The 69,391-nt window shown below is 33.1% G+C and overlaps 9 protein-coding genes across 16 annotated transcripts; 1 reads left to right on the plus strand and 8 right to left on the minus strand.

Moving 5' to 3' along the window:
• Positions 1-257: 257 nt before the first annotated feature.
• LOC111285641 (cation/H(+) antiporter 15) lies at positions 258-3,322 on the minus strand. The gene is made up of 3 exons (XM_022875191.2): positions 2,970-3,322; positions 1,859-2,860; positions 258-1,726 (listed from the first exon to the last, which is right to left on the minus strand). Exons 1-3 carry the CDS (start codon positions 3,171-3,173, stop codon positions 536-538), a joined length of 2,397 nt encoding a protein of 798 aa, XP_022730926.1. The 5' UTR covers positions 3,174-3,322; the 3' UTR covers positions 258-535.
• A 5,872-nt stretch (positions 3,323-9,194) lies between these two features.
• Positions 9,195-11,063, minus strand: LOC111285262 (uncharacterized). The gene has a single exon (XM_022874602.2). It carries the CDS (start codon positions 10,734-10,736, stop codon positions 9,306-9,308), a length of 1,431 nt encoding a protein of 476 aa, XP_022730337.2. The 5' UTR covers positions 10,737-11,063; the 3' UTR covers positions 9,195-9,305.
• A 1,484-nt stretch (positions 11,064-12,547) lies between these two features.
• On the minus strand, positions 12,548-15,721 carry WRKY25 (WRKY DNA-binding protein 25). Its single transcript, XM_022874014.2, has 5 exons — positions 15,321-15,721; positions 14,687-14,875; positions 13,986-14,599; positions 13,699-13,860; positions 12,548-13,349 (listed from the first exon to the last, which is right to left on the minus strand). Exons 1-5 carry the CDS (start codon positions 15,678-15,680, stop codon positions 12,890-12,892), a joined length of 1,785 nt encoding a protein of 594 aa, XP_022729749.2. The 5' UTR covers positions 15,681-15,721; the 3' UTR covers positions 12,548-12,889.
• Positions 15,722-18,366: 2,645 nt separating this feature from the next.
• Positions 18,367-23,911, minus strand: LOC111284759 (F-box/LRR-repeat protein 3-like). Of its 3 annotated transcripts, none has more exons than XM_022873673.2 (8): positions 23,043-23,911; positions 21,870-21,995; positions 21,402-21,527; positions 20,941-21,334; positions 20,738-20,867; positions 20,138-20,432; positions 19,792-20,043; positions 18,367-18,760 (listed from the first exon to the last, which is right to left on the minus strand). In XM_022873673.2, exons 1-8 carry the CDS (start codon positions 23,703-23,705, stop codon positions 18,701-18,703), a joined length of 2,046 nt encoding a protein of 681 aa, XP_022729408.2. In that variant the 5' UTR covers positions 23,706-23,911; the 3' UTR covers positions 18,367-18,700. The 3 variants fall into 3 exon arrangements, with proteins under 3 accessions (XP_022729408.2, XP_022729409.2, XP_022729410.2); XM_022873674.2 differs by having other exon boundaries at positions 21,423-21,527; positions 23,043-23,837; XM_022873675.2 differs by lacking the exon at positions 21,402-21,527 and having other exon boundaries at positions 23,043-23,837.
• Positions 23,912-25,184: 1,273 nt separating this feature from the next.
• On the minus strand, positions 25,185-28,226 carry LOC111284760 (U2 small nuclear ribonucleoprotein B'' 2-like). Of its 2 annotated transcripts, XM_022873676.2 has the most exons (5): positions 28,036-28,226; positions 27,549-27,721; positions 26,881-26,974; positions 25,933-26,015; positions 25,185-25,705 (listed from the first exon to the last, which is right to left on the minus strand). In XM_022873676.2, exons 1-5 carry the CDS (start codon positions 28,106-28,108, stop codon positions 25,427-25,429), a joined length of 702 nt encoding a protein of 233 aa, XP_022729411.1. In that variant the 5' UTR covers positions 28,109-28,226; the 3' UTR covers positions 25,185-25,426. The 2 variants fall into 2 exon arrangements, with proteins under 2 accessions (XP_022729411.1, XP_089618038.1); XM_089761912.1 differs by lacking the exon at positions 28,036-28,226 and having other exon boundaries at positions 26,881-27,050; positions 27,549-27,686.
• A 442-nt stretch (positions 28,227-28,668) lies between these two features.
• On the plus strand, positions 28,669-31,611 carry LOC111285377 (mitochondrial 28S ribosomal protein S29-like protein). Its single transcript, XM_022874800.2, has 6 exons — positions 28,669-29,322; positions 29,513-29,724; positions 30,183-30,437; positions 30,572-30,658; positions 30,948-31,120; positions 31,281-31,611. The coding sequence occupies exons 1-6, from the start codon at positions 28,776-28,778 to the stop codon at positions 31,390-31,392; spliced, it is 1,386 nt and encodes a 461-aa protein (XP_022730535.2). The 5' UTR covers positions 28,669-28,775; the 3' UTR covers positions 31,393-31,611.
• Positions 31,612-32,083: 472 nt separating this feature from the next.
• Positions 32,084-43,511, minus strand: LOC111285376 (HEAT/U-box domain-containing protein). Of its 2 annotated transcripts, none has more exons than XM_089761910.1 (16): positions 43,258-43,511; positions 43,038-43,155; positions 42,867-42,929; positions 42,520-42,597; positions 41,790-41,881; positions 41,212-41,311; positions 40,918-41,070; positions 39,565-40,223; positions 38,995-39,448; positions 37,737-38,263; positions 36,596-37,316; positions 35,284-35,992; positions 33,887-34,929; positions 33,351-33,809; positions 32,732-32,962; positions 32,084-32,644 (listed from the first exon to the last, which is right to left on the minus strand). In XM_089761910.1, exons 1-16 carry the CDS (start codon positions 43,311-43,313, stop codon positions 32,417-32,419), a joined length of 5,691 nt encoding a protein of 1,896 aa, XP_089618036.1. In that variant the 5' UTR covers positions 43,314-43,511; the 3' UTR covers positions 32,084-32,416. The 2 variants fall into 2 exon arrangements, with proteins under 2 accessions (XP_089618036.1, XP_022730534.2); XM_022874799.2 differs by having other exon boundaries at positions 41,212-41,314.
• Positions 43,512-44,722: 1,211 nt separating this feature from the next.
• LOC111285000 (LURP-one-like protein (DUF567)) lies at positions 44,723-46,299 on the minus strand. The gene is made up of 3 exons (XM_022874198.2): positions 45,950-46,299; positions 45,520-45,729; positions 44,723-45,030 (listed from the first exon to the last, which is right to left on the minus strand). Exons 1-3 carry the CDS (start codon positions 46,175-46,177, stop codon positions 44,860-44,862), a joined length of 609 nt encoding a protein of 202 aa, XP_022729933.2. The 5' UTR covers positions 46,178-46,299; the 3' UTR covers positions 44,723-44,859.
• Positions 46,300-55,871: 9,572 nt separating this feature from the next.
• On the minus strand, positions 55,872-59,667 carry RDM4 (RNA-directed DNA methylation 4). Of its 4 annotated transcripts, none has more exons than XM_022876114.2 (10): positions 59,437-59,667; positions 59,191-59,271; positions 58,957-59,060; positions 58,705-58,776; positions 58,529-58,567; positions 57,285-57,424; positions 57,083-57,201; positions 56,727-56,805; positions 56,552-56,622; positions 55,872-56,471 (listed from the first exon to the last, which is right to left on the minus strand). In XM_022876114.2, the coding sequence occupies exons 1-10, from the start codon at positions 59,543-59,545 to the stop codon at positions 56,176-56,178; spliced, it is 1,110 nt and encodes a 369-aa protein (XP_022731849.2). In that variant the 5' UTR covers positions 59,546-59,667; the 3' UTR covers positions 55,872-56,175. The 4 variants fall into 4 exon arrangements, with proteins under 4 accessions (XP_022731849.2, XP_089618042.1, XP_089618039.1 ...); XM_089761916.1 differs by having other exon boundaries at positions 58,972-59,060; positions 59,437-59,666; XM_089761913.1 differs by having other exon boundaries at positions 57,083-57,204; positions 59,437-59,666.
• Positions 59,668-69,391: the final 9,724 nt, after the last annotated feature.

Consider the following 69,391-nt stretch of genomic DNA (forward strand, 5'->3'; position numbering starts at 1 on the left):
ATTTGAATCCAATCTAGACTCTGATTGAGTCATAAATTCATGGTAGAATTCTAATTTTTTATCATAATTCCAACTGAAAATCAATCAAGAAAAAGATAAAAATAATAAAATCTATATATTAATAGATATATGGATAGATAAATAATAAAAATATATATATTAATAGATAAATAATAAAATCTGTTAATAGATAAATAATAGAATATATATATTAATAAATAGTAATAGTAATAATAAATAAATAAATAAATAAATAATAAAAAAATTAAAATTAAAATTAAAAAAATGTAAATGAGCTTATCCATTTGGGAGCCTAGATCAAATTGGATATCTAAATATTACATTCTACTGCCAATGCTGAAGGAGAATGACTACTGTTTCAGTCGAAAACATACCAACACATGAATACGATGATTCATTTGGCTACTTCATTCTAGTCTTCTTAGATTACTAAGACTTCAACAGTATAGTGTAGAAGGGAAAAAGAAAAGAAACAATTTATTAAGTTGTTGAATTCTACTTTCTCTGTAATTTCCTAGGTCTCTGGCCACACTCTAGTTAACTTATGGGGTATATCTACCATTACGGATGAATCGGTGGTAGTATTTTTGGACTTTGCAAGTGTTTGTTGCATTACCAGCACCGAGACTTGACAGCCGGAGTCCGATGAGGCTAACATGTCCCCCACAAATCCTAGCTCGGGAAACTCATTCCACTCGGTAAGCCCGGCGAACAATGGCGAATTGCTGTCATGGCGTCTTCCCACCAAAATGAGATCATAACAATCCTCCATTGATCGAATTATCCCTACTGTTTCCACGCTATCACACACAAATTCCTCCTTGTAGACGAAGTGTTGTTTCCCCGCATGCGCAATCCTGAAGTCGTTGATAATGCGCTCATCTTCTAGTTCCTGATGATTGGTTCTGCCTTCTCTTCTTTTCTTGTTAGAATCAACCAAACGGGTCACCGTGATGCTTATGTTGGGGTGTTCTGCCATGCGCATGGCATATGCTAATGCTTCTCGATCGTCAGGGCCTTCCACAAATATCAGTCCAACGTTGTATAAGCTTTTACTTGACATGGAATTTGTGCTAGTCGTTGTGCCACGGTCCACCAAGATCCCGACAGAACAGGGGGCGTTTTGGAGGATTTGTTGATTGACTGATCTGGTAGCCCGTGGCAATACTTCAATTTCAGTGCTTGTATTCCATTGCTTGTGGAATGGGATAACAATCAACGAAACTCTCTTTTCCAATGCAAGACTGCAAATTTCATCATGCATTGAGACAAATGGCGAAATGGCTGTATATAAGTTGACAACAACAGTACCCTCATTAATCTCCTCGTACAATCTGAATGCGTTTATCATGTGCTTGGAACCCTGCATTTGAACTGAATTCTTTCTGCCTGGCCGATGAGTTATGAGAAGCGGAGCTGATCGACCAATGAGTTCAAGGAGGTGAACCACGTAGAAGCATATGGGGCTTTTTGCTGTTGGATTTGATAATTCGAGGAGATTGATGATAGAAGGAGTCTGATATTGGCAGTAAATTCCGGCCAGCATTCGGAGCTCTGTTTCTGGATGTGAGTGTTGAATGGACCTTTTCTTATGGGAAATGTATCTCTTGGATGGCTCGTATAAAAATTTCACCAAGGGGGTGATGATTCCAGCCATAAAAACAATTGATACGGACATGATGGTAAATGATTGGCTGTCAATTAGCTGCCATAAAAGAAAAAGGCATGATGGCTTGGCACACTAATTTGATTGCATTTTGGCCGGAAAGAAATTCATGGAAAAAAAAATAGCGGAACAATTGAACAAATAAAATGATGGAAAAGGAGTATTATTTACCTTAAGGTTCTGTGCATGTTGTAGAATCATGACATCCGTGACCCCCTGGACACTCATGATAAGGCCTAAGGAAATAGCATCAAGAGGAGGCATTTTGCAGTACAGGGAAGGCAAGACAGTTGCCAAAAGTTTTGCGAGTAAGTTACAAAAAGACAGAAACTGGATGATAATCACAGCCTGCCAATGTACATTTAGGATGCTTATGCCAGATCCAGTTAATATAAAATAGCTTGGTAGGAGAACAGAGGATACGAAAGAATCAAGTTTGTTGACCAGTGCTGATCCTAATGGCGGTCCCCCTGGCGCTGCCATGCCCAAAAATATTGGCCCAATGATCATATGTTGCCCAATTACTTCGCTAACGAATGAACACCCTAAAACCATCATAAAGATAGCCGAGATGTAACCCTCTTTTACACTTTTTCCTTCAGTTGTATGCCTTGCCATCATCACCATCACAGGCCGCAAGATGTATACTATGATCATCAACAAGCAGGCAAGAGATAGGAACATCCATATCACAGTTTCCTGTTTTCCTATGCTACCTTGCATAATTGTGTAGAGTATAATTATCCAACACCAAGAAAACATGCCACTAACCAAAGAAGAAGATGTGGCTAATCGACCGAGCTCTGAGTTGAGTAGATTTAGATCAGCTAGAAGACAGACTACGACATGAAAGGAATTTAAAGCAAAAAATGATGCGACGAAATATATGGATTGTTGTATATCTGGATGCATTTTGACAGTATGCTTTAAAATGGCAGCAACGATTGTGTTTAGAGTAATGGGCACCAGAAAAGATAGAACGCCAATGATCACTGCTTTCTTTCCTGTTCTTTTAACCATGCTTAAATCCGTTTTTACTCCAATTGAAAACAGAAATAGCGTGCACCCAAATAGGGCTAATGTTTGATTGATATATAAACTTCTATAGGTTAAAGCCCCTCTCACGATAGGATTGCTATCTCCCCAAATCATCGGTCCCATTAGAATACCAGTCTGGTTGCATTAAACTTATCAAAACTTTGAAATTAAATGTATTTAAACATTTCTCTCATAACAAGAAATTGAATGGAAAATTCACAGAAAAAAAAAAAAGAATGCTTACCAACATATGTGAGAAAAATGAACTCTGACCACGATGGTTGAAAAGTAACTGGATTATGGAAGTCAATATAGCTGAAACCGAAAGTTGAAGAAAAAGGACAGGAGTTGCAAAGTCGAGTGGATTACCCCCGAAGAAGACACCACTTGCTCTTAACTCGTCTTTTCTGTCGCATATCAATTTACCATTAGATGTTGCATTAGCCATTTTAGCAGCCAGCAGAAAGAAACTTGCAAATAATCAAGCCGGCATGTTATGGTCAATCAACCGGACAAAGAAAAAATGTTAATTGATCGATAGACAGAAAGAAGTTGAAATTTAAGGTTGCGTGGTTGAGAGAGGTGGAGTGGTGAAGGAGTTTGGAAGGTTAGAAAAACTGAATGGGCGTACAGGAGAATCATGCGGGGTTGCAATAACCTATAATGTTTCTCAAGCACCCACGTTTTCTTCGTTTATTACTAGTGGCCACTCATCAAACGAGGGGTTTTGCCCATACCATAGTTTCAATTACTTCTGTTTAATTATGTGGTGATTATTGATTACCGATAAAGATATTATCCGTTGCATGACTAAGCTTGATGCCCATACCAATCAACAACACAACAATTCTTGAATAACAAAATTAGCATTGTCATTTTGGAAGCCAGCATAAATCAAACTGCAAATTGTAAAGTGACCCAATATGAAGTTTGAAAAGAAAGCAAAGATTGGTCTGAAGTCTGACTAGAGTTCAATGATTGATCCAAATCCAATATGTACAAACTACCTCATTATTCAACACTAAATTCTTCCATAATTTAAAACACTGATAGTTTTTGCAAAATTATTTTTTTGCTCTTACTCTTCCACTTGCCACGAGCCTTTCAGAAAAAGATTTGTTCGTGTCTACTGAGATAATAGCTACTGCGAAGATCTAGAGCAGAAGAAGAAGGTAGACATGTCTAATCTGAAACAGACATTGTTATTTCTACTTTTTTCAGTAAGTTTTTCATCTGGTGACTTAAACCATACAATGCCAATACAATAATACAACACAAAAGCTAGAGAAAAGAAAAATACTTGGAGATCTCTAGAGATTGCTCTATATTTGATAATAACCTAAATGAGTAATTATCAGTATGGAAAAATATTACAAAAGCGTGAAATTCTTAGAACTATTATTTTTCTCAATTGCAAAGACTGCTCTCAATAGCCTGGTCTGTTGTTGCACCCTTAAAATCTGGGCAAGCAGATCCTCCCCTGACAATATTTCATGCTCACTGCATTTCTTGAGTCATAAGCATGGTCTATTGATATAATCACAGCAAGCAAACTTGTTGCATCCGTTATTGCCTCCTCTGAACAAGAAACTCGCTTGTTTTGCAGGGTTTTCACCATAAACTCTCTCGGGAGGTCATTATGATGATCAAGCATTTTATGTCATGTGTCGAGACTTAAGCTTCAGACTCGTGCAGCTCTAGACCCAAACATGCACTCATTTGGCATTTCAGATCAGCCTATTTGTCACAGTTCACATCTTTGTGAAATATAGTCCGCTTTGTCCCCCTGATCTCACTGTTTTGTCCTACAAAAAGCACTTCATAATGAAAAAGTGGTGTGAACCCTTTTATATTCCAGTGACCCTCCTTTTATGTCCAATGTAGGATTGGAGTACCCTATCTACTCTGCTTGGAGGGCTTGGCGTGACATTCTCACCCACTTAACCTTATGACGCCCTCGTCACGGAGGCTAGCCACCCTGCCTACCTCTCTCGAGACGTTTGGCATGGGTTGAATGGTTTAGGACTAGCTTTGATACCACTTGTCCAATTGAATGCAATTCAATTTTGCATTCAATTGGATTGTTTCCTTATTCAATGAAGGAATTTTTAAGTTCAACTAACCTATTTGCAAAATATCAAGTGGATAAATAAATAACAATTTTGAGAGAGTCTTTCATTTGTCTATCATTATAGGCAATACCATCCATATTATCTATGGAATTCGAACCTGAACTCTATTTACGATTCCTTATTTTTATCTCATTGGCCGATTTTATTTACATCCAACCTATCCCCATTTTTTCCATCTATATTCCTTTTTTTTTCATTTCATAAACGAATTACGCATATTTTCACATCTATGATTTACGTATACAATATATATTACTATCAAGAGTGAATTTCTTATTTCTTATTATTGAATTTATAGGCGCTTGACGTGGGTCGAACGGTTTAGGGCTAGCTCTGATACCACTTATCACGTGTCAAGATTTAAGCTCCAAGACTCGGGTATGGCATCTCAGATCAACCTACTTACCACGATTCACTACCTCTCTCGAGGCGTTTGGCGTGAGTTGAACGGTTTAGGCCTTTTTTTTCATTTCATAAATGAATTACTCATATTTTCACATCTAGGATTTACATATACAACATATATTATTGTTAAGAGTGAATTTCTTATTTTTTATTCTTTTTATTTCTTATTATTGAATTTATAGGCGCTTGGTGTGGGTCGAACGGTTTAGGGCTAGCTCTGATTTACATATACAACATATATTACTGTCAAGAGTAAATTTTTTATTTCTTATTATTGAATTTATAGGCGCTTGACGTGGGTCGAACGGTTTAGGGCTAGCTCTGATACCACTTGTCACGTGTCGAGATTTAAGCTCCAGGACCCGAGTATACACTCATCCGACGTCTCAGATCAGCATACTTGCCACGATTCACTACCTCTCTCGAGGCGCTTGGCATGGGTTGAACGGTTTAAGGCTGGCCTGATACCACTTACAAGAATGAATTTCTTATTTCTTATTCTTTCTTATTTCTTGTTATTGAATTTATAGGCGCTTGGCATGGGTTGAACAGTTTAGGACTAGCTTTGATACCACTTGTCACGTGTCGAGATTTAAACTCTAGGACCCGGGTATGGTATCCCAGATCAGCCTACTTGCCACGATTCACTACCTTTCTCAAGGCGCTTGGCGTGAGTTGAACGATTTAGGCCTTTGTTTTCATTTTATAAACGAATTACGCATATTTTCACATATAGGATTTACATATACAACATATATTACTGTCAAGAGTGAATTTCTTATTTCTTATTCTTTCTTATTTCTTATTATTGAATTTATAGGCGTTTGGCGTGAGTCGAACAGTTTAAGGCTAGCTTTGATTTACAAATACAACATATATTACTGTCAAGAGTGAATTTTTTATTTCTTATTATTGAATTTATAGGCACTTGACATGTGTTGAACGGTTTAGGGCTAGCTCTGATACCACTTATCACGTGTCGAGATTTAAGCTCCAAGACCCGGGTATGCACTCATCCGACGTTCCAGATCAGCCTACTTGTCACGATTCACTACCTCTCTCGAGGCGCTTGACATGGGTTGAACGGTTTAGAGTAGGCTCTGATACCACTTGTAAGAGTGAATTTCTTATTTCTTATTCTTTCTTATTTTTTATTATTGAATTTATAGGCGCTTGACGTGGATCGAACGATTTAAGGCTAGCTCTGATTTACATATACAACATACATTACTGTCAAGAGTAAATTTCTTATTTCTTATTCTTTCTTATTTTTTATTATTGAATTTATAGGCGCTTGACGTAAGTTGAACGATTTAGGGCTAGCTCTGATACCACTTGTCACGTGTCGAGATTTAAGCTCCAAGACCCGAGTATACACTTATCCGACGTCTTAGATCAGCCTACTTGTCACGATTCACTACCTCTCTCGAGACGCTTGACATGGGTTGAACGATTTAGGCCTGATACCACTTGCAAGAATGAATTTCTTATTTCTTATTCTTTCTTATTTCTTATTATTAAATTTATAGGCGCTTGACGTAGGTCGAACGGTTTAAGGTTAGCTTTGATACCACTCATTACATGTCGCGATTTAAGCTCCAAGACCTAGGTATGCATTCATCCGACATTCCAACTCTGATACCATTTGTCACGTGTCGAGATTTAAGCTCTAAGACCTGGGTATGCACTCATCCGACGTCCCAGATCAGCTTACTTGCCACGATTCACTACCTTTCTCGAGGTGCTTGGCGTGAGTTGAATGGTTTAGCGCTGGCTCTGATACCATTCTCAGGTTAGCTCTAATACCACTTATCACGTGTCGAGATTTAAGCTCTAGAACCCGGGTAGGCGTCTCAGATCAGCCTACTTGTCAGTCAAACGATTTAGGGCTAGCTTTGATACCACTTGTTACGTGTAGAAATTTAAGCTTCAAGACCTAGGTATGCACTCATCCAGCGTCTCAAATCAGCTTACTTACCAAGATTCACTACTTTTCTCGAGGCGCTTGACGTGGATTGAATGGTTTAGGACTGGCTTTGATACCATTTGTCACGTGCTGAGATTTAAGCTCCAGGACCCTTGGCCTACTTCCCTCGAGACACTTGGCTTAGATCGAACGGTTTATGACTAACTCTGATATCATTTGTCACATACCGAGATTTAAGCTCTAAGATCCAGGCATATAAAAAATTATATATAATTTAAATGTAAAATATACTAAAAATATACTAAAAATATACTAAAAATATGCTAAAAAATACTAAAAAAAAAAATATAGTAATATTATACTTAGTATACTAATATTATACTAATATATATATATATATATAATATTAAATAAAATAGACTAATAAAATAAAGATAACATATAATAGAATAAAAATAAAATAAAAATATATAATATAGAGATAAATAATAAATATATAAAGATAAATAATAAAAATTATAAAAATTATAAAAATATTTATTTTTATTTTTATAATTTTTATAATTATAATTAAATTATAATGATATTATTAAAATTTAATATTATTAAATATAATGTTATTAATATTAATATGATTAAATTAAAATATCATTTTTAATATGATTAAAATATAATCAAATAGAATTATATTATTATATTTTTAATTATTATATTCTATCAATATTAGATTAGCATGGGTCAAACGGTTTAGAGTTGGTTCTTATATCACTTATCACATATTGAGATTTAAGCTCTAAGATCTGGGTGAACTCACGATTTTATCCTATAAAAAATGTCTCAAAAAAAAATAAATGATATGAATCTTTTTATATCTCAATAATTTTTTTTTTATGTTCGATGTAAAATTAAAATACCTTATTTATTTTTTTTTAGAGCGTTTGACATGACACTTACTCCTTTACAACGCACAATCTCTTTGACGGCGAAGGGAAACGTAAAATACACATCACCACATTAGAATGGTCCGATATACACTTACTTATGGCATATGCTAGTGCCTCTTCATCATCTGCTCCCACAAGGAATGACCCAGCCACCCTAAAAAATGAAGGGTTCTTCTCGTCAATAAGGATATTTACTCTGATTCAACATCCAGTGTTACATTCAAACTGATCATAATTGCCATATTGGTTGCTGACACGGCATATATCTTCATCCATTTGTTCGACACGATTACTAAAACCACTTGAACTCAACCAATCAAATTTTAAAACTACAGATTACATTGTTGCAGTTGGCATTAGTATCTGCTTCAAAATCTTATCCATTTTAAACATGATGCCCAAATTCCATGTAAACTACCCCTTGTTCGTGTTCTTTCTTTCTAATAGGGAGGGTGAAGGGGCTAAGAAATGAAATCTTATTTGTACTTTATCTCCGTATGCTCATAGGAAACAAGCCCACTTTTGACTACTTGCAATCAAATGCTCCTCACCTGGTTTGCAATCATTTTCTTGCCTGGTCTCCGGGTAAGCTTGAACTCATATGGACATTGAATTTTTTATACCATCCGTCAAAATACTGCGATATTTTAGCAAGCTTCAGTGGATTATGCAGAGCTCACTTTTGATTTGCTGTAATCATCCACATTAATACAGTACCTCAAAACAAAGTTGGTATAAATTCCAACCAGGGCCACCTGCAATCTTGTAAATGTCTGCTGCATTACAAGTATGAAAAAAGTATAGGAGAAGATATACAAAAGAAGTGAACAACAATACTTGCATTTGCATTTAAATCAATTTGATTGAGCCAGGAGATTATAAAGACCTCATCAAAAGAAAGTATTGAATCAAAAAGAACTAAAAGAAAATCTGATTTTAAAGGGTTTTTTTTTTTTCTGCAAACAAAAAAAATTATGACCAAGGGGAAATTTTTGAATGAATCAATCTGTATACTAACAACACAAATTCTCTGAAGATACATTTAGGATGAAGCAGAAAAGGGAAAAAAAGAAAATCAGTGGATCGCTCATTCAGATAAGAGATGGAATGGTATAAGCAACATCTTTAAAAAGAAAAAGCAGTTTACACAATCAATGATTATCGATCACCAGTCACCACCACTGGTGCACAAGAACCCCTCCAGCTCTTAGAGAATTAAACAAGTCCAAGCATTGCGCGTATGTATTGTGATACTTCGGACTCCTCTGGCCTGGACAACATCTCTGCCATCTATTGTAATGACACTCCAAAAAGACCTCATCAATCAAACAGATTGCCCCTGTCTCAATCAACCTTGGCATCAAATGAAACTCAGTGCCCTCTACATCCATTTTCATCACCACAAAATCTCTCTCAGACACCACACTTTTCAACCACTCTGCTAAATCAAACCCCTGAATCTTGTCCACATCCTCCACGTAAGTAACCGATGATTGAACCGGGTGTATCCTCCCCATTCCTCTGGCTTTCTGCATTGCATCTTTCTTTCTTGGATCCCTGGTTATCTCAAAAAACAATGTCTCATTCCTAATCCACGCCGCATAAGGCAATAGCTTAACATTTTTCTTCATCTTGTACTCTTCATGAAATGCCTTGTCGGCCTCAATAGCGTAAATTTCAAAGTTTTTATTTTGTTTCGGATATTGTTTCTTGAACCAGCTCCCAATACTTGATCCATAGCTTCTTGCTCCGACATCAACGTAAACAAACTTCCGTTTAAAACTAATGTCCACCATTGAAGTCAAGTATTTGATGTTTCTGATGTTTCTTTTCAATGTGATCCATGGTTTCAACGGTTCTTGTTTGATCAAAGGCTCCGCATTTCGGATTATTTCCCGTTTTAACTCCAGAGCGGAGCATTTATCACCTGAATTGCCATTGAGAGGTGAATTTTGCCTCTCTTTCTTCATCACGATCTCTTGGATTTTCGTGGAGGAATCAGGGCCGTAGCTTTCAAGAGACTCGATCAATCTCAAGCAATTGAAAAGATCAAGAAATGATTGCAAACTATAGGCGTCTTTAGCCGTCTCGTGAACCACCAAGAACCCGCCCGGTTTCAGCGTCCGACAAATCTCCCAACCGAACTCCACAGGAAAACCCGGCCTTTCTAAATCGCTTGAAAACTCGAAGTCGAAGGAGTTCCCTTTGAAGGGCTGATTCCACGCTTGGCCACGTAAAATCAAAGGCGGTGATGCTTTCTTGGAAATCCCGATGGATTCTGAAACGCCGATTCTTTTCAATGCGTGAACTTCTTCTCCCGTCACCGTCTCAATGCAGAGAGCTTTTGAATTGGGAGAAAGATATCCCTCGGCGATCAAATCTTGGAAAACGGAGGAGTAAAAATCGATATATTTTTCAGATTTGACGGCGACGGAAGACACGTAGCGTACGTTGAAGAGGCAGAAGTCGTCGCTGGCTACGCACAATTGGCCCCTGATGGCGACTAAGAAAGCGAAACGGACGGCAATGATGAGGACACTGAAGGAAAGACAGCGTACGATGATGTTCTTGAGGAGGTTAGGTTTCAGTGTTAAGGGGTCCATTGACGGTTACGGTGCGAAAGAAGAGATGAAGAATCAAAAGAGAATTGAAAGGAACGGTTTGGCGCCACTTAGTAGGTAAGAAGTAGAAATAAAGGAGAGGATTGGAGGGTAAAGTGGGAATCTGACGTGTCTTTTCTCTGGGGAACGTTTTTGGTATGAGGTTGTCCAGCTGGCTATGGGTGGATGATGATGATGATGTGTCACACGCTCATCTTTCTTAGTTGATTCCACATTTTTCCTCTTTTCCAAAAATTACGCTGGAATAGGAAAAGAGGGAGAAATTTTTGTTTTATTTCTTTCCAAGCTGCATGTAGAAATGGGAAAATATATACTTTATTGTTTTCATACTGTTTGATTAAATAATTACTTGAATTGGGTCAAACCTGGCCCTTTCTTCCCATCATTGTTATAAGGTGTTCAAACCAATGGGCATGGACACCTTTTCATTTTTTTTAATATTTTTAATTTTTTGTACAATGGAAATTATTATGAAAACAAAAAAAAAATTACAATTACTAAAATTTAACTTTCAAAAACTTATTAAATATTATTATATAAATAAATTAAATTAAATCTCAAATTTTATTTCATACATATTTTCATTAATCTAATACTCTAAACCATGATTTTTATTATTTGATTAGATATAGTATTACTATTAACATAGTTTAGCATTAATCCGTTCTCTCCACAAGTTGTGAAACTTCTCTATTCTCAAAATTTCTTTCATGGTATGATTCCTTAATTCATATGTGATTGATTATATAAAAAACAATTGTGGATAAGAAAAGTATTTCTATTGTAATCATTCAAACTTAAAACTTTGTTATTTTGAAAAGGAATCCTATAATTTTATTCAATTTTCAACTATCCACTGCTAATAAATTATTCAAGATAAATTTGCATACATTTTATTTTATTTAAGTGATTGGTTAATTGAATTGAAGAACTCTAATATTAAAAAAATACTACTATAACAATGATAGGATATTGTTGCTCGCATTCTTGATTGGGACACCCCCTTTTTTTTTTTTTTAACTCTAACGTATGGCCACAGTTTGTAGGCTGTAGTCCATTGCCAATTAGCTCTTGCCCATTGCTTTCATATACATAAGCTTAACCTTAGAAGGTTGGGACTGGTTGGGTCTCACCCTGCATTAAACTATTTTCACAAGTAAAGGAAACAAAGTAAAACAAAACCAACAGGCACGTAATTAATCAACAAAGCTTAAAAAATGGATTAAGGAACAGGAAACCGAATACAGATAGACATTGTTGTTAGGTCGGTTATGGCCTGCGGAGGGCCATTAGCCATCACTTTTTCTTTTAATGCACCGTGTGAACCACGGAAATGTCCCACCTCCTCTTTGGCTGTTTGTATAGATAGAAAATACAAAAAGTTTTATAAGGGCTTTTGATTTACTAATTTGCCCTTCTCAAATGTCTTGATTCTTTTTATCTGATAATGTCGACAAAGGATGATACAGTAATTTTGAATGTCCCGTAAGGGGAGCATCCGCGAAGGACCCATCTGTACCAAAATTCTAACGCAAGTTGACCTTGACCAACTTGTTCACTAAGAAATCTCCCCAGCTCCACATTTTTGACTAGTTCAAACCTCAATTAAAAATTTTGATTATGTAACCAATGACGATTGCACTGCTATTTAACTATGTTTCGCCGACGTAGCAAATTAACAGTATCACGTACGGACGAAATTCCGGGGAAAGCTATCGAACCGATTCGAATATATTCAAATTGAATTAATTTTGTCGGTGGTCGAAAGTTATAATAAAATATTTAATACGATATTTAATATTTAAAATTTAAAATTTATTAATATAAAATACTTAACTTTGAGTTTGTCAACTAAAGCTCATGAATCACTGGCATGCCTTTTAAAAAAAATAAAAAGAAATGATTTGAGGCTCTCCTGTTCTGGACTACCAGGCAAGCAGAGCGGACTCAAAACATCAAAAAAATAGTATGGTAACTTTTACTGGCTCCTATAGCAATTCCAACTGAATATACAAAACCAATACTGTGGAATATACAACAAACAGAATGCAATTAATTAAATGAACCTAAGCTCCTTATTCTTGTGGTTTTTAATCCCCTCTATGCTCTCAAAACCTTCAATTTCCGTGCAAATTTCAACAAAGTAGTGACTCAATGAACGCTTCATCTCTTGGTTCCTCCTTGGTTCTGGAAAACATATTGTTTACATGTTGTGGCTGATTCATGAAAGACCCCATGGAGTTCCCATACCCAGAGAATCCAAAGTTTCCAGTGCCTTGCAACATCTCCAGCGTGAAGGGTGATTGCCCCTCGGAGGCTGTCGATGAACTCGAACTGCGAAGAGGGTTGGCCATGGAATTGTAGTGATTGTTAACAGCTGATGGCCTTATTGCCATGGCCACATTGTTGTTACCATTATTGTTGTTGTTGTCAGGTAACGTTCTATGGACAGAATGGCTGCCGCTGCCGCGAGCAGCCGGAACATCATGATTGTGCTTCCCTTCATAGGTTGTGATCACTGCCCTATGATCATGTGATGCTCGCTCAACATGCTTTCTCACTGGACATCCTGGATGTGTGCACTTGTAGTAGCTCCTGTAAGCGTCAGCAGTTAGAACACAAGGCAAACACAAGAAACATGAGTGCTAAATTGAAGCATTCCCCACTAAAGAAAATTTAAAGCTACTAGTTATCTTTCTTGAAAGGAGTCTAATGTATCCAAAAGACAGACAGAGAGACAGAACCCACTTTTTAAGGCATTAAAAAACTAAGACATCCAATGAAAGATGCGTTTAAGAGTAAGGGATGATCGAAAGTTATCAAACTTGATTAAAAGAAACGGTATATAAAATCAAAGTGCTAATATAATACCACTTCTAGAACATCGAAAAGAGCACACATTCAAAAGTTTAAAAGGCATAAACGGTTTAATGATCAAATTTACCTTGGATTTGGATTTCCCTTGACCACTTTTTGCCCATATTTTCTCCATCTGTATCCATCATCCAAAATATCAATGTCACTGGTTGTTTGAACTACAACTCTAGGTTCCCTCACAGTTCTACTGCCAGGTGCTGAAATTCCTTCATTTTCACCTTCACTTCTCCTGGAATCAAGTAATATCAATGGTAGTTCAGCAGAAACAGAAAACAACATACTATATCCACGTTAATAAATTTTTAAGTTTGACCATAAAAGATAGTAGCCAAGAATTTACTAAATTAAACGTACCATCTTTTGGCCTCAGGTTCGTCTTCATCAATCTCATCTCCTCCTGATTTACTCTTCTGGGAACCCTGATCAAAATCATCATCCCCGACTGATATGGAGGAATTTTCTGGTGTTGCAACAGAATCCATCTGTCCACTGCCATGAGTTGGAAATGAATGATCCGGAATCTCAGATCTTGCAACACTTGAAGTCTGAATAGCAATAGAAGATGATGAAGATGATGATCTCCTAGTGGACTGAGGTTTAGGATGGTTATGACTACCCTTGTAAACTATCTCAGTTATCTGTCCATCTAAAGACCTCTCAACCTTCTTCTTTGTTGGGCAGTTGGGATACGTGCACTTGTAATAACTTCTTGGGTTTTCGCTTCCCTTCACTTGTTTCTGTCCATATTTCCTCCAATTGTATCCATCATCTGATCTTTTGCTCTCTCTAATTGACTGAGGTTGCTGATGGTAATTGCTATAATCTGATTGGAAGCCGCTGTTGCTTTGAATATTGGCAATCTCAGGGGAAAAGCTCTGCATCTGGGTGTATTCAGGTTTTACCATGCTCTTCGCTGAGGAAAAATCGTCTTGCTTTGCAGAGTCTTGCAAACTCCAACCTTGTTGTGCCTGAAAATTAATGTCAAAAAGAAAAAAAAACCTTTAAAAGACCGAAGAGAAAATTTTGACTTTAATTAACCGAAAATGATTACATACCGTTTGAATTGTGTTGGTTGACGATAGAAACAAGCTTGACGAAGAGGTGGCAGACCTTGGCTGGGTTTGGAAAGAAAAATCAGAGTAGTTATTGTCTTCCTGTTTGACGTTTTGCTGGTTGTTTCCAGAATTGGATTTCCAATCGAAAGCCTGAGCTGGAAATGTTCCAGTGGTCGGAGATGGCAGAACCTGTACGTAAAACGAAAAGATTAGCAACACCCATCAATCAAAAAAAGCCAAAAAAAAAAAAGAATTTACTCAAAATACCACAAAACAAAATTCAATCAGACAAGCAAGAGAAACAAATAAAAATATCCAATATTTCAGCAACAAAAACAAATACTACAAGGGTAAAGCTTTGGGATAATTCTTATGCTCTGTTTGGTTTCCTAGAAGCCAGTAAAAATCTAAATAAAGTATAAATCAGTAATTTTTTTTATTTTATTTTATTTCAGAGATAACTAAAAAGCTCTAGTCAACAAAGTTTTGGTAAAAACTTAAAAAGCATAAAAGAAAAAAAAAGGAAGTTGCTTTTTTTTTTTTTTTTTCTATTTCTATAATCTAAAAGAGGCATACAACAAAACAATTGAACGCAGAATAAGAGAAGAAAAGCAGAGGATGTAAAGATACATACGTTAGAAGCGTTCAACAAAACAGGAGAGTCCAAGAGTTCAGCTGGGCTGAGCCCTGGAGGGATAGCAAAGTAAGAAGAAGGAGATACAGGAGGAGGAGAGATAGGGAGTGAAGGAGGAGGAAGCGACTTAAACTTAGGCACACCCGAGCCAGTTCTCTCTGCAATCCGATCAGACAACGACAACCCACCTCCACGCTTGGTATCAAGGCCACCGTTGAAGGTGGAGGAAGGGTTTTCATCGTCGGTGACACCGGATGCAAGAAGATCAGAGAAAGAGGTTGTCATGAAAGGATGCGTAGAGAAACTAAAAGCGTTTTGCACGTAGGAATTGTCAAGATTGCTACAAGAGGAGGCGGCCATCAAAAAAAGAGAAAAAAAGAGAGATGAGCGGAAACAAAGTTATGGGAAAACGGAGGCAGCCACTAATATATGATGAGGGATGAAAGAAACGAATGAACGAAGAGAAGATGGTCACGTATTACACAATTTTTTTTGTGTTTAGGGAGTTTCTGGGAAGTTTATGGGAAGTTTGACCGTTGAAAATATACAGTGGAATTTGCGTTGGGAGGGTGTGTTTTCTCATTATTTTTTTAGTCAAAGCTCGTGGGTTTGACTGGGTGGCGGCTGACACTGAGATCGTGAAATCTATCGAACGCAGTGTGCGATGAAATGATCCTCTTTTTTTTCCATTCTAGCTCAGCGTAGCTCCCTTTTTTTCCTGAGTTGGTAACTTATATCTTATCTAATAAAAGAGTTTCATCTTAAAATTTCTTAATCCTGCAAATTTTTGTTCTCCTCTTTTAATTGTGCAATGCAACTCTTCTTTCACTTCAAGTCAATTTTATAATTGCAGATGTGATTTTATGCAATTATTGGCATATGCTATAACTAAAATACTAAATTATGAGCAGAATAACAAGAATTAATACTTTAAGATTAATTTAGTATTGGTTTTAAGATTGAAAATTTTTGAATTAAAAAAATAAGTTTAAAAAATATATGAAAAATTTTAAAATTTTGGTATTACTATAAAAAAGTAAAATATTTTTTAAATGTACATAAAATAATAAAATATTAAAAATAGAAAAAATATATAATGATTTTTTTCAATTTTCAAACACACCTTTTTACTATAAAAATATTTTGAGAATTTTTTTAATATAAAAATTACACTTTTAGATTAAAAAACCGTATTTTTATATTATTTAATATTAAAATTGAATAAAAATAATTTTTGAACGTAAAAATTACTCTCAAATATTGAATTAGGCCATAGCAAACTTCGCAAAAAGTCTTGCAAGTTGCAATCTAGAAGAAGCGTCAATATCAGCCTCAGACTCTAACGTGTAGAGGGGGCAGTGTCTATCGTCGTCTTACCCATCAAGATAGAGCTAACAACAAGACCGCTCCGGTCTCCTAACCAATGGGAAGAGTGTTTCGTTAAATTTTGGGTTTATTCTTCATCATTGTTTGCAGTATCTTCCAAACGGTTGCGGAAATCGTGGTACATGTCTTGTTTTATGCCAAGTTGTGAAATTTTCTGCCTTTAATTGTCGATTTTCTTAGTTTTTCTTTCTCGATAACAGTGACGTGTGTGTTTAAAATTTTGTAAATGACTAACAAGTTTGTTAATGTAACAATGATCATATGAATTTTTTAAATTTTCAATTAAATAAAAAATATATTTTAACAATACTTTTTTATCTTAATTGTGACATAAAAAAAATGTGACATAATGCTAAAAAAGTCCACTACTTTCCTAATTATTTTCTAATTATCTCATCAAATATATTTGCATTCTAAATTGGGTGCAATTTGCTTTCGTCGTTCTTTTCTTTTTTTTTTTTTTCAATAAAATATGTTTACTAATTACACATTTGTTTTGTCAGCCAAAATTCAGGAAGAATCGAAACGTTTTTTTCAAAAAAAAAAAAAAAACGTGTCTTTATTGAAGTATTGAAAATTGTGGTTTATATAAATATAAATATATTTATTTATTTATTTTTATATATTTTTGCATAGAATATTAATCCATTAGTGTCTAAATCCAAAGGTTAAAGAATTTATTCACATGGATAGGAAAGATAGCAAGTTGAATCCAAGATTTTTTTCGTTTTGAATTTGATTTAATTTATATTATTAATATTTAAATTTAGTTTAATATTATATAAAATTATATTTGATTTAATTTGATATGATATTATATAAAATTATATTGATTTAAATTAATAAAATATTACTTTTAATATAAAATATTATTTTTTAATATAAATATAAATATACAAATATGATATTAAATAAATAATTAAAAAATAATATACGCAATAGATTTATCAAAAATTCAACTTTAATTTTTTTTAATTTAATCCAAAATTTAATTAAAAAATATTAATCCTACAAAATCAAATAAGATCAAAATCCATCAAATTTGGATTATACTGTGATCTCTACGCATGAATCCCAAAGATAAACATTGCAAGAACAACAAATTAATCAAGCAACTAAAAGATTTGTCCTACTCGCTTTTCACTTCTTGATTTAGTAGCAAGTAAACTTTAAAGAAAGTATTCGAATCAAACCAAATACCCTCTTATCTCCAAATCTTCTAAACCAAAAAAAAAAATAAAAATTGCCGTACTTTTAATTAATTGTAGCGGGCCACTAGCATTAGTGTTTGATTTGAAGTCTTTGGGGTCAAAGTTTAGGAAAATATCAGTGGACTTGACTGGCTAAGGGCCAAACCATGGGCATAAGACAGATGTTGGAAGCCACGAACATGTTTACTCAAATCAATATCCAATGCTGATCTTTGAAAGGCCTGGAACAATTTCTTACATTGCCTTCTAACTTTTTCTCTTGATGCCTAGGATACTTTGATCATTTATTATGTCTCTTTATTGTAGTACTACCCAAGTCAATTCAATTTAGTAATAAACTCATTGGATAAGGGCTGAATTTAATCAGTTGGGGATTAGCCACTTCTTGCCTTTGATAATAGGCTGAGACAGTCCAACTAATATTTAAAGTCAAGATTTGAACTTGATAATTAAAATTAAAAATTTAACACTTTATTTATAGATTATATGATTGTTTTAATTCAATAATAATAATAATAAATCCTTTTTGGATTATGACAGAGTGAACCTTGAGCACTTGACAGTTAAATAATTCAAGCAGAAACCTTTTCAACACAAATGCTGACCGACATGTAAATAAAAATGCCAATTTCAGGCTAACACTCAATTCAGTTGAAATAATCAGATCAAAGCAGCCTATTTTTCCCTTAGGAAGGAACTTTGACCATTACTCCCACGTAAGCTTCATAGACGCTGATACATATGCAGATCCAGACAAGGTACAACCGGTGCATCCTCTGCACGCTATGGAACTTTACTAATCCTTCCAAAATGCAGCTTCCATGCCTTGGTATCCATTTCCTTCTGTCAACCATACATAAAACAATTTTACTTCCATCAAAGATCATATTAATATTAATGTCTTTTACAACCAATTTTAGGATTCAACTTTCAAGGTAATTTTACAGAGTTCTTCCCTATGTTTTGTGTGTGTGCATAGGGTGGCATTGACCAAAGTAACGATGGTTACTCTAACACTGTGTTTGGTAGGAGGGAAAGAGGAAAGAAAAAAAAAAGGGTGCAAGGAAAAACTATTTTTTTCACCTTTTCTTTTGTTTGGTAGGAGGAAAATAGGAAAAAGGAAGGAATGTGAGTGGATTTTTCCTTTCCTTCACCTTAAAATTTAATCATTCCAAATGTGAGTGGAAAATACTCATTTAACTTAAATTACCAATTTTATTTATAACTTTAATCCTAATCTCTTTGTTTCCCCCCTATTTTCTGTTTTTCATACCAAACACAATGAAGGAAAAATAGCTTTCCATCCTCTCCTTTTTTTTTTTTTTTCTTTTATCATCTTTTCCCCTTCCCTCCATTTTCCTTCCTACCAACCATAGCGTAAAATATGCAGGGCAGCTACATCCTACAGGTCAATTTTGATAATTACAAGTTCTGAAAATCACTTATATTTAAGTACAGCATCAACTTAATCCCTTAGAGTCATAGTAGTTTTTTAATCAATGTAAGTCATTACGGAACATGGCAACATAATTATATTGCTGCAAACAGACTAAAATAATTGATAGGTGTCAAAACTTGATTACTTGGAAAGCAAAGGATAACTTCCCCTAACATGCTGATTATATGCGAAGAATCTAATAGAAACAACAGGGGAACTGGACTGCGATTCCCATGCCTATCTATCTTTTAAATGGATGATAAAATAAAATTAATAATTGTCTGCTTGTGTGGAAGTGATTTAAGCAGGAAAGCTGGTGTTTTCGCTTGACTTGGCCTTTATATTATACAAATTGACAGAGCAAACTATATGTCCTCTTATGTAAGTTCATATTTATGAGCAATCAGCTTTCATTTAGATGTGAAGAAACACTTACCTGAAATGCTTTGTCCCTCCAGTGAAACACACACCCACGATCTTCCATGTATCTAAGAATGGATTGAGGAAGTAATGGTCTAAAGGATGCATGGAGTTTCACTTTTGTCAACCCTCGACATGCCAACAGTACTGCTGCCAGGCCATTGGGAGTCAAACCGGCCAAGTGCAAGATTGTCATGTTCTGTAGGTGATTGATGCTAGCTAGTGCTACAAGCCCAACATCTGTAACAGAACAATATGACAAGTTTATCTGCAATGATAAGAAGTGAACAACATTATTAGTTCAATATTACACTGTAACGTTCCAATCTACAAGAAATAAAGAAAATGAGAATGTTCAATACCTGTTGCAGATTTTGGGAAAATTGTGCAAGTGGAAGCATTCCGTTATCATTAATATTGAAGCACTTCTTTATGTCAAGCACTGCAAGTTGCTTACATCCCACAGCAATGGCTGACAGACCAATTGACGAGATACCGGGGCATCCACGAATCTCAAGTGCTTTTAACATCGAACATTTTGATAATGATATTAATGAGTTATCTGTAATTTTATCATTATAGGCTATGTTGATCATCTCAAGTGCAGGACAACCATCACCAATGGCTGAAATGCCCGCATCACTTATCTCTATGGACCTGCATAACATAAACACAATAAGATCAACTAAGAAAAGAGAAACTATGTGCTATGCAGAAGGTACAGCAGCATTCCAACATCTGGGGGCTAACATGATAGCACCTTGTTTCTTTTAGACCCTCATGCATGCCAATCATGAACATTTTGTAACATGCACTAGCAGGATCTTTGTTATTATTAAACTTAGCATTATAGGCAGTGCTGAATGCCCATAGAGTTTAAGGTGTTCAATTGAACACCCATTCATGCGGTATTCATTCCTAGCAAGTATGAAAAGTGTAGAAGTTATAGGGAAATTAGACACCTGTACAAATCAAGCTCCTTAAGCATTGAGCAACAACTTCCAACTTTTGCAAGTCCTTCATCTGATATGTTAGAGCAGATCCCTAACTTTAAAATAGATAGTTTTAAACATCTTGAAATGGACTTCAAACCTGCAAGAGATAACATGAATCATTCAGAGAAAGTTTCATTCATGCATGAAACAGGTTATGGTCAAGGTAAGACCTTCGTCATCAATTTCATTATCTGTGGCATCCAGCTCCTCCAAATATGAGCAACGCTCTCCAATCAAAATAAAGGCTTCCTTTGGAACCAAGCTACAAGACTCCATCCTGAGGGATTTAAGGGAGGTGCATGATTTTGTTATGCTGTCTATAGAGGTATATGTTATCTTCCGACAGCATGTGATGTCTAATTTCCTCAGTTCTTTATGTGATTGAACAAGGAAAGAAAGACCCTCATCTGTCAATCCTATGCATTTACTGAAGCTCAGTTCCTTGATCGAGGCATGCAAACTTGCCATGGCATTGATCCCAGACCAAGTAACCATACACCCATCTAATTTAATTGATTGCAGCTTTGAAGAAGTATTCAGGCATTTTGCTAGATCACCAGTCACCTGCAACACCATTACAAATATATAAGCAATGAGCCACAAGATTAATATAGAGTTAATAGGGAATTACCTTAGGGAGTTTTGGACTTACAGCAGAGCCATATGTAAATATGAGCTGCTGTAGTTGTCCGGTACCATTTATCAAAGATGACAAGCCCCTGTGAGTAACACTTTGACAGTTTGACAAATTAAGCATCTGTAAAAGATCCAATTGGGAGAAACTGTCACTTGAAATTAACTCCTATGAACTTGATTCAACAGCTTGATAAATTGAATATCACTATGAAAATCCAAGTATTAATTGGATTCTTACATTTCAACATGAGAGGTATGCATATGATTGTTGCTGACTGAAACATCAATCATGAAATAAGAATACAATAAGAGAAAAAATCCATATTCTAGCCACAAAAATTTATTTCAAGTGCTGGCAGGACCGCCACATGTTCTTTCCATAGTTTGATATGCTAGTGATAATCTTGGGCAGCTTCAACATTTATAGCCTAACCATTTCTCAAGGAACAAAAGGAAAACAAACCTTTAGTGACTTGCAACTTTGCTTTAGTGTTAAAAGGCCAACATCATCAATGCCATGGCATCCCTCTAGAACCAAATCTTCAAGATGTTGGAGTTGAAGAACAGATTTGAGGCACTTCTCTGTGATCTGTGTTAACAAAACATATAAGTTTTCATGATAACTTCACACTTAATGGGGCGTTCCTTTAGCCAAGAATCAAGAAAAGGGAAAAACAATGCAGTGATAATATGTTAACATCAATACAAAAGTGCATTCTAACAGCCATAACATACATGAGAAATTATCAATTATGTATGCTGAATCATGTGCTACAGCATTGCAGCTCTTCCACTCACAAGCAAACTTATATATAGGCTTACTACTGGAACTTATCTCGATGTACTGCATCAAAAATCAACATTTTATCTTTTCTTTTGCTCCTTCAACAGATAAATACAATTTAGATTGAAACAGAGAACTAAGAAAATTTTAGTAAGATTTCATTCCAGAACACGCGTATGCTTTGTATAGGACGCAACTTCTGCTGGTGTCAACAATCTCAACTATCATTTGCCCAACCAATGATGCATAACTACCCATAAATAACAGATACCATAGCCTAATCCATAGAGGATAACAATTAACGACATAACTTATTAGGACACTTTTGAGGTACAAGTTATTTGACTGGTTTTCGCCAAGCAATCTCAAAATAGAAACTACTAGACTCAGCGGCTCATCAGAAATGAAAAATTGACTCAAAAATGGGTAGAATCAAGGAATTAATCCACAACATAGAAACAATAAAAACTGCGAAAACACATTATTCTCTTTTCAACCAAGCATATCAGTGCTTCCTTTGAAAATTGTATTCTTCACCTCTTAGTTGGCCGAAGAAAAAATAAGGAAAAATAGTGACATCATATTGCAATGAGCTAATTGTGACGAGACTTATATCCTGGAAAGTAAAACAAAGTGAAGCAAAACATGTCCCATTCAATTGAATAAAGTGCATGGCAGGCTCAACAGGCCAAAACACACCACTCTAGAACCTAGCAATACAAAAAATTGGCAGAGTTGACCTGATTGTTTCACCTTCTGGAGACATCAAAAACTTCAGTCTCTTTTCTTTGCCCCAGCTCTCTCGGTCATTAATAAGAGAAAACAACAGAGTTGAAAAGAAATTAAACCTACCGGTAAATAAGACAGATCCAAACTCCTAATCTCTTTACACTTGAGAGCAATCAACTCCACACCCAAATCATCAACACGCAAGCACCACTTCAAGCAAAGCGACCTTAACTTTCTACACCCAACAGCTATACAGCCGATCCCCATATCAGTTATTAACTTGCACCTTGCCAAACTCAGTCTCTCCAAATTCTTTGCCTCTGCAATTGCTGGGGCCGCCAAGTCAGTCAACTCCGTTCCGTTGGACAAATCAACCTCAACGAGACCCGAACAATTAAGAAACAAGCTTGATAACCCAGCATTCGTGAAAAACCTTGATCTGGACAGGTTTATTGAAAGCAAAGTAGCTTTCGAGGTTGATGATATCAAGTTTAACGTGTTGTCATCAACACGTGGACAAAGGGAGAGATCAAGGTGGGAAACAAAAGGGTATCTATGAAGGGTTCTAGGGAGGAGCTCAGTGCGTAGAGGTTTGAGAGACTTGCGGTGGCGAGACTCTATTAAGTAAAAGGTCTTGCATGTGACAGAGAATGATTTTCTGGCAAAAGGGTCGTTGTCAAGATGGTCAAGGATTTTCCATACAATCTCTTCTGTTAACATATCAAAAGGGTTGGATGAAGAATCAGGTGAGAGTGGTTGCGTTTTTTCCTTCTTGTAGCTTTCCATTGGGATGTTTTAAATGCAAAACTTCCTTCTTTCTGGAAGCTTTTTTCTGAGAAAACAATTTTGTCAAAGGCTAAGGTAAGGAAAGGAGCAGAACATCGAAACAGGGTTTGGAAAATTGAATTTAATAAGATAGAATGTCTAAGAGATTTGGATAGTGGGGCTTGCAAGATTCTGAGTTAACCGTTAACAGAAAAAAGAGAGCATATGATCAGTTGGAGGAGGTGACTTGGGTTGTATCTGGGAAGAAGAAGACTTGCATGTCAAATTACTATACTGGGCTTCCAGGCTTTTTCAATTATATTTGACAGACTCACCAAATGACCCCACAAATATTAATATACGTTGCAGTGGTACTTTTATTTTCAAAATACAAAAATTGACCATTTAATAAAGCTCCAATTTTTGGCTCACTCTCACCTGACAAAATAACTATTATTATATTTTACGAATAACTTTGGTTTAATTTTTTAATTTTTAACTGTCAACCAAACTTATTTAATGCTTCTTTTAATAAGCATTTAAAAAATTTATTACCATGGTGAAATATTCAATGCAAGTCTAAAAATATTCATTTTATAAAGTTTAAATAAAAAAATTAAAATATTTTTTCATTCATTTTGCAAAATTATTAATAATTGGTAAAAAAAAGGGGGTGGGGGGGGGGAAGGAGCAAAGTGGGAGAGGGGGTATTTTGGGAAAAAGAAAAAATGACAGGGTGACTTGCTAATAAAAGAAGGGGAGGGTGCAATATGAAAGACTCATTCGGGGAAGTAAACATATGAGGAAGGACAGATTCAAGTGCACATGGTACGGCGATAAAGAAAAGTCCGCCCCCTCACTGTGCATTAACGTACCGAACCCTTGTACGTTTAACTTATCATGCATCTTTTCGGAGCGTGAGCATCACGTTTCAATCTGAGTCCAACAACGTACCCAAGCCTCCATGTCTTGTTTCGGACGTGGTCAAAGGAGAGCGTCTTTCATTTTCAGGCTCTCTTTTCCTCTTAAAGTTTTTTATATTTCATGATTAAAGCTGTGATTATTAATTAATTTTTTTATCAACACAAGAGCCGCCTAATCACAGGATGCCAACCCATATAGAACCTCGAATTCAGGCTCTCTCTCTCTCTCTCTCTCTCTCTCTCTTTTCTACAATTTGTTTCCTTTTTTTATTCCATTGGTTTGTTTTTTTTTTTTTTTGGGTTAAATTATTGCCGGCATATACTAAATATGAAATTCCCAATGAAAAAATATGTATATAAATAGACGTGCTTTTGTTTTTACTTTTTGTTCTTTGTTAGTATTTGTTTTCAATTATTTTTAATTTTCTGCCTTTTTATTTTGTATTATAAAAAATACAAAAAAACAAAAATCCAGATCAACTTACAAGTTAATGGCTTCCCTGGCAGCTTCATTGCGACGTTAACGCCTTTCCTGGGAGCTTAATTTACAAGTTAATGCCTTCCCCGGGAGTAAGAGTGAATCTGACAAATTTATGCTTTGATAACTAGAAATACATCCATTGTCTCTTCAACCAACATACTTGCAGAAATAGAATAAGTTATCACAACATATTTGGTTACTTTGAACCATCAAAAAAGATGAGAAAAGGCTACGGATCATTGGTTTCTTCGAGATCTACATGACTATGGTATGCATGATTCTTTGCACTTACTACATATCCAAGGCAAGATATAAAACATCATTAACAAAAGGTTAGGCTACTTCTTTGCAAAAGTAATAGCCATGGGATATTGAGGGGCGATTTTGAAACCCTGAAGGTGCTGCATGGCTGTAGAAGACTGCTCTTCATCTTCGTACTCTACAAAGGCAATACCTGGCTTTGCTTCAATCATTCGAACTTCCCTGAATCCAGGGTACTGTTCGAAAAGCAGCTGCAGCATCATGCTTGTTGCCTCATGAGGTAAATTCTGTATGAATAGAATATTGTTCGGTGCAGCCTGCTCTTGGGCATTCAGGTTTCCATTATGGAAAGGAGCCTGCACATAATCAGACGGAATTTATCCAATGAGGCATGGAAATAACATGTCTGTAAACTCAATCCTTTTTGATAAAAGAACAGCCCAAATAAGAGTAAAGGCATATCTTAGGTACTATCTAAGCACTGCAAGCATAATACAAGAGCAGCCATTCACATAGGTAAAGCTATGGGGTTGAGAGAGAGAGAGGAAGCAACTATCAAATCGAAAATAGTCCTGCACATTACCTTTGGTCCTCCATTACTTTGAGAACCTGTGCCATTTGACATTGCAGATTGCTGTGCCTCCTCTGCACGTCGCTTCCTTTCAGCTGAAATTTGCATATTGTATCAAAAGAAAGTCAACAAATAAGAGAGCAGTAAAGCTAAACCAAACAAAAAGTAGTTTACATTTTGGATGCGAATTAGTCAGCAAAACCAAAGAAACAAGCAAAATTAAAATCCCCTACCCCCATAAAAGGTAACTCCATAGACTGCTTGTCCTTTTTTTTCTTTTGCAATTTAGCAATTTCTTTACAAACAGTAAATCCAAAAGTACAAAAAGTAGTTTACATTTTGGATGCGAATTAGTCAGCAAAACCAAAGAAACAAGCAAAATTAAAATCCCCTACCCCCATAAAAGGTAACTCCATAGACTGCTTGTCCTTTTTTTTCTTTTGCAATTTAGCAATTTCTTTACAAACAGTAAATCCAAAAGTACAAAAATCTTGTACCAGAATAGCATCATTAAACAAGCAGCCGGTGATTCAGTGGGTATATTTATCCCCCACCAAAATTAACAAAACTGCTAGAACAATATTGTGAAAGGAAATTGTATTTTCCTGTCCCAATGCACAGCCAATGGGTCAATTACTGAAATATGAAATTAAAAAAAAAAAAAAAAAACATTTCATGGTTAAGAAAACCAAAACATCTAAGTTCTAACCCCTCCTCCTAGGCCTTCATCTAACTGTACCCCAAAAAGGTACCATGTATTTAAAAACCATCATTCTTTTACTCTCTGTTTTTCTTTTGGTCAAAAGGGCAGATTAGTGTTGAAAAATACAAATGCATAATTGCAAGAATTACTTTCACATGATAACATAATGAAATACAGGTGAAATCATTTTGCTTAAGTAAATCACGACCATACGTTATGCATATGGAAATTTAAAGAGCTAATGAGTGAGTAGTCACCTTTTTCTTCTTGCTTCTTCTTCTTTTCCCTGGGAACAAAGCTTCCATCATTTTTGGCAATACAATCTGACTTAGTTTTTGCATATTGTATCCGCTGCTCCAAATTAATCATATAGACAGTCAAATCTAGCTATCTAAGCATCATTAGCAACTAAAACCACAAATTAAGCCTGCAAAATTTCGATTGCAATCAGAAGTGATGCCTAGAGAATAAAGCAAATTTTGTTAAAGTAGCCATCTGCAAGAATATATGAACATGGCGAGGTAGATAACAATAGCATCATTACGGTGTTCGATAAATAGTGAAAAGTCTTCAAGGAACGAAGCAGAGACAATAGCCCTGATTTATAATAATAAAAAAAAAGGGTCCTAAAATGTCAGCAAAATGAGTTGACATGACAGTTTTCAGGAGGTTTAAGCTTACTCCAGAAGAACCACACATAACAAAATGTATACATACACCTTTGAGCATCATATCATATTTGAATAATGTGAAGCAAATATTCTCAGTACATAACAGAATAATTCCATTTGCAAGTCCCAACAAAGACTAATTTCACTTAAATGGTAAATAGTAACTACGAAACCTACATCATTAAAATTGAAAGAGAAGAGACCATGTTGATCATATATATATATATATATATATATATATATAATATACTCACCATAGGTTTATCATAAAATGGAAAATTTTGCATTTGACGAAATGCGTTACTGGCAGCTGTCAACTCATCGAACACAACCCATGCTTGTCCACGAAGCTTGGGCGTCTTCAAGGCAACAACATCCAAGATCCTTCCATATTGAGAGAATAAAGCATAAAGGGATCTCTTTAATTCTGACAAAGAAAGAAAAAAATGTTAAATTCGAAATCAATCCCATTTCAAAGTTCAAACCAATGATAATCTGTTGGGTGTTTCTAAAATTTTAACTTCAATGTCACACTGTTAGTATTAAACCCTAAGAAAAGGGGAAAACAATTTTTTTTTTAAAAGAACCTAGGCTTTCCATTTTGCAAATACAAATACTTGGGGGCAAGGTTCAGTTTATCTTATTTGCCCTAGGTTTCTCATTTTATTTGCCCTAGGTTTCTCAGCAACCAAACAATACTTGAGAGAAACAAAAGAGAAAGATTTATTTAGATAGAGGTACCTTCTTTCTTGATCTTCTCGTTGAGGTTCTTGATGTAAATAGTTTGATTTGGAGGTATATCGGCAGTTAGCATTTTCGCTGGGTTTTACCCTAATCTTTCAATCACCAACAGATTGTTAAACTGACAGGAAAGAAAATTGACAGAGGAGTTGAGAGTTCAGTGTTGAGAAATTGGCATTGAGATTGGGATTGGGCTAAGCCCTAGAGAGGTTTTATTGAGCATTTAAGAGCAAGTATCTGTAGATAAAGATATAGGTTAGTATTTGACAAATGGGCCTCCAGTAATATAAAAGCCAGGGCTGATCCTCTTCTTAGTGAAACTAAGCTTTGGGCTTTTGCTGTGAATCCATACTTTTATTGGGCTTTAGACTATGAATCTAAGCCCTATTACAATAGTCACAAAATTTTAAGTTTTTTTTTTTTTTTAAATGGAGTCTTTTTTTAGGATAAAATATTAACGTAAAAGTAAAACACTCGATTTTTTTTTTTTTTTACAATATAAAAACTAAAGTAATAATTGTGGGCTCAGGCTGAGAATGAGAGCATGGTATTTTATTTGGACACGTCAGTTGCCCAAACCTTCAGCCCAAATAATTTAACTGGGCCGTCAATGTTAAATTATTTTATTGCTCTCAACTCATTCCAAAATTACGACACGAGAAACCTTCCGCCAATCTTCACCAAAACCCCAGACATCACAAACTCAGAAACGAAAGGGCAAACACAATAGAAACGAGGAAATGTTGAGTTCCATTTTGAAACGAGCCACGCTGTCGAAGCTCCGACCCGACCTAGTATTCCCTCAGCGGACCCATCCCCAATCAAAACTCTATTCTTCCAAGAACGCAAAGGCCTCGCTTGCGAAAGCCAAGAAAGCTGATGCCAAGTCCAAGTCTAAGTCCAAGAGCAGCGATTCCTCATCCGCTTTCGCATCCACCGCAGGTGAAGAGTTCGAATCTGCCGGCGCCGATGACTTCGAGGCTGCTCGAGGCCGCCGCCTGGTCGAGGACGAGAAGGACCCTTCTCTAGATGTGGGTCACGATGGACGTCCCTTGTTCACTTCGACTTCCTCACTCTCCCAGCTGACGCGCAAAGACGCTTGCTCGTATATGAAATTCAGTGAGAAGGGATTGAAGGAGGTATTGCCGGAGGGGTTGCCGATGGGAATGGTGGCGGAGTTCAAGGAGTCGATGAGGCTAGCATTGCTTGTTCGACAGAGTTTCTTGGATCTTCGTGATAATTTTAGACGCATTGTTGATCCTCCAATGTGGTCTTCTCATGCTAAAGGTGGCTCTTTTTCATATTTTCTATTTCAAAGATGCAAATTTCAATTTTTTTAAAAATTCATTTTCTCATTCCCTTTTCTGGATTTAATTTTGGATTATACAGTCAAACTCTTACAATTGAAGTTATATATAAAATAATTTGTAGCTACAAATGGTGTGAACTTATTCTGGTATTTACTTTACCTCTTCAGCTCCTAAAGCGAGAAAGCAAGTTGTGTTGGACGGTCCAGTTAGCTGTGGGAAGAGTATTGCGCTTGCAATGCTTGTGCATTGGGCTCGTGATGAGGGTTGGCTAGTTCTGTACGCCCCTAGAGGTCGTGAGTGGACTCATGGAGGATTTTTCTATAAAAATCCAGAAACAGGTCTTTGGGACACACCTTTACAGGCTGAAAATGTTCTTAAGGCAAGAACTTTTTCCCTTTGTCAATTCAAAGTATTTTATACTCCAGTTTACTGATATGTCAAAACTCAAAACGCCATTGTACTTACATTTTATTAAGTCAATAAATAAGTTTATTATCTTCTCCATGCTCAATATTAGTTCATTTTCCTGGTACATTTTTTGTCTTCATGAGATGAGGGCAGATGAAAGTTTAGTTGTTGATGCCCTCCCCCTTTTATAAAAGAATTTTATAAAAGAAAAAAAAGAAATAAAGAAATAAAGGAAGTCATGTGTTTAGACTGTGTATGTCTTCTCGAGAGAATTTTATAAAGAAAAAAAGAAAGAAATAAAAGAAGTCATGTTTTTAGACTGTGTATGTCTCTGGCACTTCTTTTTTGCTTTTTTTTTTTTTCTGCTTGGTTTGTTTTATGATACAATGAAGTTGTATACTGTATACCTTATGGTTTTTATTTCTACAGGATTTTCTGAAATATAATGAATCGCGCTTACAACAATTGCCTTGCCAAATTTTTGACCCTATTCCTTTGGGAGAAGGTGCTGGTGTTGGATGGATGAAAGGAATTGAATCCATGGCCTTCACTGAAGGTACAACTCTGTATGACCTGATTCAAATGGGAATCAAGTACTCACATGCAGCTGTTGGAGTTGTAGTTCGGTTGAGAAAAGAATTATCACTCGTGAAAGATGTCCCTGTGCTTATTGCAATTGACCAGGTGAGCACCATATTGCCATGTCTTGTAATCCCCAGCCACACGAATAAACTTTATTATAATTCCTTCTACCTTTTTTTTTTTTTTTTTGTAGTTAGTTGGCATATTTTGACTGATTTATCCTGTTATATCTTCAGTATAATAATTGGTTTACGTTCAGTGAGTATGAGGAGCCAGTGACTGTTCGTTCTCGTCGACCGATACATGCTAGAGAACTTGCAATGGTTGGTATCAGCTCTTTTGCTTTATTTTATATTGCTCAGTTTCATGTTAATGTGGGCGATTCTGTCTACCTTTTTTGAGTTTTATTCTTAGCTTTAGGATTATGCTAATACTTTGTGATAAGTTGGATATATAGATATTAACTTTCTTGTGCTCACTCTTGAAAAGAGTGGTCATCTGGCTCTAACAGTAGTCTCCTTTCAGCTAAACTATCTTGCTGATACTTTTATCATCCTTGAAATCATTTTATCATTTTATGCCTATAAAACATTTTTTATGTTTCTTCTGCAGGTCAATGCCTTTAGGTCCATGATGCATGATGACATGATGGTTGGTGCTTTCTCTCATTCAACTGCTGTAGGAAAACTTCGACAATACCTGCCAGATGTCCCTGCAGATGCCCGTGTTAATTTGCCTCGATATAGTTTAGATGAGGCTGCAACCGTTTGCCATTACTACCTCAGGTTTGCATATGCTTTACACCTAGTATCATGAATTTTGATTTTTCTTTTGAACTTGTAGGATGCCCAAAACCTCATATAGATTAAAGTTTTTGCTTCCTTTAGATTACATCATCGGCCCTTAGACTTTAGAGTTACATAGTTTGTTGTTTACCATTTGCAGGCAAAGGCTTGTAAGAAGAGAAGCATTCTCAGAGGAAAGCTGGAAAAAGGTGTATTACTTATCCAATGGAAATGGGGCAGAAATGAGATGGTTAGTTCCTTTGATGCGGTAAAACTCAAAGACATAGGAAATAAAATCTCGTCGATAAGATTTCAAGACATCCATTGATAGGGTTTCTGGTTCGCGCATGGTGACACCTTTTGTTTATCAATCTTTTTTTCATCAAATTTTATGCTTCTGCTCGGTGTATCAAATTTTATTGGCAACGCCAAGTTGTATAACTTATAAGAACTGGCTGTTGATATCTACTAGGTTATTCATTCAAATACAATGATTTAAAGGGAGGGTCTTACCCCGAGCAACAAACTATAAATGATGCCAATTGCCAAGCTCAAACTGGTTAAGACTTACAGGCAAAGCGTATAAGACAGAATCTTTGTTTAATACAAGAGTACATCATCTACTATCATTGCATTTTGACTAATCTAATTATAATTTAAAATTATACATGAAATTTACACTTAGAAATAGTAAATTTTTACATAATTTTTTATTATGATATGAAAATGTATGACTGTAATAGAAAGAATTATCAGTGAAATGATTTAAACCAAAGTTCAAAGATACAAGGAAAACTCAAGAAGCATGCATAGAAACAGGGCAATGTATGGAGTGTTCTTAACGAATTTCATTTTAAATTATAAAGAGGTACAACACTACATTAATTGAATTTTTTAGGATCATATACCGTATCGAAATCTTTGTAATAATGATTTAGAGCAGTTGAATTTGGACTTCACAAATGCTCAAATTTTTAAAAAATATATATATGATAAGCTTGGGTCTTCTTAATCAACTGTATTAGGCGAAAATTAGCAGCTGCTTGATTCAGCAAACGCACAAAAATTTAAGGGAAATATAACAAAAATCTATACAGTAGCAACATTCTATAGAAAAGCTTATCACTCCAATTGTGGTCAGATAAAGCTTATTGGGGACAAGATCACCTGTGTGTCTGAATAGAGAGAGAGAGAGCTTGACTGTCATTACATGTATACCCTGAGCACATGATCTAATGTTCCTATGCTGCCAGCAAAAGTACCACGAAAAACGACAACTCAAAATTGATTTCCAGATTAGAATGGAGACTGGCATAATGGGCAAGAAGATTTGTGAGAAGTTGAAAACCACTTGTAGAGGCATGCCGAATGGAATTTGTGTTTGCAGGTCTTGCAAGCAAGACGAGGTAGGCTGTGGTTCACAGTGTGGATAACACTGTAACATATAGGGCACTCCTCAACACCTTCAAATTCCTTGTCAAAATTGCGCTTCCATATTCGTATAGCTTCAGCTAAAGCTCCATTCTGCATCACAGATAAAGTCCACCTCATAAATACAAAAAACTAGAGACGAAATAGAATGCAGATAAATCATTAGCTTGTAGCTAGTACCTGACTACGAACAAACGACATCATAGACATTAACCACTTCCTCTGTTTCACTTCACTTATTCCTAGGCTCCTCATGCAATCAACATCTACGGACCGTAATGGGTAAGATGCAGGAAGGCGAATAATTAGATCCATTCCTGTCTCATCTTTGGTATAGGTAGCAACAACCTCATTTGCTGATTTGCTTACACTTACTGAAAAGTTCTCATCAGCAAAATTTGCTGTCTTTATCTGCATAGCAGAAGAAACTTATCAAAAACTATGTAATTAAGTACAGAGATGAAAATGATAAGTTTTCTATTCCATCTCTTCCTCTTCAGGTCAAATGCTCCAAAACTTCAAACAGAAGTGCATCAGAGAGCAAGTGGGTCAGGCAACAATAAACTTCAATTCACTACTGATAAGTGATTGTCAGTTTCCATCTCGTTAAAGCAGAAAAAAGCTAAAGCATGCATTTCTCATTTCAGAACGATTGATATAGTAATAATTCCTACATCACTCATTGTCCAAATAATTCACAAAAAACTTGAAATTCAATGAGCCTATAGAAGCTTGCTAAATTTGTTAACAATGTACTTTGGTCATTAAAAATAGAACCATTATTGTTAAAGATACACACCAGGGATAGTTCGTTTGCAACCAGAGGTGGACTGCACCATGTTCTAGTAAAAGATTCGATCAATGATGAAGTAGAACGATCACGTAAATCACTAAACCATCCCCGCACGTAAGCAGGGAGTAGGCGAAGCATAAAGCCATATATAGCTCCAGCAAGTGCAGCCATTTTCACAGGTTCAATAGGCCAAAGGGATTCCACAGAAAAAAATAATGACCCTGTTGTGATGGAACGTGTGGCTGCAGTTGCAGCCTCTGATAAAACATTAGGAAGCTCTCCATCTTTCTTCTTTAGAACATGCATTAAACTCAAGTCGGAAGGCAGATGTTGGAAAAGGCAATCTAGTATCAATGGATTAGCAGAATTTTGAATATATTGTACCAGTCTCTCCCTTGAAGATGATAATGAAGGTAATGATGACAAATGGGATAAAAACAAAGACCAAGCAAGGAACAGATGTACCTACAAATATGAAGGATATATCATTATACCAAATGGAAATAATTTTATCAAATTTTTGTTAAGTAAAGCAAATATACCCGCTGCTCTGCTACTAAATCCATATCAAGAACATCATGAGGTAATTTCTCAATCATGTAGGATAGTTCTTCTCTCAAATGAATATTCTCTTCTGCTGAAAGATCAAGTTGATTTGACTCCTGGTAAGCATTTGAATCAACATCCAAGCATCGTGCACTTCCTTCACCAAAGACAGCCAACTTAGAAACAGGTTCTGTTGACAAAACAGCATAGGCAGCAAGCTGCAAAGATGGTATTGGTCTGGAAGAAAAGAGGATAGCATACAAAGAGCAAATAGGCCCTTTGCTTAGTCCCCAGAGCTCGACTGATTTCACTGCTTCTTCCCTAGTATGTGGAGGAGATTTGATGACGCTTGAAGCAACCAATTCCCAGAAAGATCGATGATAAAATCGAGAAGCTGATATAATAGATGCAGCCTCATTAGAATAAGAACCAGTAATGGCCTCAGCAATGCCAGTGGAAAAGAATAAGCGAAGAATGCTTTCTAGAATCTGGTTTCTAATAGGATCCCATCTTTCTGTTCTCAAGGGGTTTAAATTATCTGTATCTTTGGTTGGTTGAAGTTCCAAAAGCCCACAAAAAAAGGAAAATGAGATGATGGAATTTTTAGTGACATTTATAGGAGAAGGGTCAGAAACCAACACAATTTGTTTAAGTTTATCACAAATAAGATCCAAGCTATCAGAAGAAGAGTGTTCAGTGACTGCATCATTCACATTTTCAGCAACTTCCTCCATCATTACCACTGCCGATTCAATCCAGTACCTTAGATGGAAAAATAGAAACTCCCAATCTTCTTCATCAAATTCTCTCCAGCAATAACCAACTGAAATAACCATTAGCTTTGATAGCAGCATTTGCACTACTGGCAACTGATTAGCTGCAATTGATCCACTATTTTCATGTCTCTGCTTCCGAAATAAATCCAGTAAGAGAATTCTCTCCTCATGACCAATGCTTCTATCCAGCTTCATTATTTCAGCACCTCCCATAACCCTTAAAGGATAACAGGAGAAGACCAAGTGGAACCATTCTTCCATATCTATTACAACCCCCCCCCCCCCCCCCAAAAAAAAAAAAAGAAAAGGTCAGAGAGGATGAAGAATCATTACCGTAACTTAAAACAGAAATCACATATTTCAATCAAATGATGTAAGAAATAAAAGGGGAGTGAATGAGGTGCAGCAACAACCACATGCAACCAAATAAAAATGATCAAGACTTTTTCAATAGAAACAAATTCTTATAAGATGCTTGTCTTTGTTTAAGTTTCAAGTCATATGCCATGCATCAAAGGACAAAAGATACTATTCAAATACCATTTTTGCCCAAGAGCGATTGGTCTTATACCATAAATTTAACTTCCAGTAATAAATTACACTAAAAGCACGCATACCCTGTCCAGTTTGCCATGTGACCAAAGGTGGGAATAATAGAATCCTCTGCAGCCAGCTTTTGATAGTATCCTGCATCCGATTTTCATCAAGTGCATCGGGTTTAACATCTGTACTAGTACATTCACTGGATCTGATACTTCTTTGCCATAAAGTAGGTACAAGAACACATAAAATTGGAGGAAGTATCCTCAAACAATTTGTGTTTACTGCTTCACCTATAAAGAGTTTATTTACTAGAAGCTGAAACAGAATCATGGCCTTTCCTGTACCCCAAATATTTTCTTTTAACAATGTGAAAAGGAAAGATACAAGAGCTCTCAAAAAGGGCTCTTGTATATCCTCCATATCTTCACCTAAAGTAGGCCATGCATGAAGTGAAGTCTGTACACAATTTTCACCATGAATGAGAGCACCATCAAGTAAAATGCTGAAAATGGAATCTAAGAAGCTCCCGTGAGAAGAATAATTTCTACTCTTGGCAAATGAGATCAGCTGAGGTAAGAAAGAGGTTGCAGCACTTCCTTCTGGCCATTTCCATGTGCATAGTATTTCTGCAGCAAGCCAAGCTCGAGAAGTAACCTCAGTATTTGTTTTATCCTCAGTTGATAATGGTGAAGTGTCCAAGTCTTCACAAGCAATGACTTTATCAAACCCAAGTTTATAAATAAGTTTATCAATTAAAGAAATGAACTTGTAGTTTCCATATGCCTGCATCCAACATACACTTGCAATTGGTTAGTCCTATAGTTCAACCTTGTTGCGGAAATTGCAGATACTTTAAAAATACAAAATAGTTTTTTTTTTTTTTTTCAAAAAAGCAAAAACAAGATTAGACGATATTTCATGGACAATCAAGAAAAATCCAATTAAGATCAGTCAACCATTCATACAAACTGAAGCACTCACTGAACATCAATGATATGATACGCTTATGAAATACTTACGTGTCATTCACTACAGGCTCAATTTAAGCAGTGTACTTTGTGTTCTACACATCACTTAAGACAGTAGAATGACTAAAAAGATGTATAGAGTAATAAAAGCTAAACTTGCACTTTCAGTCCATCCTACTACAGCTAATATGTTACCACATATTTGAAGGAGATGCTTGCATCATAACAGGAGCAATTAATAACATCTTAAGATGTGTCTGTGCATGTTTGTGTGTGTGTGTGTGTGTGTGTGTGTCTCTCTCTCTCTCTCTCTTTCTCTCTCTCTCTCTCTCTCTTTCTCTCTCTCTCTCTATATATATAGAGAGAGAGAGAGAGGAATTATGCCAGCAAGAAGGATTATAAACATAATGCCACTCACGACTCTTTCACTATCTGATTTAGCCGATCCTTTTAGGGAATGGAAGTCAGGTACGATCCACCAAGGCCACATATCACCCTTGCTTAGAAGATGATCTAACAGATTTTGTTCCTCGTACTGATCCTGACAGAGACACTCAAGCACATCTATCATCATCAGGTAGCATAAAGACATGAATTTATTGGTATCAAGTTTATCTTCCTTGAAGATGGCAGACCTAATAGTGCAAATAAAGATGCTCCTTATTCCTTTTCTCACATCAGTGCTGAAGCTTTTCCACAAATTGCTTATCTTGGATTGACAACCATGTGCTGATTCACAAATACCCAAACGTGCTTTGATTTTGTTACGGGATTCATCATTGAGAGCATCGTCTACTGCTAATGTCATCCTATACTCCCAGTCAATAATAAACACGGCAGATGAAATACTTGAAACCAAGCCACTTTCCTCATCAAGTGCCCTTAAGCAAAAGAAACTACCCTCAAATATTTCGAGAGCAAAATGAGCCAGGTCAACCACATTTGCAGGATTCTTACTTTCCAATCCAAGGCCATTCTCTACAGAAGTAAACAGAGCACCTGCCTGCTTAACAGAATTGAAAGAGGAATCGAGAATAAAAGAAACTAGTCTTCTTAAAACCTCCTTGACTATCAGCATCATCGACTTTCTAGAGACAAGTGAATCTAGATTGCCTTCTGTTGCACCACCAAGAACAGAACTGCAGACAGTACAAACAACAAGGGTCAAAGAAAAGAATTATAAACGCATAAATCAACAAAAATATGCATGGATTCAACATGAGAGACAATTCTCTACATCTAAAAAATAATTAGACTATTCTTTGTCAATGTATGGCCTAGAAATTTAGGTCATACAATATCCCCAAAACCTTATCTTTTTTAAAGGATATCCAAGAAAGCAAATGACAAACTGCTATAATTTTCCATTACATATGAATGGCCATGTCATGCATGAGAAATGTCATGGAATGGCATGATGCACTATGGATATTTTCTGAGGCACCAAGTATCATACTAAGTTAATAATTTCTTAGTAAATATTGATATCAATTGGTTGCCAATTCCTGTAATTCAAATAGCAGAGAAAAAAAAATTAACATGCTTTTCCATTCACATACCACACAAACCGTGCATCAGAAGTTCCAAAAGGAGGAAGGGAAAAAGCAACAGAAACAGCAGTTGCTTCAAGAAGATCATGATGCCAATGATCTGGGAGGGAACCTAGCCGATGAAAAGAATTTTCTTCCACTTTCCTTCTCCTAATCTCATTTCTCACTTTCTCAAAAAGCATTGCCAACACTGCTAAGTGATTTGAGTTAATGGAGCGTGACCCAACCTTAGAATTCACCAAGTCAATGGCATATGTGATAACAGCATGCCACTGCTCAGAGAAACATTCATTATCAAGCAATGCAAGCAACAGATCTAGTCGAGCACTGGTACCACAATCATGTTCATGCAAACACCAAGGAACAAATGTTTCCTTGTAAGCTTGAAGAAAATACTCCAGCTTCAGTTCACTGTCCTTGTCATGGGGAGGACCACAAGAAAGTGCATTGCTGTTGGAGAAAATCTCTTTGAGTACCTTACGAGCTCCAAATATTGAAACTGAAATAGACAATAGCCTCACACCATCTGGCGAATCCTATTGTGGAGGAAAATCCAAAAGTGAATATTCAAATAAAATCATTCATACATAAGAGATAATACCATAAGCACAAGACAGGATGTGATGTTGCGTTTCTTGAGCTTAACAAGTAGATGACTTAGACTGTATCATGAAAGAGGTGAAGGATAGATGCAAAACAGGAGGAATGAGACTCTGGGTGGGCATCCTAGCTAAACTAAAATTGCTCTGGTCATTCCAACTTTTCATGAAGCCAAACTCAAGTTATTTCTTCTTTTTGACATTTCCATTCAGAAACGAAAAATAAAGATAATATAAAAACACAAAATGCAGTGAAAATAGTAATAAAAGCACTCCATAGTTTTTTGGAGCCCAGGGTATAGGAGAACCAGAAACAGATTTTTCATCCAGTTCATCCAGCTCACAATAACATTTTTTTAACAATTAAAGATACTTCAGTGGCCCAACAGATACTAGGATGTAGATGAAAAGTCCTTTAGTTTCTATTGACCAAGAATACTAGATAAACATGATTTGCTCGTAGCACAATTACAACCAGCAGCATCAATAAATTGTTAGTCTTTCATAAACAACAAATAGTTAAGGAAGATGTATGTACAGTATGCAAGTACTTATAACCTTCCATCCCATCCCACATGAATTTGCATAGTTACATAAATAGCATATATAAGTATAATTGAGTAATTGATATCTGTCAAATATTAAGAGTTCATGCAATGGTAACTTACAAGTGATCTGACCAACGGGAAAGACTTAGCCAACATTGGTCCCACTAAATGCAGCAAAGGCCAAGCTTCACCCTTTTGCTTTGCATGTCGGTCCACTAAGAACAGAAATTTAATAATTAGGTCTATATTCACGGCTGGCTGTTCTGTGATCACTTTTTGCTGAAGTAATCTCTCACAAGTTTCTTGAAATGCCATACAAAAGACAAAGAGAAGATCATGTTCCAGTGCATAAATGCCAGAAAGAATTTCAACAATGCATTTTCCCAACTCCTGAAGATAACTTATTGAATACTTAATATTCTGCGTTTCTGTTGTCTTTCCATGGAGAGCCTGATCACTATCCTGGTCTTTTGAGCCCACAGATGATAGGTAATCTTGCCACAGAAGCTTTACAAGGATATTGTTAATAAGGGTTATCCGGAAATGAGAAACAGAATCAACGCTGTCACAAAATCTGGTTAAGAATGAGAAGACATGAGTTAGCATTCTAAATAAAATAAACGATACAAGTGAGAAGAATTCAGAACATCTGAATATGAGTGCAGACAAAAAACTCTATTAACTCATTACCTAGAGGCATTATGTAATCCCCAAAGAAAACACTCTTTAAATGCCCCGAAAAATGCTAGTTGATCTGCATTTGGAGAATGAATTGGGTTCCTTCCGGCCCATAGGTTATCGAAAAAATCAAGAAAAAAATTGTCTCCTGAGAATACTTTAGAAGGAATAGCATCTAAGAAGAGAACCAATGCAGGATAAGAAACTTGCTGAGATCCAAAGCACCCATTCCTAATAAAAGACCAAAACCGATTGAATACAGATTTTTGAACATTTAAGGTAGTCCAACTGTCGGGAAATCTCTTTGAAAATAGCAATATTGCATCCCACATCGAAGAATGACAAGTAGGATCTTTTTCAAGGAAAGCACCAAGAACTGCTGTAGCAAGAGTTTTCATATTTCCCTCACCAAAAGCCTGAGGAATGTTTTTAATGAAACTTCTTAAGACTGAGTATGTAGCTGACCGAACAGCAGGGCTTTGAGACTTCAAAAACTCCAGAAAATATTTATGATCAGAGAAGAGTTTTTCAGCAAAAGAAATTGCAGTTGCCTTAGCCTTAGAAGCATGTTTTGGTTCAGCAGCTACATTTTCAAAACCAGGACTTTCTATTTGCACAGAGACCAAAACATCAAGAAGAGTGGCCAAAGCCAGCAATGAAGAAGATACCACCTGCAATTAAAGACAAAGGATAAAACTTACAACATATTTCATGAACACATAACAAAGAAACCCAAGCAAAAAAATCAAAGGTATGCTAATGTTTGTGTTCATCGAATAGTAATTTCAGCATATACCAAACATTGTACATATTTATGTTAGAAAATGCATAGATGCATTAGCATGAATTGCAAGTATAACTTTGATACACTCATACAAGCATTCATGCATATAAAAACATATAATGTGCATGTTTGGTTGGATATCTTTAGGGATTGGTGACAGTTGGAAGTGGTGAAGAAAGATTAGGCACCTCATTCTTTCCAGTGGGTAGCCTAAAAAACGTACATGGTTACAGTTCTTCACAAATAAGTGAAGCCACTCAGTCAAGAATGGTACTCAAAAATATAAACTGAAAACTGAAAAAAAAAATATACATATATATATATATATATTTATATGGTTATAGTTCTTCACAAATAAGCAGGTGATAGCTCATTTTATCAACCCAACCAATGCCAAGGTGGGAAAATTAAGGGAAAAAATGAATATTAAAGGATAAGATAATTATTGCAATTTATTATCAATTCAATCAATAGGGAAAAAACCAATGTGCAAACTTGTTCAGAATGAGAAGGTTAAGTAAGTTGCAGTACTACTCTTTTCCGTAACCAAAACCATATCCAAAACAGATCCCTACGCATACCTGCTGGTGCATCTCTTGCAATTCATCCAAAGCAACTGCTTTATCGGACAAATTTTGTGGAGTAAGCTTCAAATTTTCTTCCAAATAAATAAAAATCTCAGTTGTACATAAGATTAAAGCATCCAATCTCTTTTCCGGAGCAGGGAAGGCAGCCTGTTTTTCACAATCAAATGATTAAATTGATTAAAACTAGCTGTCCAAAATTACATGTATAGGCTACATTAAAATTCTATTTAACAGTTTAAAGGATGTCAAGAAGATTGAACCTTCAGAAAACATGAATTTGATTCAAACCTGTAATGAACGCTTCGCAGCTTGGGAAACTTCAGAACTTGGATCAAATTGAGAGAACCACCATGGTCCCATCAAAGACTTCAAATGTGGAGCCAAATCTCTTCTGAGAAAACATTTAAGAGATCAACAACCAAATTTTTACTGCATAATAAAAACAGGGAAATGATTGTACAAAAGATGAGGGAAAATAACATTATACTCCTTTTACTCTGCCTCTTCTCATAAAGTAAGTCATCTTTCTTACCTCACCACTTTTGACTCAATAGGTATATTTTTGAAGATAAATAACATGAGTATCAGTTTATAATTTTCCATGAAAATAATTTTTTAAAACATTAATGAGGAGAATTTTAGAAATCTTAGTTGTTTGAGCTATGTATTTGTTTCTAAAGTACCAAAAAAAAAGATGTTCACCAGATAAGCATCTAGAAGACCAAAGCTTGTATGTCTTTCACCATTCATCGGATCAAACTTTTATGATTAATATCTTTCACTACAATGTCTCAATTAAATTGTCATACACAAGCAGGTATGAAAACAGCATTCATTAGCAAATAAAAAGGAAACAAAGTTCAAACCTGACAGCAGTGACAAGATTAGTCATTGTATCATGAGTAGCTCGCCGAACCTCTCGATTATAGTCCAGCAAAAGCTTCTTGTATTCAAATGCCTAAATGAAGGAGAGCATACCATTACTGGAACATATTAAACCAAGCATAAGGCTTGAAAACTGAAGTTCACTATTGCATCAGTGAGTATTATTCAGGTTTTAATGTTTTTCTTTTAAAATCCAAATGAAGTCAAACAAGGAATTGAATCATTAAGTTTTACTATACCAGAGTTTCAAGTTCCATGGTGAGGTATTAAATTAGCACCTTGGAGTCTCTCTAAAATTATATTCTATTAAAAAAAGATTAGATAAGAAACCACTTTAGTTTCTTTTATGCTACATAGAGCCATACATCTGCCATCCCAAAAAACAAGGAAATTCAAATTTTGTTTTCAATTCCAATAGAACGGTATCCACTAACCAATTTAGAAACATTTTCACATATACCTCTTTGTTGTTTGTTCTTCTCCTCATGAGGGTACCAGTTGTTCAAAATTTTCATTATTGCAAGACTAGAAAATTATAAAGCATAGCATATAGAAGCCCATTTCTCTTTCCATGTCAATTTCTTTCTCTACACACTGCTTTTTCCCCACGCACCATTTCTTTAAAGTCTACTTTAGTATTAATTCATATAACAGTGACTCAGTTGACGCATCTACCATGAGCAGTCACGAGCAAAGAGAATGAAATCATACCCATTGTGGAATGATTGGTACTATTTCCTTTCCAGACTTTTGCTTGAGCAGAGCAGACAGAGATGCCAGAGCTTTAAGCTGTTAATGAACAAGAAGCTGGTGACTACATGGAAGTTAAGCTGGATATAAATTAGAAAAAAAAAAAAGATTTTCCTTTATCATGAAGATATACTCAATTAATTATCAAATGGCAAGGGTTATCACACTAACCAAGCTTAGCAATTACAGCTGAAAATCAAATCTAATAACCGAAAAACTAAGATATGTACAATGAAACTTGCAAAAACTAGAAAGAAGCAAAAAGTTTATAGAGAGTTCATCACAGATATTCACGAAAATATGACAACCTTGGTAGTAGGATCCTTCCTTGCCAGCCTTTTTAAGTGCTGTGCGACTTCACTATCTATATCCTGAAATTAAAAAAGCCAATAGTATCAATTAATCGCATTGAAAGAATAAAGTCATTAATTTGATTAATAAAGTACAAATCTTTTTAGTGGGAAAAAGGAATTGAATACCAAAAAAGGAGTGGAATCTTCGGTAGAGAGAGAGGAATCCAGGCGAGAGCTACCGACATAGCCGCCGAATCCCACCGCTGCCGCTGCGGAACTCGATGGCAATAGAGAAGCCGCAAGGCTGCCAGCCGTAGAGGTCAAAATTAGCATATAGATTAATGAAAAAGATTTAATTTGTTAATAACTAATGCATTAAATTGAGAAAAAAAAGTACAAAGAGAACCTGCTGCTTGAAGGGCGTGCCTTGCTCCTGGCCCCGTCACCCTTCTGTCTCCCCATTCTGGTGTACTTCGATTAAAAACGACACCGTCGGGTAGTTGTGAAGAAGGCTTTTTGACAGAGCTAGAGAGTGAGGACGAAAAAATTGAACAGAAGGTCCTGTTCTCGAATTAAAGATTCAAAGGCGGTGGAAGGGCCTTTACTTGCAGAAAAACAGGAGAAGAAGGAGAGCAGGAGCCCCTGGTAAAACCTTGGGCCGCGCTTCTATCTCAAAAGGGTATATAAAAACAATTTGATTTTGATGTTCTTCAATTACAATAAAATACCCTTCCAAAATTGGCAAAAAGGGTATACAATACAATTTGATTTTGATGTTCTTCAATTACAATAAAATACCGATCCAAAATTGGGATTTAGTTTTTTTTCCCCTTTTAAAACTAAAATATTTTGATTTATATTTCTTTTGACTTGCTTTTACTTTACTTTGTTCCCTTTTTTATCTTAGACTACATGTAAAGACTTCATGTAAAACGAGTAAACATCCAAAGTTCAAGCAAATTTTGAGAACATTCCCAATCCAATTAATAAATAAATAAATAAACTAATTCATTCATGTCTAACTTAATAAATTAAAACAAAAACTTAATTTCTAATAATTAATCACCAACATCTTATATTTTTACCCAAGCACAAGAAAACTTAAACTTTACCACAAGCTTTGTTCCATTTTGGGGTGGAGACGGGGGAAGTAGATCTGGATTGGGGCTTAAACAAAGATGCATGTAGAAATTGACACATACTTCATATTGGAATCAATCCATATAACAAATTTACATAGCCAGAAGGTAGAAGAACACATACACTTTTTTGACTTTCCAATGGGAACACACATTTTGTACTTTAAAAATATATATAATATACAAAATTATGATTGGATCAAATAAAATGATATTATAAATAAAATTAAATTAAATAATTTTATTTTATCTTACGTTTATATATGCAAAAATTAAAATAAAATAATTTATTTATTAATTAAAATTATTTTTTTAAAATTTATATAATTTAAATTATTAATATAATTTTTAAAAGTATAATAAAATATGTAAATTCAATCTTATTGATTAAAAATAATCTTCTCTATTTTGAGAAGATTGAATTATCCTATATCAAGAGAATAATTAAATTTTTTTATAATTTTATCAATATTTCTTTATATACAAATCAAATATAATATAAAATTATTATCATCCTATATGCCAATCATAATCAAAGAATTGGCCAATTCTGGCTGCCAACTTGGGAGTTGAAACAAATGATCCCATGCGCCAAAATTTGGGAAAATCTCTTGAAGGACTAATGATCATTGAATTGAAAAACTTGCCGTCGACTGAAACAGCTTGTTGTCTCTCCTTACTCCAAATGATTTCTGTCTTTGTCTCCTTGTTTCACGCCTTCCTCCCACAAATGGCCGGTTGGCCACCACCACACATTTCCATCTCAGCCTCCATACCACCATCATCTCCCTGTAACCCAAATCTTCCTCCATCATGATTTTTGAGACATAATCGTTAAAATTATCTGCATGATCGATATTTTTCCAATTTCATATCGATAAGGGTAATTTGTCCAGAAATTGGAATTTTTTGGGACCATTAACCAAGAATATCACCACGAGTGCTACAATCAAAGCAGGATCTTCAGAGCCAGGAAACATTGTGAGTCGAAATTTATTCCTCCTAACATAAATCTGCCGAAGCTTGTGCATAAGACTAGTCTGTATAAATAAAAGCAAAGAACTAGAATGTAAAAGAGGTGCAGAATTAACACTATGAAACAAGTATGACATGAGAACCCATGAAGTATGAACCAAGAACTTAATTCAAGTAAGTGGCAACAGTATCCCAAATGTGAGATATTTCTTGTCAGACTACAGAAGATGAGAAAGAAACCCGATGCTATGATAAGACTACTTCAGTTATCTCTATGATTTCCGATGTATCATAGCTATTTGAAATTTGGATATAGGACAAAGACAAACATGCACCATTAGTAAATGTGGCAGTGTGAAGAAGCCACATAAGGGCACAATTAAAAAAGGGGCATGGCAACAATATCCCGGAGCCAGATGGGAGAGACAAAGAGCATCTCATTTAATCCATGTTTGCAGGAAAAAGTTAAGTTCATAGCAGTCAGAATAGTAACTAATTAGGCTCATTGAGGCCTCAGATTGTAAATTGGAATGCTGATGAGTTACAGACTATACCTGAGCCACAATGGAATCACCTTTGTAGATGGTGCAAGATCTTTGAAAATGGCAGCCTTTGAACTTGAAATCACAAGTTGACTCTCCCTGATTTTCAGCAACAAGAAATACCTCCAACTCAGTTCTGGTGAACTTATTCAATATCCTCTGCACTTTGAATATTAAATCCTTCTCATCGCCATCACCCTTAAAACCTTGCCAAGAACCATCCTTGAACCAGAGAGAAATGATAATTTACATTTAGGAAACTCCAAATAAGACAAAGTTCAACAACTATGACAAGATTCAATCATCTAAGGGGTTTCTAATCAACCAAAGTAAGAAACAAATTGCACAGTTTGCACTACACAATATTTAACCATAAACAATGACTACTTTTGAAAATAGAAGTGATTCAATTTGATTAATTCACATCTATTGAGAGACTAACTTGGTGACGGTAGATAGAGAAGAGAGGATTTCCAGCGGAATCGAGGAGAACAATCTTGTCGTCTGATGATGTTTTTGAGGATTGACGGTTGACTCTGAAAATGATCTTACCGGAAGAATCAGCGAATCCTAAGACGCCACGTGGGAGAGCAGGGTGTTTCTTGGATACGAACAGATCGACCGGGATTGGCAAATTCGCCGGATGAATCGGAGCTGAAGTGCTACTCATTGGTGAATTCTCTCGCGCTGCCTCAGTTTCCGAAGAATAAAGCAAGTTATTTTGAAGATGAAATTAGAGCAAAGAGTTTTGCATTTTTAAACGCGTTAGGATAATGGAAGAATAAAAGTGAAAAGGAAGACAACTTGCCGCTTTTCAACTTTGATAATAACACGGATAGATCAGTAAGAACAATTCCTTTAACCAAAGCCCAGAGAACCATTTAAATATGCCCATGGGCCTGAAAGGGTCGTGGATCTGACCCAACTTTCTTTTCTTTTTTTTTTGTCTGAGAGGAAAAATTCATCATATCAATCGGAGAAGACAATTAACATATTAAGTTGGTCATAGTTTGTGATCCAAATCACATTATTGTCTAATTAGACTTGAAACTACATATTGTCAATTAGCAATATATGAATATAATTGTACCTAATTTATAAAATTAATTCACCATTTTAGTTTCGTTACTAACATTTTAAAGCCTAATTTAGTATTACGTAAGCAATTTTTTCATTCAAAAATTACTTTTGATTCAACTGAAAACAACAAAAAAATTATCATTTTTCAGTTTAAAAGTTTGATTTTGCAACCCAAACTAAAAAATCAAAAAGTACTTAAAAGGTACTTTTCCGATGAAAAAACTTTTTTGAGATAAAAAAACTATTATATTATCTTATATTTTTAATATTTTATTTTTTTATATATTTTTAAATATTTTAATTACTCATAATATTTTTTCATGATAATACTAAATACTTAAAATTTATAACTACATTTTTTACCATATTTTTTAAACATATTTTTTTAACTCAAAAATTTTTCAATTACAACAAGTAATCCACTTTTCTTATGTTACGAAACAATATCAGGTAAATTGGGTTCAACTTTTGTAGTTCCAAGAGTACAATAAATTAACACTATATTTGAATTGAAGGGAAGGAAAGGAAAGGAAAACAAATAAAGAAAAGTAATGGAAATAGAAAAATTTTTTTTGTTTGAATGAACTTTTAAATTAAAAGAAAGAAAAGAGGTGAAAATTTAATAACTTTTGATTTTTCTTATAATCATCACTTTTTTATACTTCAATTTGGGAGAAAAAACTGAGAAAAAAAAGTTGAAAAAATTTTATTTTTATAAAATGATTATTATATTCATATTTTTATTATGACGTTATATTTGATTATATAATTGATATTTCTTAAAAAAATAATTTTTTATGAGTATTTTATATAACATCACAATTTATAAATATTTTAGAATTTTTTAAATTTTAACAACAAAATAAGCCAAATTATTATCAGAATAAAATAAAAAGCTGAATCAAACACAAAATTAAGAGTGAATCAATAACTAGCTAATGAGTCTTACCATATTAAACATGTTCAATTTTCTTTAGAAAAATTTGTTTGTATAAGCTAGATAGTATAAAGATATATTTGTATATTATATGTTACTTTATAAAAAAAAAGGTTAAAATTGAAAAAAATTATAATGAATTATTTCATTTTTTTTCTATTTATCCAAGCAATAATTGTTAGAATTCATTTTCTTTCCTTTTTCTTTATTAATTTTAACTATCCAAATAAGTGATACATGTATCCTTTCCTTTCTTTTAAAAAACTTTCATTTCCTTTCATTTCCTTTTTCTTATTTATATGTATCCAAACATAGCGTAAGGTTTCATTTAATTCATATTTTTGTATTTTATTTTCTTAATACAAAGTAAAAATAAAAAACTGAATTAAAAATAAAAATCAAAGAACACAAAATATAAAATAAAAGCACGAACCAAATAAACCCACAAAGGAGCATCCATTTCTTCCATGAATTTGACAATGGCAACTCTGGGAAGAGAAATAAACACTTTAACTTCACATTTCATTGAATGGTCTAGTGTGCAAAGAGGCATGAAAAGACACCAATACCTATTCCTATACCTTGGCCACGACAGCGATATTAAGTTCACAAAATTCTTCCATTTGAAATCTATTCCAAACACACTGAACTTCCTCCAATCCATCAACACAATTGATGCATCCTTGGTTTCGAAATGATTGATTATCTGTCTTTACTTCTCCATAATGCTTTGTTTGTTCTTAATAAAGTCATTGATAAAAGCCAATTTTTTTGCTTTCTTTGATAAGTTTCATAACCTTAAAAGCGATCATTCATTCAACTCCCTACCTGTTAACACAACATCCGTAAAGATAAAAGCATTCCAATAGTTTGTTAGAAAAAATAAATAAGAGAAAAAAAAATTAAAAAAAATTTGGTTTTAAGGCATAAATAATACTTTCTTAAAGATAATTATGTTTTTAGTATACAATAAGACATCAAACTCTTCAATCAGAAGTATTGAAAATGATTATATAAAGATTTATTTATAATGAATGAACATATATAAGTTTTTATTCAAATGGTTATGACCTTATGTATAATCATAACCTTTATGAATAATACTCTATTTATATTCAAATAGTTATGACAATTTATCATATGATAATTATTTTTGTTCAAACATAATTATTTAAAATATGAATAAAATTAATACAAAAATTTATTTTATTCATCAATAATTAAAATTTTTTATTCAACATTGGATGCACTACATTCTAAACTACCAACAATCCCCTACTAGCTTCCATTAGTTTGGAATGTTGGTGCTTAATTTTTAATATTTCACACAAATAAATATTATAAATACAAAAAGGTATATCTTAATTTAAACCTTCAATTAGAGTATATATTTTAAAATTTTAATAAAGTTATTGGCGTCCATAAATTAAACCTTAACTCTTAGTGTTAGAACTAAAGATATAATACATATAATATTTATTTATTCTTTTGTCAGAGATTTACAATTGTTTTTAGTACTATTATGACCATCTACTTATTTTATTCATAAACATTTACAAGAGAAACACAAATTCTTCTTATTAAGTGGCACAACTTCTATATTTATATAGTTAGAGTTTCTATTATATCTCTATTACTTTAAACATTTAAACTCCATTAAGATTATAAAAACTCATCATCCCCACGTTATAGGTCACATTAGTTTCTAAAATTTGAATTAATTTTACTAGTGCTTATGAGATACATAACAATAACTTATTTTTACCCATTAAACTTTATAATTAGAGGTTACTAATTCAAAGTTGAGTTCTCATTTTTGGTATCTAATAGTAAGGGTTTAAATCCATTCTACTTACAGTACTACTAACCAAATATCTCGAAATTCAATTTTTTTATGGTAATTACCCCATTGAGATTGAATCTCTAATATAATTACTTCAGGCTAATATGTTTAAATTTTTTATTTTACATATTATTTATATGCTTTAGACATTGTTACCTTATTCTTATCATTTTAAAAAATAGTTGATTTTGGTTATAACCACAACTCTATACTTATAAATTTTAACCATTCTATTTTCATACTTTTATACAACTTTAATGCAATTATACTTCTAATACAATTGGATAAACTCAATGAATAAACCAAACTATTTTAGTCATTTTAAGATTTTTAAGCATCTTTTTTATGATTTTACTTTAATAAATGTCTAAACTTATTAGTTTGTATAATTTGCTCATAAAATTATACTGAAATCTTATAACACTATGGTGATAATTTTTATTTCTTTTGATTCTTATCACCCATAACATGTGCATGTATGCATTTTTTTATTAAAAAATATCTCATTTAATTGTTAATATATCATATATACTTAATCAAGTTAGTATTTCATTTATCTTTCCACTATTTGATTTTTTTTTTTTAAGTATGATGCCTTCAAATCTATCCTTAGTGAAAGATAACTAGCAAATATTTTAATATTTTTATAAAAGTTTCAAAACTTTTATATTTTAACTTAATATAAGAGTTTACATCAATAGGCAGATTTCAAATATAATCATGCTTTCTATAGTCTCTTTTTAAGATTTTTTATGTCAGTTCATAAATACTTATTATGAATCTATTTCATCATGGATACTATTAATAATTTTTATTATTATGAACAAAACCATTTTCATCATCCCAAATGGATTAAATAACATTCATTTTGCTATTATAAAAGTTTTCATATTCATAAAATCTTTGAATTCTCGTGACTTTCAAAGTAAATATATTTTAAAATTTTTACTATATAAAACTATAGATGATAAATTATTTGTACAATTCATGAATTAGATCATATACATAACAAAAAATTACCATAACATGATCAAAATTATGGCATCAACTTTGGCTTATGGCTATTCTAAGCAAACCATAATAATCCACATCATACTTACAAATCATGTAGATTTGTAGGTTGAAGTTTTCTCATTTATAGTGATGATTTTTAGTGAAAATCAACTATCTCAAATATTATCATGAGTTTTTAATGCATATATTAATTGCTCAATGGCCAATTCTAAGTTCATGACTATTAAAATCTCTAAACTTGATTTCAAAATTTGATGAGAACTTTATTCTTTCACCATTGTGCAACCGAAGTATATATCTCTATTATTTACCATTTTTAATTGGTCATAATATTATCTCTATTATTTATCACTTTTAATTGGTCATAACATTTTCAGATATATAATAAATTTAAACTTTACTCATAAGACCAATATGCCTATATACAATAAGAGTTCATAGTATATTTAACTTTAATTTCAAATACTTTCACAATCATTTTGTGATCAATATGTTCATATCTAGATCACCATATCAATGCCAGCCATGAAACATAAATCCAAAGAACCATTTTCATAAAATAGCATACACAATAATTATAATATAAGTTCTACTCATATTTCATGCAAAAACTCATAATGAATTTGCATTGGTTAAATTACTAATTAATTAACTCCAAGGCTTATAGCTTTCACAAGTTAATATTATTATCTAAGCCTACATATTAATATGGTATATAACTAGCCACATCTTTGCCATTGTCATGAAACTATTTAAAACCACGAAAAGTTGTGCAATTTTCATTTTAACAACTTGTCAAAAGCCATTTTTCAGGTAAAAGAAGCAAAAATATCTTCATTGTCTTTAATTAATAATGTATTAATTAGATGATGGCATTTTATCTTCATAGTTCATATCTTTTATATATATATATATAAGAAAGAAAATTTCATTTTATTCATTTCATTTTTGTAATATATGACAAATTATACCAAAAACATATACATATACAGGTGTCTTCGGAACATTGAATTTGTATATTCTTTTTTAATTTAAAAACATGGTTAATTAAACATTAATGAGCATATTTCAAAATGCTAGTAACCGACAAATTCTTCAATATTTTTTAATAATATGCCTTTTCTTTTAATCAATTATCTAGTTAGCCCAAATTATTAGCCAAATTATAGTTAATGATACTAATATAAAATTTACAAAATATAGAGATGCCATAGATTTACATATTTAATGTATTTTACATTACCATTAGCCACAATTCTTCATGAAATTATATATTCATTGCATATAATAAACTTGCATTAACTTATTACATTATAAATTCAAACAATTTATAAATGCTATCATCAACGGGAATAATATTTCAGAACCCAAACCTTAATAAACCTCATACTTATAATAATTTGATATTTTCTTTTTAGACAGGCATCTATTTAATCTCCTACTTTTTGAAAGCCAATTTCCTTAATCGTAGTTATACAATAGGAGTATTTATATACCAAATTCTTGAGTTTTTTTGTCATAAAAAACAAATTGAGTTGTATCTTAAATTTTTTTCTTTGTGATTGTTCACAATAAAATTTTATTTTGTAAAATCACTTCCAATGTAATACATCCAGCAAACAAAATATAAATCACGTTGCGCATATTTCTGATAATAATAATTATTTAGTTTATTATCCACCAATTAATTTATAAAGTATCATATCTTAATAATAATTATTCACATACATCAATTTAATTTTAATTGGTTTTCACAAAAATTGAACACTAGTCAAATTTTGAACCAATACTAAATTTTAAAAAAATCAACTTTTGATTTATAAATGACCAACAAAGATAGAGCCATACAAATAGCTTGACTTAACTTATTGTCTCAATTTTGGTGCCATGATTTAAAAATAAAACTAATATTGTAGTCAAATCTTATTTTCTGCATATATTCTTCATTTACATTTATTTTTTTATGGTAAGTTCTTTTACGTATTTTCGATTGTTTTCATAGAAACCGTGGGACAATTTGCCTATTCTATATATAACCAATATAACACAATTAAACAATAAGTCATTCCATTATAACTCAATTTAATTCATTACTTGATAACAGGTGATAATTCTTTTGATCGTAAATCAATTCATGTATTTCTCTTTTAGGTTTTCAGGCTATTTTTCATCCCAGTCTTTATAAACATCGATTTTTCAAATAGATATAATACAATTTATTAAACCCAATTATGGAGTCAATTTCAGAATATGCATAAATTTATGCAATGTGATTAATATTTTGCATATTGTGTTTTGACTTTATACATTAATTAAATTAATTGTTAACATATTTATCTTATTTAATCAATCTTCTTACCAAAAATTATGCAAAAAATAAAATACATACCTCTAATGAAGATCTTTATAAAAATTAATATTTTGCTCCATGGAAACATTAGTCCTTTGACACATTGAGCTTCCTCTAATATTGATCTTCAAATCATATCAATTTCTTTTCTTGTATCTTCCTCATGCGAAATATAAATTTCTCATAATTGCTTTTAAACTATTAGAAAAAATAAATAAGAGAAAAGAAAAAATAGAAAAAAAAATATTGGCTTTAAGGCGTGAATAATATTTTCTTAAAGACAATTATGTCTTTAGGATACAACAAAACCTTAAACTCTCCAATAAGAAGTAGTAAAAATAATTATATTGAATAAACTTCTATTTAAATAGTTATGATTTTTTATATAATTATGATTTTTATGAATAATACTCTATTTATATTCAAATAGTTATGTTTATTTGTCATATGATAATTGTTTCTGTTTAAATATAATTATTTAAAATATAAATAAAATTAATACAAAATTTAATTTTATTCATCAATAATTAAATCTTTCAATCTATATAAAATGTACTTTATTTTAAACTACCAACTAGTATCCATGAGGAAATGGCGGATTCAAGAACTGCCTTATTCCCACAGTGAAAACGGCCATGGTGTTTAATGTGGATCCATTATTAAAGCTCTAAACCTTGATCTCCAAGCATAGGCAGCAAGGGCCTCAAAAGTTGATAAACTTTCTTTCATAACTACTTCATCCTGGTCGCTTATTTCTTGCTTCAAACTCATTTTAAGTCTTTTTATTCATGGACAATGTCATTAGTAGTCAAATATAGTGAAGTCGCTAAAGCATCATCCTTACCCACCAAGAATTTGGGAGGTTCCTGACGATCAGTTGCTTTTGCCAACAGCCTCTTCCTTTTCCACAAAGGTTTTACCGAGGGCTCGCTTTGTTTGCTCTCAATCTCAGTCAGGGCATGATAGAAATGAGCTACACCAAATCCATCAAGAACTGAGTGTGCCTCGCTCAGTCCAATTGCAAATCCTCCACACGAAAATTTGGTCACCTGATGCGTTAGTTGCTGATAATAACCTGCATTCTGGGATGGAATATCAGATGATAAATCAAAGACAGATTGTTTAGCAATTGATTCATATAGTCATTTGTCAGAATTGATATTTAAAATATTTAAAATTCAAATGGCAATACTTATAATATTTTTTTATCCTTAAATTATGATTTCTTTTATACTAAAAAAAATTGTATTATAAAGAAGAATCTGTAATCTATACATATGATAATTTTTTTTAAAAAAATAAAGGTGTGAGCTTATTACAACATTTATTAAGAAGGATCCGGCTAGTTAACTTATTGGAGCCGGCACTAAATAAGTTACTTTATTTGCACATATATAGGTGGACTTCTTAAGAATTTTAATATCCCATTTATTAATCAATTGACTTATCCATAAATTAATAGATTGCACTTTTGAATTTATCTAATAATAGTATGATATGATAAAAATACAAATATTTGAAACAAAATTGATGAATATTTTATTGAAAATATTACACCTCCTGTATATAATATTGAGTTGTCCTTGAAGATTTAGCCTAAAACTATCAGTGGTAAATTAAAATCAATTTTGTTTTAATAATTGGAGTTGTTAAAGATTAAATTTTAATAACTGGAGCTAACAATTCGAACAAACCAGCTCCGCTTTGGTGTTGGCTAAAATCATTTAATCATTTAATTAAAGTCATTTAATTTAAAGATTCAAATAGATATGTATTTTATTTTATTTTTTGTTTAAATCTTTAACTAAAAGTTAAATTATATATTTGGTTTTTTTGGTCAAATAGACAATTTTTAAGAGAATTTCGTTGAAAAATAACCCTAATCCATAGATTTGACTAGTATATTGCCGGTTTTGGAAGTAGTTATTAGTTTATGAACCCAACAGCAAAGTGGAGCGAAAGCTAATCTTGTAGCGGGGGACAGTGATAATTAATTTATCCCGGATTAAGCCACAATTTTTTTTATCTTAATTAACTTTTAAATCCCCATTGGCAAAGTCAATTATCTATTTGATCATCATCAATAATATTATTAGGTAGAGAGTCCCGGCCCCCCCCCTCCCCCCCCCCCCCAAAAAAAAAAGCCGGTTTCATGCAGTAGGGTAGGTTAAGTAGGCTATAAGGATTGTGGAGTTAAATATATTTTTATATCTAAATTTTAAAAAATTTTATAAATTGATATTTAAAAAATAAAATATATAATTTTATTTTAAATTTTAAATAATATATAATTTTAATATTATTAATTTAATTAGTTTATATAATATCTAATCAGTATAATTTTATTATATGCATATTATTTGTTAAATAAAAATATTAAATATTTTGTAAAAATATTGTATGAATATCTTGTGGGTGGGTGTCACATAACAAATAATAATTAAACAATCTTAGACAATTTTTATAATTTAAGTAAAAAATATATTTTTTTATTTTATATTAAAAATATTGATAGCATATGTGGTGAAAACATAATTTGATAATATTTATTAAATGTTTCATATATAAGTTAATAAGATTAATAAAATTAGATTTTAGATTAAAATGATCCATAATTTAAAAGTTGAAGATGCAAATTATATATTTTATTTTTTTAATATAAATTTATATATGTTCAAGTTTACGTACTAAAAACGTAATTGACTCTTCCGAACAAAGATGAATATGACTAATTACTGCATCAATACTCATCTGTATTACATTTATACAAATTATCTGCTGTCATCATCTGTATAGTGACGTAAATTTATGAACTGAGACCCAAAAACAAAAGTTTTCTAGTTATTACGATACCAAAATGACAAAGAAAGACCAGATATTTGATTTTCCATGAGAGCTCTTGAACAGCATCGTAAGATATAAAACCAATGGAGATTGCTGAGATCCTATAACGAGGAGCATGTTTTTCTATGAATAAACAATTCGTTTCCGACTGTTTACTATGGTTCATGAAATTAAGGTTAAGTAAAAATAATAGTATCTAAAATTAACACATTTGGAATTCACAGCAAGAAAAAGTTTGCATTAGTTTGGTGTCCCACTTTTACTTTGCAAGTTGTAAGACTGCAGAGAGTTAAGTATCGAGTCAATGTGTTTTGAATCTGTGAAAATAAGCATCATTACATGGCATTACATCATAACATTATAATACTACTACTACTACCAAAAAATTAAAAGACTTTAGTGGCAATTGGTTCCATTGTCAGAATAACTAGGATATTAACAATAACAATGATGTTGCAAGTCCTCCAAGATGTCTTTGCAACACTAAATCCGTTTGGATCTAATTGTGAACGGCATTATATATATATATATATATATAATCATCTGTGATCTACCATGATGTCCAGACAACTCGCTTTAATTATCCATTAAGTCCATGTTTCACCTATAGGACCATCTCCAATCTTCACCCTGAGTATCATCACTATTACTATCATCAAGATGATTAGCATCACCATAGAAAGCATCATAAATCTCGTCTTCATATAACAAGTCTCCATCTTCAACGGATCCATTGCATCTCACATTCCCAACTTCTGAAGAATTGTTACTTTCCTCTTCTGATTGATCAGCAGCTTTACTCTCCACTCCCTCATCCTCATCGTCGTCGTCGTCGTCCTCCTCCTCCCCCTCTTCAGATATTTCATCAGGATAATCATTTCTTGGATTATCTTCAGCTACAAACCACAAAAAAGAACAAACAAGTCATACAAGGGCATCCACAAATTTGGTGACAGAAAGTAGACTCTAAGATTACCATTTGAATCTTCACTATCATATTCTGACTCATATGGCACATCATAGAAATTCTGATCATCAACCTGTACCCTGAAACAAGATTATACATTAGTTTCAATAAGAGAGAGTGAGAGAGAGAGAGAGAGAGAATGGGGAATGAGATAGAGAAAAAACAGCAAAATAGAATTACTTACAACGGGAATAAATTTGAAGCTGTGTCCTCATCTACATCCATGTCATCCTTCACAGTGTAGTAGTCATACACATATTCATCTGCATATTAAGTTGAAAAAAGAAACATGTCAAAAGGACCTGAAGGACAAAAACCAACTATAAGCCACAATGATGTACTAAAGAGGGCCCAAATAACGATAATTCTCTAGTAAGACAACATTGCAGCAGAAGGCTCTGCCCAAAGCATATCAGAATTTATTCCATTATAAAAGATCAAAATTCGTAGGACTTCAAAGCCGAATATGATACCAGCTGAAAGAACCAAAATTGTTGCAGTGAGTAGTAGTTCTTCATAAAACAAATTTACAACCACAACCTTTTTCAAACATGTAAGCTCGCATATCAGATTCAATTTCTGCAGCAGCTGTAGGAATAAATTCTCTCAGTAGAGGCAAATAACTAGATAAAAGCTTCTGATCAGCCAATGATATCTCTCTGCTGTACAATCAAGGCAAGTTAATAAATTTTCAACAATGAATCTTTAATATATGAGTTAATGAAATTTAAGACAAACTTACTCATCAACTTGTATGCTATTAGAGCTTTCCTCAACATCAACACGAACAACATCATAGAAATGGCACATTTCATCCACTGCCTCTTTCTTACCTTTTCTGCTCCGCCATATTTGTTCAAAACGAGCATTTTGTGCAATTGCCTAAAAAGAACACTGTAAAACTACAGAAATATGAAAATAAAAGGCAAACAGGAAACAGATTTAACTACTAGAATGCTAGCTTGTAGACAGACATTTGATCCCTTTTTTCTATATCATTTTTAGATCACAAGATGACAAGTCATATTAACTTTTTGAACTTATTCCTATAAAGGGTGCACATAACAAATCTAGGAGCGAAATAAAGCAGTAAGCTGCTAAGCTCCAGTGTAAAATTTTGCTTACTGCAGACAAGCTTCTGAAGCTAGCCCAGATTCTCCAAGTGTGGACTAAAACAATAATATCAACAAGTTTCTATAATAACAACCGTAAGCACGCTCGAGCAGCTTGGTTTATTCTAGCAACAATGGTTCTCAAATTTTTACTTTGGCCTCATGAAAAGCATGTATTTCCAGATGTCATGCCAATGAAGCCATGAGCTTTGTGAAGACATTGCAAAGATTATAATACATGTACTTTCACAATTTTACCAAATTGTACCATAATTTAATCACTTAAGGTTACTGCATCAATCCCATAGTTTCTGAAGGAAAAGATAGAACCAGTCCGTCGCATGAAACCACTCCACACCAATTTTCTTTTATTTTTCTCTTCCCATAAAAATATAAAAAGTTTAAGCCTTTGAAACATTCCTTTGGTATATATGAAAATAAGACATAGCCAAACAAGCAGCTGGTTCCACTTTTCTAAATTTGTTAATTGGTGTAAAGCATTCCACATACACCAGTCCACGTGCTCACTTGATATTCTAGTATTTGTAAGATGACAGTAATTTCAGCTAAGATAAGATGATAGTGAAAGAAACAAACAAATGGAGTTAACAAGTAGGTATTATCCCATAATTTGACACACTTCAAAAATCTAGGTTCTAACAGGAAATTGAAATGTGACCAAAGCACAATGACCATCAGATATACAAAATCAGAAGAAAAGTTGAATTAATGAAAGCCATAAGATGAAAACTTAAGAATTATTCTCAAAGATTCATGATAAATAAGAACAAGGATACAAAACAAAAGATCAATGTATATGACTATTTTTTCAAGAACTAAAAGGGAAGTGCCAAAGCATTAGACATTAAACTACCTCTTGTTTTTGGATGGATTTAGATAGCTGCTCTTGTCGCTGCAGACATTAAAATCAAAATGCCAAAACATTAGGATACATACAGGAGACATAAATCTTAATGACCTCTGGATCCAAGAAGCAAGCATGAATACTGTTGTGTTGCTTAAGGAGAAAGATAAAGAGAGAGATATTACATTATTAGTTTTATGAGGGTGCCTTCCTTCCTGACTCTTTGCAGCACCGTTAGTAGCATCAGTGGAATTCGGCTGTCAAAGAAACCCACAATTAGAATTTTGCAGCATGTGTTGTACAATAGGACATGACCAGAAATTAACAAAGATGATAAGTTGTTACGATGTGAATGACCAACTTATGAAACAAGTTATGCGCAAGAAGCGCACACTAACAAAAGCAAAGGATAAAGATAGAATAGTTACACATATTACCAACATATTGATTACCATAAAAGATTGCACAAAATCAACAGTAGCCTCAGAGCTTATAGCTGTATCAACATGCCGCACAAATACTTTCTTACTCTTCAACTCCTCTAATACAGAACAACATCATTGTGTCAGTTTAAGAACTTCTAAAATTTAGAGCATGCAAATTAAGAATGACTCTTGAATGTAATTGAAAAGAAGCTACAACAGCAAATCCTAAATCTCAAAGAGAAAAACCTTTTTGGGAAGATTCAGATATCGATAGTTTCTGAAAATCAGAAAATGGGCGCTTCAAAGGTCTCTCATTGATTTCCAGCCCTGCAATCCAAAACACAAATTTCTCCTAAATTTTCAAAATTTATCACTTTAAAACTCCCTTTTTATATGGATTAGCAGTTTTTTTTCTTTTAAATTTTATGTTGGCATCAAAAGAAACATAACAATAAGGCATAGAGAAAGAGAGAATGAAAAGAAATAACTGACAGAAAGCATCGAGAGGAGCCTGAGAGACTTTGCGCTTAACCCTAACAATCACAGGCTTATCGGCCGTCGACTGGAACGTCCCCGAAGAGCTTTCGCCGTTACTTGCCATGAAGCTTGTTCGATTTGAGCCAATTTTGCTTGCGCTGGGGTTAAGGTTTAAGCTTCATTCAGTATTGAAGTTGGGGGTTTAGGACTTGTGCACATTTGGGTGAATAGAGCCTATATATGAAGGGGGAATTTTTTTTATAATGAGATATATAAAGCGTGCTAAAATGCGCCCCATTCTTATGTAGCTTACGCATACTCAGCTAACGAATTTTACCCCTTAAAAAAGTTAAAATACTAAACAATCCCTGAATTTTTTTTATTCAAATAAATCTCAATATTTTATTATATTTAAATAAAATTTTATTCTTAAGTGTGTATAAAAAAATCTGTTTTAAATACAATATTAATTTATGTTAAATACTTATTTAAGTAAAAATTAAAAATTAAAAATTTATTTAAATACAAATTTAAAATTTAAAAGTTTTATTTGAATGTAAATTAAATGTTAAGAGTTTATTTGGATTTAATAAAAATATAAAAATTATTTAAATAAAATGATAAAATTTGAGAATTTTTTTATTATTTAAAAGAAAACTAGGCTACGCTTCTTTTCAACTTTTAAGGCTGCTGAGTTTATGCAGTTAAGTCAGTGATATAGCAGAGGCAGAGGATGTTATTCTGCTGCTGCAATAACTTTGGTGGTGTGGTTATTTCCATTGTAGTTACACTTACACCAATGTTTCAATTTTGTAGAGACAAATCCTCTGCTGTAACAGTGTTATTCTTGTTCTTGTTTATTTATTTCTGAGGCCAATCTTCTTCAAACTATAAGAGGCTGCGACAAAGTTTTAGGCATTGTTATGTTACTAACTAGCTAGCACTTAGCAGAGATATGAAACGTTCAAGAAAACAATCCCCTGTTTCCTGGAGTCTTTAGTCCTTTCTTTCTCCCACTCAAGTGTCTGGTTTACCTGATAAGTCACTTTGAAGTGCATTCATGCGTAATAATTAATTTTCAACCAGAAAATCATTGTTTATGGACTTCAAAGGATAATTACTAACAAAGTTGACAAAGCACATGTTTCAATTTTAAAAGAAACCCATCATTCAAAGAATTTCATCAATATCAAACTCTATGAACATTTAAGGGTAAGAAAGCACTTGAGCCCCTCATTAAAAAAATCTTCACCAATATCAAACCCCCACCCCCACCCCCACCCCCCCAATAAAAAAAAAAACTCAAAATTTTGGTGCAACAGCCATTTCCTCGTGTCATTCTCCATCACCAACATTACCGATTCCATCTCTCTCACAATCCGATTGACCCTCTCTTTAAATATGCCATCAGTATCAGGCCTCGTTTGGCATTTGCCATGGCGCGAAATATTCTTCAATTATTTAGCCTAGTTAGAATCATTTAGCTTCAATGCATAAATGGAACTAGCTCCAATTTCCTTCTTACTCATCCCAACTCAAGCATCTCCTCTCCATCACACAACTTGAGCTCAACAATCTTGCCTTTACCTCTGATGCGGGTAAGCTATTTGGGTGGCATTCAGGCATTGCAGCCAAGTAATTGCCTTGTTGCCCATATGGCTGGCCCTTATCCTTGGTTCAGCTTTCGGGTTGATCGGTTATGGAGTGCAATATCTCTTCCTCATGGGCCTTTTCTCCATCTTGTCATATGGTCTCATTTTCTTCCTCACTATTCTGGCAGGAAATAGCATTTGCTGGATCAACACCGTTTGCTACCTAGTTACTATTGGAAACTTCCCCCTAGACCATCAGCTTCCGACAGGATTGACGGATAGCTCAGCATTTAATCCCAGCCTCCCAGGTAGCTACCTGTTAATCCTGTCGCTAGTTGACGGTCCAGGGGGAAGTTTCTAATAGTAACTAGGTAACAAACGATGTTGATCCAGAAAATGCTATTTCCTGCGAGAATATTGAGGAAAATGAGACCGTATGAGTTGGAGATTCGGCCTTAGTACAAAATAAAGCAAGCATTCTTCTCTGATCTTATCCACTATGTATCCATTGAACGCAATAGCTGGCTTACAGCTTTTTTAATTCTAGATGTAGATTCTTCTAAGCTAGTTGTTGTTGGCAGTGTACTTTCGGAGCAATTTGTCTTAGTTGAATGTATTTTTCCTAGCAGGGTTTCTCTGCTTATTGGACAAGTAAAATCGCATTTATCAAAAAACAAAAAAAAAAGGATTTAGATCGTGGCCCAAAAAACTAGTCACAGATAGGGTGTGTCAATACGGTTATTACCTTAGCCGACATAAGACAGCACTTGTTGAACTTTTTTTGTGATTCTCCACTTTTTACCAGCATTTAGCCTTCACAATGCCTAAATTCCTATATTTTATTAAAGAAAGAGGCAGTTTAAGAGCAAAGAGAAAAAATTCTAGATTGTATTTGTTCTTTTGTTTAAGAAAAGCGTTGTTTTATATTCCAAATATGTCTCTTTTATGAACAATGACACAAGTTATTCCGAGCGACCAACTAACTTTCTGCTTCAGCGGTGCAGAGAAACAGGATATTAATGACTAATAATTACAAGGGGTTGGAAGTTGCAATAGAGATAGGTCAACGTTTGTTGCAAAACCATGCTTTCTTGTCAGAGAAATTGACGGTGAATGGTTTAATTGGCTTGTGCATTGGGGCACTAATCGAAGAAGGTGCACAAGTAATGTTATCAACCAAATCAAAGAGTTGGTTTTGTGTTGTAAGACATGAAGTAATGATTGTTGTTCTCATGAACTGTGAAGAAACAGTTCATATATATTTTGCTTGACCCGATATTGGAGGCAATTCAGTCAATGTCGGTCAACTACTAAACCTACCTAGTGACAAACACAAATCAAACATGGGTAGAAGAGCCTGATCCTGAGTTTAATACCCTTGACCTTTCTCATTTATAAGGGTAATTGGTCACTCAAAAGCATTAAAGTTAACACATGCACACCTTACTGACATAAAATAGTAGGTAACTATTCTGGAGTTTTTATTCAAGCCGTCAAGGGAAGGCAAAGGATGGTTCGTACAGGTATTCTCTGCTTAGACTTTACACAATGAACATGGTACACTCTGCAGGTCCAGAATTTAAATCATTCACCAGCCCATTAATGGACATTGAAAAATAAATTCGTATGGTGTTTAGGATTCTGACGGTGACAGGTGACTTAAGTAACTTGAAGATGTTAATAGTTTAGGATGCGGTGGATTTTACATTGGATAAAAAAAATTAATTATTAATAAATAAAATTAAATTTTATATTAATTTTATTTATATTTTAAATAATTATATTTAAATAAAAATAATTATCATATGACAAATAATCATAATTATTTGAATATAAATAAATTATTATTTATAAATGTCATAATTATATAGAAGATCATAATTATCTTAATAGAAATTTATGTTTATTCATTCATTATAAATAAATCTTTCAGTATAATCATTTTCGCTGCTTCTGATTGGAGAGTTTGAGGTTTTGTTGTATCTTAAAGACATAATTGCCTTTAAAAAAATGTTTTTTATTTTTCAAAGTCAATTTTTTTCTATTATTTCTCTTCTCTTATTTATTTTTTCTAACAATTTAAATGCAATTATAAGAAATTTATACTTCGTGTCATAACATCTAAATCTGAAAATTTATCGCTAGACATTAACTTTAGAAGTCGCTACCAATCTTTTTTATTTAGGTGCAATTGACCACCTAAAGAATCTATAGTGCGGCTCGGTTGAAAATGGCTCGGCTCGGTTGGGGTCCAAGCAAAGACGTGAGTCGCTGATCGGGTTGACGCTCGGGTCGGGTAGCCCAATTTCAAAACGCATGGATCCTCTAAGAATAGTAAGGTTAAAACGACGTCATTTTCGGTAGGTATAAAAGGCTCCAACCTTTATTCTTTTACAAATTGCTTCATTCTCCCTCCTTCTCTTCTTTCTTTTTCTCCTCTTTTTCTCTAAATAGAATCCAGATTTCGATTGAATATCTGTCAAAATTTGGAAAAATAGGTCGAAAACTTCAAAGTTGGTCAAAAATCTCGTCGAAAAACTTGAATCTTGTCGAAAAATTTCGTCAGATTCTGAAAAATTTTCAGAAAAAAAACTTCAAAAATTCTAAAAAATTTCCCATAAATTCCTAACATTGTTTCTAACGCACCAAAACCTTTTTTAGCCTCTGTTTCCTCTTTGTGTATTTTTTCCTTTTTCTATGTGCTTTCTATGGACTTATTTATAAGGATTGATCAGAAGAGTTTCTGATCAATCTCAACTCCTTCTAAGATTTGGATTCAATCTTTGAATCCAATCCCAATTCTGCCAACCTCCAATTTCACGGTCAAATCTAATTTTTTTTTATCCTAATCATAGCCGAAAATCAATCAAGATAAAATAAAAAAAATACATATTAATAATAAATAGATAAATAATAAATATATATTAATAAATAATAATAAAATAAAATAAAAATATAAAATGGGCTTACCCATTTGGACCAGGCCCAATTGATCCAGGCCTGGACCAAATTAGATGTCTACACTTCGCATGAGAAAGATATAAGGAAAAGAAATTGGCATGATTTGGAGATTAATATTAGAGAAGATTCAAGGTATCAAAAGATTAATGTTTCCATGGACCAAAATGTTAATTTTCATAAAAATCTTCATTAGAGGTATATATTTTATTTTTTTGCATAAATTGCTGGTAAAAAAATTAACTGAATGAGATAACATGTTAACAATCTATTTCATTAATATGTAAAGTCAAAACACAATATGCAAAATATTGATTACATTGCATTAGTTTTGCATATATTGAAATTGATTTCACAATTAGGTTTAATGAATTGTATTATATTTATTTGAAAAATTGATGCTCGTAAAGACTAGGATGGGAAATAGCCTGAAAACATAAAAAAAGAAAGAAATGAATTGATTTACGACCAAAAGAATTATCACTTGTTATCAAATAACGAATTAAATTAGATTATAATGAAATGATCGATTATTTAATTGTCATGGTTATATATAAAACAGAAAAATTATCCCATAGTTTTTATGAAAGCAATCAAAAATAGGTAAAAGAGTTTACTATAAAAAATTAGATACAAGTAGAGAATATATGCAAAAAAATTAAGATTTAGCTACAAGATTAGTTTTATTATTAAATCATGACACCAAAATTGAGATAATAAGTTAAGTCAAGCTATTTGCATGATTCTATCTTAGTTGGTCGTTTATAAATCAAATGTTGATATATATATTTTTAAAATTTATTAATTGTTCAAATTTTGACTAGTGTTTAATTTTCATGAAAATCAATTAAAATTAAATTGATATATATGAATAATTATTATTAAGATATGGTGTTTCTTGGATTAATTGGTGGATAATAAACTAAATAATGATTATTATAAAAAATATGGGCAGTGTGACATGTATTTTACCTGTTAGATATATTATAGTAGAAATGATTTTACAAAATAAAATTTTATTGTGAACACTCACAAAGTGAAAATCATAAAAAGTCGTCAAAAAATTAATCAATGGTTACAAAAAAAAAAAAAGCATTGTTGTTTTTCGCATATGGGATATTGATTAAACGAAAAAGTATGCCATTAAAAAAATATTGAAACATTTGTCAATTACTATCATTTTGAAGAATGCTAATCAATGTCTAATTATGTATGTTTATAAATTAGAAAAGAACATGCAAATTCAATGTTCCAAAGGCACCAATACATGCATGTGTTTAATTCTATTTTGTGATGGCATGGAGAACATTGGAACAGTTTGTCATATATTACGAAAATAAATTGAATGGGATGAAATTTTTTTTTATACATATAAGAAAGATATGGACTATGGAGATAGAATGCTATCATTCAATTAATACATTATTGGTTAAAGATAATGAAAGTATTTTTGGTTCTTGTACTAAAAAAAATGACTTTTTGCATGCTGTTAAAATGAAAAGTGAATAAGTTTTTGAGGTTTTCAATAGTTTCATGACAATGGCTAGGATGTGACTGGTTATATACCATATTAACATATGGGTTTAGATAATAATATTGGTTTATAAAAGCCGTATGCCTTAGAGTTAGCTAATCAATGATTTAACCAATGCAAATTCATTATGAATTTTGCATGAAATATGAGTAGAATTCATATTATAATTATTATTTATACTATTTTATGAAAATGATTTTTTGGATTCATGTTTCATGACTTGCATTGATATGTTGATCTAGATATGAACATATTCGTCACAAAATAATGGTGAAAGTATTTGAAATTGGAGTTAAATATACTATAGACTCTTATTATATATAGGCATATTGATCCTATAAGTAAAGTTTGAATTGATTATATATCCGAAAATATTTGATCAATTAAAAGTGGTAAATAATAGGATATATAGGCTACACAATGGTAGAAAAATAAAATTCTCATAAAATTTTGAAATCAAGTTTGGAGATTTCAATAATCATGAACTTGGAATTGGCCATTGGGCAATTACTATATGCATTGAAAACTTATGATAATATTTGAGATAGTTAGTTTTCACTAAAAGCCATTGTTATAAATGAGATAATTTTAATAGCCAAATCTACATAATTTTATAGGTATAAGGTGGATTATTATGATTGGTATAGAATAGCCATAAAATAATATTGATGCCACAATCTTGATCACGTTGTGGTAATTTTTGTTGTTTACTTAATGGATTGTACAAATGATTTATCATCTATGGTTTTATATAGTGAAAATTTCAAAGTATATTAACTTTGGTGATTAAAGATTTTATGAATTTGAAAACTTTTATAATAGCAAAAAGAATGCTATTTTATCCATTTGGGTGATGAAAATGATTTTGTTCATGGTAATAAAAAATTATTAATAGTGTCCATGATGAAATAGATTCATATAAATATTTATGAATTGACATAAAAGTCTTAAAAAGAGACTATAAAATCATGATTATATTTGGAATATACTTATTAATGTAAACTCTTATATTGAGTTAAAATATAAAAGTTTTGAAACTTTTATTGAAATATTAAGATATCAGTTAATTATCTTTCACTAATGGTGGATTTGGAGGCCTCATACTTAAAAAAACAAAAACCACTAAATAGTAAAAAGATAAATGAAATAGAAACTTGAATAAATATATATGATCTCTTGATAATTGAATGAGATATTTTTTAATAAAAGAATGCATATTTGCACATGGTGAGGGTGATAAGAATCAAAAGAGATAAAAATTATCACCATAATGTTGAAGATTTTAGTATAATTTTATGAGCAAATTATACAAGCTAATAACTTTAAACACTTATTAAATTAAAGTAATAAAAAAGTCCTTAAAAATCTTAAAAGGACTTAAATCGTTTAGTTTATTCATTGAGTTTATCCAATTGTACTAGAAGTATAATTGTATTAAAAATATATAAAAGTATGAAAATAGAATGGTTGAAATTAATAAATATAGAGTTGTGGCCACAACTAAAACCAACTATTTCTTAAAATGATAAAAATGAGGTAATAATGTTTAAAGCATATAAATAATATGCAAAATGAAAAGTTTGGACATATTAGCCTAAATTAATTATATTAGAGATTCAATCTTAAGTGGAGATAATTATCATAAAAAAAAATTGAATTCCAAAATATTTGGTTAGTAGTACTACAAGTAGAATGGATTTAAACCCTTACTATTACACACCAATTATGAGAACCCAACTTTGAATTAGTAACCTATAATTACAAAGTTTAATGGATAAAAATAAGTTATTATTATGTGTCTGTTAAATACTAGTAAAATTCATTCAAATTTTAGAAACTAGTGTGATCCATTGCGTGGGGAAGATGAGTTTTTATACTCTTAATGGAGTTTACTCTTAATGGAGTTTTAAATGTCTAAAGCAATGGAGACATAATGAAAACTCTACTTATATAAACATAAAAATGATGCCGCTTCAACAAGAAGAATTGTGGTCTCTCTTGTAAATGCTTACGAATAGGATAATCACATGGCCATAATTATGCTAAAAATGGTTATAACCTCTGACAGAAGAATAAATAAGTATTATGTGTGTTATATCTTTAATTCTAATATTAAGAGTTGATGTTTAATCTGCGCGCATCATCAATTTCGTTAGAATTTTAAGATATATACGTTAATTAAATGTTTAAATCGAGAGATACTTTCTTGTATTCATAATATTTATTTGTGTGAAAAGTAAAAATTAAGCACTAACATTCCAAACTAATGAGAAATTATTGGTAGTTAGAATGTGGTACATCTCACATTGGATAGAAAGATTTAATTATTGATGAATAAAATTAATTTTTGTATTAATTTTATTCATATTTAAATAATTATGTTTGAACAAAAATAATTATCATATGACAAATAGTCATAACTATTTGAATATAAATAAGCTATTATTCATAAATGTCACGATTATATAAAAGGTCATAACCATCTGAATACAAGTTTATGTTTGTTCATTCATTATAAATAAATCTTTCAGTATAACCATTTTCACTGCTTCTGATTGGAGAGTTTGAGATTTTATTGTATCCTAAAGGCATAATTGCTTTTAAAAAAATGTTCTTCACACCTCAAAGCCAAAATTCTTTTATATTATTTTTCTTCTCTTATTTATTTTTTCTAACAGAAGATTCTAACCTTTGTCTATCACAACAAATTTGTCATTTAGTTTTCTTGTCATCTTTTTTCTTCCACTGAATTTCCTTTCATGATTCACCCCCTGGAACTTATAGGGTTCCATAAGGCAGTTATTTCTTAATCAAATTTTTCATTGTTTAATTTATTAAAAAGAGGGTATAGACACCCAATTTTATTTGGAGTCCGTAATCGAATCTTAAGTTTTATTCGAGATCTGTAATCAAATTTTGGGTTTCAGGTTTTTGAAATACCCATTATTTTTTAATTGGCTTTGAATATATGGACTTACAAGTAATTTTGGGCTTTAAGCCCAACTTGTGTTTCGGTATTTGGGCTTAGAGCCCATCATCAATTCCTTTTTTAGTTTTACTATTTAAAAAAAAAAGAAAGGAAAGAAAATAAAAAAATTATCAATCCAAAAATCTGAAAACCAATTAAGGTTTGGGATTAAAAATCATTGATCACAATTAGGGCATGGATTAAAACCCAGGCCAAAAATTATGCAGTGATTAAAGTTGACAGATTTGATTTCTTTTTAATCAATAAAACCCTAAACGAATCTGAAAAATTTGATTTCTTTTAATTAATGAAATCCTTAAGATTTCTGGTAAAAAAAACCTATAAATGGTGCCCAAAACCTATTCAAAAATGAGGATATAGGTTAGACAAAAGCCAAAGAGAGAAAAAGAAAGAAAATCTGACAAGAAAGTTTGGTGATTTTTTTTTTTTTTAAGGTATTATTTTGATATTTTTGTTTAGAGGACATTTGTTTTGGGATTTAGGCATAGTTTTTGAGCTAAACTTTTGAAGGTTATTGGATTTTCAGGAGAAAGGTTTTTTTTTTAGACTTTTGGGTAATTTTTTTGGGATTTTGGATTTTTTCTAAAAAATTTTGAATTTCCCAATGATTGTTTGAAGTTTTCAATTGTTGGCGACCGGTTCTTACAAATTGATTTGAATTTTTTGATGTAATTGTAGAGAGAGGGACAAAGGAAACGAGGATAGTGAGGGAAAATGAAACGGGTATTCTAAGGAAAACAAAAAATAATGTCTTTTATACTGGTGCTAAACGACATCGATTTGGAGTCCCATGACCTACCTAAGATCAGCGTGAATTCACGCACGACTTGTGTGCAGAATTCACGTAGTTATTTATTTTTTTTCATTTTATTATTTATTATTTTATATTTTATATTT

This window comes from Durio zibethinus, chromosome 6 (assembly GCF_047325235.1).
Source record: "Durio zibethinus cultivar Kanyao isolate XHJ-2024 chromosome 6, ASM4732523v1, whole genome shotgun sequence".
Lineage (NCBI taxonomy): Eukaryota > Viridiplantae > Streptophyta > Magnoliopsida > Malvales > Malvaceae > Durio > Durio zibethinus.

What these genes read in the sequence shown, in the direction of transcription:
- LOC111285376 (XM_022874799.2), bottom strand. Translation starts at nt 43,313, where the DNA reads ATGGGGAGACAGAAGGGTGACGGGGCCAGGAGCAAGGCACGCCCTTCA. An exon ending in GCACGCCCTTCAAGCAGCAG is followed by an intron (nt 43,156 to 43,257) that starts GTTCTCTTTGTA and finishes TACGGCTGGCAG; the next exon opens with CCTTGCGGCTTCTCTATTGC. An exon ending in TACCAATCATTCCACAATGG is followed by an intron (nt 41,882 to 42,519) that starts GTATGATTTCAT and finishes TCCTTCATTTAG; the next exon opens with GCATTTGAATACAAGAAGCT.
- LOC111284760 (XM_022873676.2), bottom strand. Translation starts at nt 28,108, where the DNA reads ATGCTAACTGCCGATATACCTCCAAATCAAACTATTTACATCAAGAAC. An exon ending in GAAGAAGCAAGAAGAAAAAG is followed by an intron (nt 26,016 to 26,880) that starts GTGACTACTCAC and finishes TGCAAATTTCAG; the next exon opens with CTGAAAGGAAGCGACGTGCA. An exon ending in AAAGTAATGGAGGACCAAAG is followed by an intron (nt 25,706 to 25,932) that starts GTAATGTGCAGG and finishes GATTATGTGCAG; the next exon opens with GCTCCTTTCCATAATGGAAA.
- LOC111285262 (XM_022874602.2), bottom strand. Translation starts at nt 10,736, where the DNA reads ATGGACCCCTTAACACTGAAACCTAACCTCCTCAAGAACATCATCGTA.
- LOC111284759 (XM_022873673.2), bottom strand. Translation starts at nt 23,705, where the DNA reads ATGGAAAGCTACAAGAAGGAAAAAACGCAACCACTCTCACCTGATTCT. An exon ending in TGGATCTGTCTTATTTACCG is followed by an intron (nt 21,996 to 23,042) that starts GTAGGTTTAATT and finishes TTGTTAACACAG; the next exon opens with ATCACAGAGAAGTGCCTCAA. An exon ending in AAGGAGCTTGATTTGTACAG is followed by an intron (nt 20,433 to 20,737) that starts GTGTCTAATTTC and finishes TATGTTATGCAG; the next exon opens with GTCCATAGAGATAAGTGATG.
- LOC111285641 (XM_022875191.2), bottom strand. Translation starts at nt 3,173, where the DNA reads ATGGCTAATGCAACATCTAATGGTAAATTGATATGCGACAGAAAAGAC. An exon ending in CATTTTTCTCACATATGTTG is followed by an intron (nt 2,861 to 2,969) that starts GTAAGCATTCTT and finishes TAATGCAACCAG; the next exon opens with ACTGGTATTCTAATGGGACC. An exon ending in AACATGCACAGAACCTTAAG is followed by an intron (nt 1,727 to 1,858) that starts GTAAATAATACT and finishes CTTTTATGGCAG; the next exon opens with CTAATTGACAGCCAATCATT.
- LOC111285377 (XM_022874800.2), top strand. Translation starts at nt 28,776, where the DNA reads ATGTTGAGTTCCATTTTGAAACGAGCCACGCTGTCGAAGCTCCGACCC. An exon ending in AGGCTGAAAATGTTCTTAAG is followed by an intron (nt 29,725 to 30,182) that starts GCAAGAACTTTT and finishes TTATTTCTACAG; the next exon opens with GATTTTCTGAAATATAATGA. An exon ending in ATGCTAGAGAACTTGCAATG is followed by an intron (nt 30,659 to 30,947) that starts GTTGGTATCAGC and finishes TTTCTTCTGCAG; the next exon opens with GTCAATGCCTTTAGGTCCAT.
- LOC111285000 (XM_022874198.2), bottom strand. Translation starts at nt 46,177, where the DNA reads ATGAGTAGCACTTCAGCTCCGATTCATCCGGCGAATTTGCCAATCCCG. An exon ending in TCTCTATCTACCGTCACCAA is followed by an intron (nt 45,730 to 45,949) that starts GTTAGTCTCTCA and finishes CTCTGGTTCAAG; the next exon opens with GATGGTTCTTGGCAAGGTTT. An exon ending in GTGATTCCATTGTGGCTCAG is followed by an intron (nt 45,031 to 45,519) that starts GTATAGTCTGTA and finishes TTATTTATACAG; the next exon opens with ACTAGTCTTATGCACAAGCT.
- WRKY25 (XM_022874014.2), bottom strand. Translation starts at nt 15,680, where the DNA reads ATGGCCGCCTCCTCTTGTAGCAATCTTGACAATTCCTACGTGCAAAAC. An exon ending in GAACCTGAGGCCAAAAGATG is followed by an intron (nt 13,861 to 13,985) that starts GTACGTTTAATT and finishes ACTTGATTCCAG; the next exon opens with GAGAAGTGAAGGTGAAAATG. An exon ending in AAGGGAAATCCAAATCCAAG is followed by an intron (nt 13,350 to 13,698) that starts GTAAATTTGATC and finishes TGACGCTTACAG; the next exon opens with GAGCTACTACAAGTGCACAC.
- RDM4 (XM_089761913.1), bottom strand. Translation starts at nt 59,545, where the DNA reads ATGGCAAGTAACGGCGAAAGCTCTTCGGGGACGTTCCAGTCGACGGCC. An exon ending in GGCTCCTCTCGATGCTTTCT is followed by an intron (nt 59,272 to 59,436) that starts GTCAGTTATTTC and finishes TTTGGATTGCAG; the next exon opens with GGCTGGAAATCAATGAGAGA. An exon ending in ACCCTCATAAAACTAATAAT is followed by an intron (nt 58,568 to 58,704) that starts GTAATATCTCTC and finishes TAATGTCTGCAG; the next exon opens with CGACAAGAGCAGCTATCTAA.